The 60,948-nt window shown below is 44.7% G+C and overlaps 2 protein-coding genes across 3 annotated transcripts; one reads left to right on the forward strand and one right to left on the reverse strand.

Annotated features, from left to right (window-relative positions):
- Window positions 1-6,453: 6,453 nt before the first annotated feature.
- Window positions 6,454-55,176, forward strand: LOC135396446 (helicase ARIP4-like). 2 transcript variants are annotated; one of them, XM_064627411.1, is made up of 17 exons: window positions 6,454-6,542; window positions 7,179-7,700; window positions 10,995-11,272; window positions 12,963-13,213; window positions 17,583-17,851; window positions 19,660-19,996; window positions 24,071-24,223; window positions 30,736-31,078; window positions 36,595-36,887; window positions 36,950-37,131; window positions 40,711-40,942; window positions 41,802-42,101; window positions 45,328-45,661; window positions 47,762-47,910; window positions 50,565-50,732; window positions 52,180-52,223; window positions 54,619-55,176. In XM_064627411.1, exons 2-17 carry the CDS (start codon window positions 7,203-7,205, stop codon window positions 54,799-54,801), a joined length of 4,014 nt encoding a protein of 1,337 aa, XP_064483481.1. In that variant the 5' UTR covers window positions 6,454-6,542; window positions 7,179-7,202; the 3' UTR covers window positions 54,802-55,176. The 2 variants fall into 2 exon arrangements, with proteins under 2 accessions (XP_064483481.1, XP_064483480.1); XM_064627410.1 differs by having other exon boundaries at window positions 6,461-6,778.
- Window positions 55,177-57,647: 2,471 nt separating this feature from the next.
- Window positions 57,648-60,248, reverse strand: LOC135397745 (peptidyl-prolyl cis-trans isomerase-like 1). The gene is made up of 4 exons (XM_064629340.1): window positions 60,093-60,248; window positions 58,655-58,809; window positions 58,054-58,122; window positions 57,648-57,954 (listed from the first exon to the last, which is right to left on the reverse strand). The coding sequence occupies exons 1-4, from the start codon at window positions 60,146-60,148 to the stop codon at window positions 57,725-57,727; spliced, it is 510 nt and encodes a 169-aa protein (XP_064485410.1). The 5' UTR covers window positions 60,149-60,248; the 3' UTR covers window positions 57,648-57,724.
- Window positions 60,249-60,948: the final 700 nt, after the last annotated feature.

Raw genomic sequence — 60,948 nt, forward strand, 5'->3', positions numbered from 1 at the left:
ATTTCACATTTGATATTTCTGTGTGGTTCATTAGAAATTTCTGTTGCAAGATATTACAAAAATTGATGTAATTAAATTTGTTTCTCGTTTTTGATTGAGTATCGTTGCTACCAATGAATAATTTGGACTTTCTCTACATCTTCAATAACAATATCGCATCTCTACAAACTTAGCCGACTTGACAACCACTTTGACGAAAGATTTCCGTTTCAGTGAAAGGATGCGAAAAGATAGTGACCCCCGCGAGTGATATCGACATCTATTTACGCTGCACAATAAAATATATCGCCTTTGAACTCTATCTGACCTCTAGAGCGTTCTGTTTGCTGGACGAAGGAATATAGCCCCCAACCCTTTGAGTGATAAAGCATGCACAGTGCTTTAGCCATATAGATAGAGACATAGTCTCCAAGAGTGAAAACAGTGCATATTTCCTACGTCTTGGCTACCTCCATTAAGGTTCGTAGTGTTTGTTAGAATGAAAATTGTATATTGATTGATTTTATGATGGTTCAATGATAGATTATTTTCCACTGTTGTTGTTTACGTGTCGCCGCGTGTTCCTCTGTTCTTCTGCGTTAAGTCTGTGCTATTTCGCCTTTGATAGATTGATTAGCTATTATTTCTCTATGTGTTGGATGGTGCGCAGGTTTGGCTCTCTATTAATTGTAGCTGTTGATTGTGTTGTTTCTCGTTATTTCCTTACGTCTATGCTATTCACTTAATAAGAAATTAAAAGTTGAGTAATGTTGGAATATGAAACTGAGATTCCCTATTGCACTCGAAATGTTATGACAGATATTCACTCTATTGCAAAGATGGTTCTCACGTCTCAGACTTTTTATAATACAGTTTGTAATTTGATTGTCATCATATTAATTAAGAATATCTTCTTTGTAGTGGTATAGATTTTATTTCCTCTTGTGTTCGTGTCGTTCGTGTTCTGATTGTTGGCTGGGAGCGAGCTATGTGTTGAAGTTCATTTTTAACATATCTATTTTCTGATGAGTTTGATTTTTTTTTTCTGAATGATAGATTACTATGTTGTTTTGATTAGGAATATTTTCTTTGTAGTGGTATAGATTTTATTTCCTCTTGTGTTCGTGTCGCTCTTTGTTCTGTTTGTTGACTAGGAGCGTGCGATGTGGTGAAATGGAATATCTTCTTTGTATTGGTATAGATTTTATTTCCTCTTGTGTTCGTGTCGTTCTTTGTTCTGTTTGTTGACTAGGAGCGTGCTATGTGGTGAAGTGGAATATCTTCTTTGTATTGGTATAGATTTTATTTCCTCTTGTGTTCGTGTCGTTCTTTGTTCTGTTTGTTGGCTAGGAGCGTGCTATGTGGTGAATTGGAATATCTTCTTTGTATTGGTATAGATTTTATTTCCTCTTGTGTTCGTGTCGTTCTTTGTTCTGTTTATTGGCTAGGAACGTGCTATGTGGTGAAGTGAAATATCTTCTTTGTAGTGGTATACATTTTATTTCCTCTTGTGTTCGTGTCGTTCTTTGTTCTGTTTGTTGGCTAGGAGCGTGCTATGCGGTGAAGTGGAATATCTTCTTTGTATTGGAATAGAGTTTATTTCCTCTTGTGTTCGTGTTGTTCTTTGTTGTGTTTATTGGCTAGGAGCGTGCTATGTGGTGAAGTGAAATATCTTCTTTGTAGTGGTATAGATTTTATTTTCTCTTGTGTTCGTGGCCCATAGTCTTCCAGGGTCTGTGCTGTTCACATTTAATTACATACAACTATCAGAACTTCCCGCTATTGCACTGATGGTTCTCACGTATAGGAATATTAGACTTTTTATAATACAAGTTATAATTTTGTTTATAATCATGTTGATTAAGAATATCTTCTTTGATTAAGTGTGGTGATCGTTTTGATATGGTGTAGCTATTATTTCCCTACATGTCGGTTAGGTTCTATATTAATGCTATGTGTTGATTCGAATTATTGTCTTATGTCTGTGCTATTCACTTCAATAGAAATTAAATTTGTGTCACATTGGAATATTAGCTATTTTGCTCGAAATTACTTACACCTAATAGATTCTAACATCTCAGACTTTTTTATAATTTTGATTGTAATCGTATTGATTAAGAATATCTTAAATGCGCTATCACTTCTGATTCGTTGAAAACTTGTGATTACTGTTAATAAAAAATATTGTGTTTGATTTGTGATACCTATTCAATGCTATTGTATCATACTTTTAATAAGTATTGTTACGTGTATTGTGTTCCTTCTATTTCAGATTTTTGGCTAAGTTTTTCCCATTCACGCAGAGTCATAACATAATTCCTAATGACTTTAATAAATATATTTTCACTTGTACTTTTTGTGTATGGCTATCCTTTGTATGTAAACTGCACACCTGTTGTAGCTGGAAAAATTACGATTCAAGTCGACTCAGGCTGAAAAAATGAGGAAAGTCGGCGACCCAGGCTGAAAAATGACGAAAGTCAGCGGCCCAGGCTGTAGAGTATGTACCACTGCGCCCATACACCATGTTGCAAGCCCATTGGCCTAGACTGTGCGCGCGCTCCGATTGGTCGAGAACGTTTCCAAATCGCATTTTGTAGCGCGCATGTGCGTACAGCGTCTCGGCCGTTTCAGCATAGTTTCGAATTAGCATGGCCGGCATGTCGTCCTCCTGTGTTCGGTGGTGTCAATCGACAGAACAGTTTGCAGAAATATGTTCGCGGGTTTATTAGTTCGTCCTTGTGAGTCTACGCGTGTTGTGCTGTTTCTCGACACAACTGTTATCCCACGAACAATTTGTCAACTGCGGTACCGGAATGCTTCATTAGTTGGAGCGTGAAGAACAAGTTCGAGCGCCGTTGGACTTCGAGGACTGTCAACAAAGATTACGTGCCACACGAGCGCTTTTCGCTTCGCTATAATGGATGCACCGCAGGCAGGGAAAGAAGATGCTCATCATGAAATGGTACGCACTCATGAGACTGGCTCGGTATTAGGAGTTGAACGGTGTGTTCGTTCGAACTTTGTCCCAGTGTGTCAGCAACGCAGTGGGCTTTGTACGCACAGTGCACCCATGTATCAGATCTTTGAATTAGTGCTTTGTATCAAATAAATCTTTATTTTACCCCAAAATCGCTTTAGTTATTCTGAATACCGAGTAACGGCGGCAGGCCTGAAATCCAGTAGAAGTCGATGGTAGCCAGGACCGACCGAAAAGCCAGCCAGACATGGGGGCTCCTGATTGGCCGAATGGTTGTGCATAATATCCACCACGTCGCAATTTCATTGGTCGTGTGCCCAGTGTTGTGTGAATTATCTCAAACTATGGGCTCTATGGGGAGCTGTTGGAGCCGCAAAACTGCACATGCGCGGCAGACAGCGCTGGCTGGTGGCATGGTGAACAGGCAAGGACGCGGGAGTTCGTGTTGGCATGCAGCCATCGCGGCCCAAGAAGCAAAAATAGCAAACTGTACACAATAATTTTTGTTCATTTAAACTCTTGTATCGGGCACCTGCCTGGTATCATGCATATCTAATTCCACTGAAGTGACACTCACCCCCACGGCCCCACCTTAGGACCACATTACGTCCAGAGCAGAATGTCAAAATACAATCCTCAGGATGTCATGAAATTGACAGCCTTTGTGACACTACCTATGGATGTCCTAATGATGTTTAATTTGGACGAGGACGTCTGGACCAAATGACGACGTCCATGGGCTTTTTATGGTGTACGGAGGCTACGGGCCTGGATGTTTAAGAGTTCCCGCTCTCCTGTACGGCCAACACCGTGCAGGACCGGGAGGCTGTAGCGGAGAGCGCCCAGCGTGAGCGAGTTGTGCACATGGCGGAGGTCAGCGTACGACGGGCCCCAGGAGCCGCCGGAGATACGGCGCAGCACATTTGCGAGGATGTTGGCTTTGGAAGACAGGGCCCTGACATGTTGCGACCACGATAGCTCTGCGTCAATGGTTATGCCTAGGTATGTGCACTGTCGGACAAAGCTGAGCTGCGCTCCCGCAACTCGAAGGGGGTAATTCTGGAAGGAACGGCGAGAGAAGGCCATGGCCGACGTTTTGCATGGGGACACGGAGAGACCACGGTCGGAGAGGTAGGACTCGACGGTGTTGAGAGCACCTTGTAGGCGGTGTTGGGTAGTGTCCCGGCGGGTGGATGATGTCCAAATGCAAATGTCGTCCGCGTAGATCGTAACGTGACATCAGTACTTATTTGCGAAGGGAGGGAGGCCATGATGACATTAAAGAAGAGGGGACTGAGCACACAACCCTGCGGAACGCCGCGCTGCACAGCAAAGGTAGCGGTGTCGCCGTCGGCAGTACGAATAAACAGGGACCGGTTGCAAAGGAAATCTTGTATCCACGAGAGCGGGCGGTTGCCCACTCCCGCTTCTTGAAGCGTCGCGACGATGGTGCTGTGGAGGACGCTGTCGTAGGCCTTCATCACGTCCAGGAAGACCGCCACATTGAGCTTCCCTCCAGAGCGTGCTTGCTGTGTGCTGGAGACAATGTCGATGACATTGTCAATTGACGACCTGCCTTGCCGAAAACCTGCCATGGCTTCAGGGAAGAACATCGTGGACTCGAGGTACCAGTTGAGGCGGGAGGACACCATGCGCTCCATAACCTTTCCGACGCAGCTTGTCAGGGCTATTGCCCGAAGGAGTCGATGTTATGAGGGGATTTTCCTGGTTTGAGGATGGGAACCACCATCGCCGTTTTCCACTGCTGCGGGACGCATCCTGAACGCCATGATTCGTTATGGAGTTTGAGGAGGGCTTCGCGCCCGCTGCGAGGGAGATTGCGGAGTGCCTTGTACGTGACCTGTTCTGCCCCTGGAGAGGTGTGCATGGGTGAGTGTGCTATGGCGGACTCGAGCTCAAAGAGGGAGAAGGGAGCGTCTAAGCATGGCTCCATCGACGGCTGCTGACGTCAAGCGCGAACAGAACTCCTCGGCGATTTAGCGGATATGCTCATTGAGCTATATAGAACTGTTGCCATGTGAGCAATATCACCACGAGCCTGCACAGATGGAAGTTTCTATGCAATGTATTGACAAACGGCCGTTCAGCTTCGCGAAGATCCTCGGACCGTGGTCGAACGTATGCCCACCAGATACAGGGCCTTCGTCTTCTTGCGGAGTACTTACACTCCACCGGTGTGGTGACGGATCTCTGAAAATGCTTCCCCTATCATATCATCCCTTCATCCAATCCCATGTGCAATAGGGCAGTGTACCGCCTCAGCGGCGGATGAATCGCCCACCTCATCATCATCTATGTATGTATGTATGTGTGTATGTATCAGTGGCGTAGCCAGACCTCCAAGGTAGGGAGGCTATATACGAAAACCCGCCCCATCCCCCCGCTGATCCTGGGTGCGACAACACACAATACTTATGCACACCGCAGCATGCGGCTTAAAAAAAAAAGAAAGAAAAAAACGAAAATAATTGATTTGGACATTCACAATACGATTATACTGTGGTGTCCAATGAGGTGGTGGCACGAGAATGGAAGGATTTTGAAAAGCTCATACTTTGGAAACCATTCAAGTGTGCCGCTTAGATAGACGCCATGAACTGTAAGAACTTTCGCGACCGTCACACTGGTCCCCCCCCCCCCTATATTATTTTCTCCTCGGATTTGCACGATTTGCGTGGGTCGGTCAGTGGCAGGTAGGGGGGGCTCGGGCCCCCCCTAGCCCCCCCGTGGCTACGCCACTGGTATATGTATGTATGTGTGTGTGCGCGTGCGCTTTCTTTCACGAATGCGTAGTTTCGCGTGTATTCCTGCGAGGAAAGAGTCTGAAACCGCGACGCTATGCGATGCCCAATGACGTGTCATTTGAAAAGCGCGGCTGTGGTGAGCACGTCGCCGCCGCCGGCCCAAAATGAAACCAACGCTATACTGTCGGCAAAAAGTAATGTCGGCGCCGTCGGCGCGTATCTCTAATCTCTACTCTCTGCACCCTCTAGAACGTTGAGAGTTCGGTTCTCCTTCAAATCCATTCGTAATACTATAACGCAACGTCACTAACGCCTTAGCTAAAGCCAAAGCTTCCAAAGGCTTGGAATAACCTCATTCGTATGAACCGCATTTGTGCATCGTTCCGGTTGCGGTCAGAAGAAGGAATGCTTGCGCGACTTCGCAAGAATTCAGGAGAACCATAGTATTTGAGACCAGAGGAAAGTCTAAGGCGAATAAACTCATGTTTGTCTTGCACCAACTGTCACTCTGATTATAATTGCTGACTTTGGCATTTCAATTAGTTTGCTCTTCACTTTTGATAACCAGCTTCTGCACATTGCCCTCCCATTTTGCGAATGGGCACGCAATCTGCGGGTACGTGATGTTCGCGCAAGAAAACAGAGGAAAGCATGAAGTGCACGAAGCTGAGAGGGTGGGCAAGGAGGAAATGGCCAAACAGGAAGTTCAACTTCAACCGTTAGGTTTTTTTTCCCGGAACCGGAAATTTCGTAATGGTGCCGCCATCTCTCCTGTGTCTTGTGGGTTGTTTTGTCAACAGGACTGAGGAAATTCTCATGTATGATGACCGCTTTTGCAATGTTTGTTGTTAGGTACAGTCAGGTGGAGTGCGCCAATGTCCATGATGTAAACCGTCAGCATCGATGATCAGTTTGGTCGAATTGAGAGTGGTTATGGCTTCAGTCCATAACGTAGGGTTAGTCACTTCCTCACAATGGACGTAATGCTGAGACGGCCGCTTACCCAAAGGTTCGCAGTCCGTTCTGCGATTCTTTAAACAGTGAACTTTCTCAGGTGTGTATTCAAAGTACAGGACACATTATCAGCGTATCGGGAATTGAATGTAATGTGAAACTTATCCTGGGAGGCTCTTTTTTCTTCTTCTTTCTTTCTTCTGCATCTCAATGTGGAGGTGATGCAGATTAGCTCTGGGCGAATGTGTATTCCACCAGGGTGTGAATTCTTGAACGCGAAGTGGGAGACTAACATGAACATGCCCCTTTATAACGTTGCTGTACAGAAACGGCAGGATGATACATATATTCCGTACGTTATTGTTTCGTGCTGTGGCTTGTCAGTTGGGATACTCCTTGCCTGCTTGATGATCACGACTGTATATAGATTGTAATCAACGAACAGAATGTGATGAAGCAACCAGAGGAATTAACTTTATTTTCTTTCCCTTCTCTTGCAGGCCAGTGTGAAATCAAGAGCGGTCATGTTTCCGGGGTTCACGAATTCCGTGCCCTCTCCTCGGGGTTCGCAGGGAACAGGTCCCTGGTTCCCTGAGCCTCCATTCCCGGTGGGAAGAAGTGAACCAGAAGCACAGAACCATCCTTACTGGTTACCTCACCAGTACCCTAGAGGTGGCAGGTACCAAAGCCCAGAACTGTATTCCTCAACTGGGCCAAACCCCTGGTGGTTTGGGCACCCGTCGTCTGCCAGGCAGTACTTCCCACATTCATTTCCGGAGCGGAGCAACTACTTTGAACCAGCCCAGCAGCAGCAGCAGCAGCAACAACAACAACACTTCCCGATGGCCACAGAACAAGCGGTTGGGTCACAAGACACAACTAACCAGCATTTTGTGCCTAGCAACCCTGATGTTTCGTCATACTCTCTGGCACCCACACAGCACACTGTTTCTTACAGTGGTGGGGGAAACTTCCCCGTGAACGGTCTGCAAGATATGCAAGGTTACCCACCCTTCAACCAGGTATAATTATGTGTTGTCTTTGGAAATATCTGGATTTGCATCAAACACAAAAGAAAGTTCATATTCAAGCAAAAGCTATGGCAATACAGGAAACTTTAAGGGATATCTAAATGGTATAGGCATTGTTGGGTATATCAAGTGGGTTTACTACGAACATCAGATATAAGCGAGAGAAATTGCCTCAGCCATAAATCGTTTCAAGATGAGCATCCAGAAACTTGAATAGAAATGCTTACATGTCAGTATGTCTTTGTTTCTATCTCATTGAATGATGGATGTGTTATTATTGCTTAGTTGCACAGCTCCAGCAGAGAGCACAAGGGGGTCTTGGAACTTGTGCAAGAAGGGATGCCATGCAATGAAAGCATGTTGACACTGTTTCATGTGAGATTATGCCAAAAGTGCTGTCTGCCAGCATGTGTGGATAAGCTGACGTATCTTGTCCCCCATAAATGTGACACTTTATCCTTGGACATTTTTCATAACTGCTTATGCGCTGCAGCGCGATGATCTTGGGCGTGCCAGCCCAGGTTATCTCCGTAGTCAGCAGATAGTGCTGAATGGGGCCAATGGGAGTAGATGGGAGATAGAACCAGTGAGGAACGCCACGCTAACTCGTCGGCCCTAGAGTCACTAAATAAGCTTCGCTTCTGAGTAGCAACAATGAGTTCCAAGGGCGAGCATGAGAGGCAAAGAGAGGCATTTGGTTTCCGCGCCACACTAGCATCACCAAACGGCGCTCACGATGCCATCTATCAAGCATGCTCCGAAATGTTGTTCCTGCTGCAGAGCAGCTCACCACGGTGGATAGGTGGATACCTTGACAGCTTTGAGCTCACCTTAACCTCCTCTGGACGGTCTCTTGGACAATACATTGATAATGCCACGCACACGCTTCTGTAAACCGCAGCCTCCACGGCGAGCATAGTTATGTTAGCTGTCTCTGCATCTCATCTGGGGATGGCGCTACTCGCCTGTGGAGCTCAGTGTCGCTACTCTGAAGCGAAGCTTATTTTGGTGACTCTAGTTGGCCCCGGGGGTGGGGGAGGGGTATCGCTGGAAAGCTACTAGGATACGACGCCAGTGTGAAAATGTCCACTGACGAATGTGTTTAGATCGAACTTAGCCTACATTTTATCCTTATATTTATTATTTGAAGTCAATGTTTAGATCCTGCACTTGCCATGTTCTCACTTGACAATTATGTAACGTCCTTTATGGGAAAACCTGGCCTGTCCAGCAACAATTTGGCTATGGGTGATGGTAATGTTTCTGGTGTTTGTGAATGAGGATCTTGCATAGCAATTGTTTAGGCTCTTGCTTGAGAGACTCGTTTTCGGATTTTGCTTGTGTTCATAGTTTGCTTAGGTAAAGCTTCGCATCTAACATTTTTGGATACACATTGCACCCTGAATTTTCCAACAGTAGAGTATCTGTCGATCATGCTCAGCAATGACTTCTGGCTCAGGTCTCTTACCTTCTTGTACTTGTATCATTTTCTCTTTTTTCCCTGCACGACCATGGTAATATTTCTGCGGCTGTTGAGTTGAGCCATCCATTTTGGTGTTGGTGCACACTCACACAGTTGTACGTTATGCAGGTACACCAGACATGCATACAGAGTACATGCACAGCCTAAGTAATACATGCGTAATTCACAGAACCGACATTCAATAATAGGTAACTGATGTACATGTCTAAATTACATGCACATCTTAAATAATATAGACATAATACATATTACAGATATGTGGAACTGGGAGTAAAGATATTGGTAAAAGACTGCGGAAATGATGTGTACTACATTAGAGAAACTACAGGAAATCAGAAAAAGAGTATGACACAAGTGAAATGGGTAAACTTCACAAATAGAAAACTTTATATACAGGTTTCTTGCGTCAAATGGAAAGGGAAACAAAAAAATTATCAGAGGACAGCAAGTTTATGAGGGTCTTGACCCTAAGATAGGGTCCCCATTACATACATTTGGGTCAAAAAGCTTTATATTAAAATATAAAGACCGTTACATTTATTTGGAGCTGTATGATGGTCACAAAGAAGTTGAGTGAGGAAGGTGTACTAGACAGTTGACAATAAGATAACAAGAAGTGGTGACGATGACAGGGGTCTGTAGCTGCGCTCGTGCTGACAATATAGTTTCCATCCTACATCCTAGAAAAGGGGCCGTGTGGTGTCCTGTTGCCATGTTACAATCTTGTAAAATGTTTTCATGCTAGCTGACCTGTGTTACCACTTTACACATTGCCAAACGAAGCATGGCATGCACAAGAAAAAGAGAGAGAGCATGTTTGCATGTTTCTACAAAAAAAATCTCAGAAGGACACTTTTACAAAGCTGGGGAAGAAATTTGTCTGTTTTCTTTTATTATGGTCATGTCTTAAAATGTAGGCATAATTGGACTGAAAACGCGTGTCCTGTCGAACAGTCCAAAGAAATAGTCAGCTGTAGAACAATGTCTCAGAAAGGTCTTGTGAGGGTTATTATTTAAAAAAGAAAAACGGGAAAAGATAAAGAAATGAAAAGGAAACAAGTGAAGTGAAAGCAAAAACAAATTATACTGCTCTAAGAAAATTTACAGCACTCACGCTCTCAAAATCTGCCACACACAAAAAGAGAAAAGACAATGAAGTTGTAAGCATTGCTGCACAACATGCTGCACTAAGAATCTGAAAAATGCACTAGAAAAATGTAGGTTTTCCTATAGCTTTCGATGAGGAAAGTTAGTGTGTACTGTACTTCTGGGGGATGTTGGGGTCTGAAGTTGGCAGTATATGAAGGACACAATACACGAGTATGTTTGTTCTGCACGCATGTTATAGGCTTTAAAAACTAACTAACAGCAGAGTGCAATCATGTGTACCCAAATCTATAGCAATGACACAAAGAAATGCCCACTTTGGCTCAGTGGTCTTCATCTACGACACTTGTCCATTGATGTGCTTTTGTAGAATTCTGGCTCTTTTATTTGTGGGATTTCAAGCTGGATTGGTACATGAATGTGGTGTCTTTGCTGCTAATCTTGCCATCTGGTAGTAGACAATTGAAGCCATTTGGAACATGTGGCACTCCAAATAACAGGACTGAGGACGCTACGTTGTAGTGAGAGGCGCTCTGCATAGAAAACAGTAGGGTGATGCTGCCCATTCGTGGCAGATTTTGCGATTTCTTCAATATGGTATTAGCTTTGATTCATTTGAGTATAGACTGTGTGTTCTCTATGAAATCTCAACAGTTTATATAACACCATGAGTACATTGTTACAATTGTTTTCAGGAACATGTGCCATACAATGTTCCTCAAGGTGCACCTGTGCAAGGCTCAACTCAGCGTTTTAGCCAAGTGAACAAGGTGGCGGACACAGCAGTTGAAGAGAACAGTGGATGGCAGCAGCCACAATTTGTGCCACCATCAAATGAACCAAAGGAGCAAGCTCCCAAGGTTGAGGAACAAGGAGACAAAAAGCCAAAGGGAAAACGGAAGCGAGAAGAAGCCAAGAAGAAACCAGACGCACCACCTGACCCACTAAAACGGCTACAACGGAAAAATATTAGGTAGTCATGGGATCTGGTCTCTGTTTTGATAGTGGTATGTTTGGGGCACTCTTATTACTTGGTAGGTATAAGCAGCACAGCTTCCCATTACTATTGGGGAGAGTAAATAAATAGATTGTCGTTTACCAAGGGCACACTGATGCTGTAGAAGAATTCGGAAGCCGTTGTTCTGAGCCGTATCTACCAATATTTTAATGGCTTTAAGAACTTCACTTTCTCTGTTTTTTGCTATTGTACTTTCCAAAGTAGGTCTCCTAAAATTTGAGCAGCACTTTTATACATGTACAAACATTGCGGTTAAGTCCCAGCCAGGCATTTGCACAGCAAAAGTAAAAGTAGTGTTTTGTTAACGATTTTACTGTCCTAACTTTCATTTATAATTGGCTGATGTGAGATATCTGCCGTCGAAATTACAGACGCCTTATTATAATGCCTTGAGACGTCATTCAAGTCAGCCCTTCCTTGTTCTAAGGTACATTAGGTGCACATTCATATGGACCTCCTGCTAGGTATGATATGGTATTGCACCCAACTGAACAGCCCTTGCATGTATGCTTTGCCTCCGTCTTTGTCGGTCCCCTTCAGGGCAGTGTTTCTCAACCAGGCTTCCACAGAACCGAGAGGTTCCGGGAGCCTTGTCCTGAGGTTCCGCGAACAGGATCCTGTTCAGCACCCGTTAGTGTAACTTGACCACGAAAAAAGGCTCTCTCTCGGGGTTATCGGACCGTGCTTGACATTTCATTGTTCGCATCGGGATTGACATCGAGATCGCGGGAACAAATTTCCGCAGCTGACAATCGCTGCAAAGAGTAGAGCCAGCAGCTGTCGTCCTCATCGGTTGGCCGAACCCGCAGCTGAACCTGACAATTTCTCCGCACAATGCGTTTGCTCTTCTCTTCTGTTTCGAAACTGTTACCAGCACTTCGAAAGTCGGAGCTACTTCGGAGAACCTTAGGAGCTACTCGATCTCCTGCCTACATGGACTCAGGATTTACAAACATCACTGGCAACCGACAATGCGTTATCCGCGGGGAAATATTGTGAAACAGTTGAATGAGTCCGAGAAACCTCAGTCGAGATCTTGCGATGATAAACAATTAAATAAATTATTATTAAACAATTAAATAATCAGTTGAACAAAATAAAAAATCTGCTATTTGTACGACATCTAGCTCACCTCACCCACTTCTATGCAGTTGCCCGAGTGTAGGAGGTTCCTTGAGGTTGTGCTGGCATGATCATGGGTTCCTTCAAATAACATAATTTGAGAACCACTGCTTTAGGGGATGATAAAAGTGTTGTGGCTGCCACTCATTTTCGCTTTAAGTACCCTGACAGTACATTAGGGAATGCCAGGCAATGCCAGGTTATGAGTAGACATAAAGCCTAAAGCCAAGCTCTTTTTATTGGTCGCCCGTAATGGCTGTCCATAATTGGCTGGCTAGAGGTATCTTTAGAAGGATTGCAGAAACTACATTCCACAGATGCAAGGCAAGGGCACTAGGCATGGTTCATCACAGATGTCTTTTTCGGAGGCAGCACTTATGTGTGTGTGTAACTACAAACCAGGTCACATTGTGAAGTCCAGTATTGGTTGGCATACAGTAAAAAGCACAAACAAAAACACCTTCCAGCGCAGCTCTCCTACAGACTGTACCATGCAGACGTATGCTATGTCCTTTCTTTGCAGAGATATTAAGGATGACAAGGAATTGGATGTGGTGACCCTCAATGCTCAGAAGGAAGAGCAGGAACGTATGCGACGCTTGCAGGAGGCCCGCTTGAGAGCCTTGCAGCAACAGGTGACACGGATGCCCAGTAGTGGCAGCAGCAGCAGCAGTGAAGAAACTACCACAGATTCCTCAGAAGAGGAGGATGAGGAGCCCACTGTACCCTTGAGGGAAATTGCTGAGAGCCGAGTGGTTCGGGAGCTGAAAACTCGTAAGCATCATTACATACCGACTTCTGTGCCATAAACCTTCTTACTAAATACCCATTCGAAGCCCAGAAGTTGTGATATCCTGTGCAGTGGCAATGCTGCACAGCAAACTGAAACTAAAACCTGTTTTGACAAGCCTAGAGTGAACAGTGTTTCAAAATCATATTTCCTATAGAACAATTAAAGGGGCCGTAAACAGGTATACAAGGTGCGCATTTCTCTGCATTATATTATTGCAACTTAGGCAGTCAAAGCTCCTTGCAATTACTAGCGCTCAAAACCAAAAGGCGCTTGCATACAGATGAAATATTCAGTGCACTTTTTCACTTTTTAGTTCCGCCCTGAGCTCTAACTTTATACGTCATTTTGACGTGGCGCTTTCCTCACCAATTACGATCAAGGGTTCCACATATGATCTTATTTCACTTGCAGAAATGGACTAGATGAATGTGAGTCTTATTCTATTCAAAATCTAAACAGTTACAACTTCAAACTGGAAAAGAAATGCTTTCAATTTAGATATCACACATGCACTATGTTTAAGGCCCTCTGTTTTCTGCTGCGGCAAATTCAAAATTCCGCGGCACTGACTTGTAACTTCCGCGATTTTCCGCGGCGAGCAGTCAACACCTGCTTGAAATGGGAGACACTTTCTTTTCTTGGATAATGTGGGAACAAAAAATATGTTATAAAATTACAGATTCAAAGCACTGTTGTGGCTCAGCATTACATACATGATATCTTATGTTCTCATCTGATGCGGTCTGCTGCCTGAAATCATTCTATACCTGCTGAAAGGTCTTTCAGCATCTACAGAGTTCATAGGAACTTTATAGGAAGAACTTTACAATACATGCCCTGGGGAAGTTACATTTTTAGTACACCCCTTTTCGTTCTTGGGCTGTAGCCATTATTTAAAAGCCTTAACTTCTTGAAGGCAACCTCCCAGATATCAAATCAAGATCCCCCACTGCTACCGCGAAACTGCATACGGGAGGGACGCTGCCCATTCCTCAAGTGAAGTATACACAATAAACTTGGGCTCATGTTATCCTAAGCTAAACTACAATCTGTCTGTTTTGTCCTGCAGCATAAACAATTTCGTAAAGCAGGCTTCAATTTTGTAGGGGCGGCTTCACCTCATGCAGGGAAGCGTCAGGTGAAGCCCACTTTCGGGAGGTGTCGTTCGTATTCGGCGAATAGTCAATTATCCGGAAACCCGAATATTGGGTATTTCGATTCGCGAATCGTATACTTCGAGTGATTGATATTCGATTCGAATTTGAGAACTCTAATATCCACACATCCTTAAAAATAAAGGATTCCGTGAAACTCTGTGCCAAACGAAGGATTCCGCGATTAATTCCGAATTCCGCGAAATTTCGCGGAATCACGGAATCGCGGAAAACGAAGGGCCTTAACTATGTTTTCCGTGCAGTAGCACGCAACACACTGCGAACGTGAATGAATATCCAGCGCTACAGTTCCGGAATCTTAGGTAGGTGCGTGATGGGTCATCTTGGTCATCTTCGAATGGTTCCGATGACTGGGCTGCCGTACTTTGGCTTGAGCCACACGGCATCGCATCACCAGCTCGCGTGGCGCCGTGGTTAATGTTCTGGACATGTCACGTCGTGACTGGGAGGTACCCAGGTTCGAATCGCGTTATATGATGGCAGCCCGATTGTTGACGTTTGCGCCAGCCGAAGATGTTGGAGATGTCATGATGCTGAATTTCGGAGCCACAGGGCACAAAATGTAGTTCCACACAAACAAACGGAGCACTCCACCTCGCAGCTGATAATGAAGACTGTTTATTGGCCGGTAATTTGAAACGTCATGTTCGGAGCTCGGCCCCCCCCTATTGGATGGCAAAAGGCCATGTGACCTATGCGTGGTGGAGAGAGGCGCGCTGGTTACTCATCTCCCAAAGCAGTTATATGGGTCACTGAGCTGGCACGAGCCAAATGAGATGTATATTTGGGTATTATGACCTGCGTGCTTTCATGGGGTACCACTATTTGTGAAATGTTTGACGGCCCGTTTATGGCCCCTTTAATCTACTTCCCATTTGCAACAAGCTAGCCAATGAGTCCCCATTATCTGTAATGGTCAGTCGAACCAGTGCAGAGGGAAATTCAAAGGAATGAGAATGCTTTGCAAAAAGTCAGTTTGATGTACAGGGTGTATGCTATAAAAGGTCAGTGACATTTTCGCGCGTGACACTATATCTATTTGAGAGACGGACTTGTGCTGCCATACAGTGAATCACTTATGCCAGAGAAACCTACGAAAAAATTGTGGTTACCATTCACTGCATAATAAAATAAACACGGCCACAGAAACTTTCGTCTTCATGTGTTTCCTATGCGCAATACCGATGGATGGAGGTGAAAGTTTGCATGGTCATATTTATTTTGTTACACAGTGCTAGGTAACCACAATCGTTTCGTAGGTTCCTCTAGCATAAATTATTCACTTTGAGAGGAAGTCTTTTCGTGATAGAGGTATAGCATCAAGGAGGTATCACTTCTTGCACGAAAATGTGACTGACCTTTTATAGCATACACCCTGTAGGTAACTTTGGGTTATGGACCCCCTTAGTCATTCTGTGAGTTTTGCTCACAATATCTGGTGACTAATTAAGAGAGATGTGGTTATTTATTGAAAATCTATCAAAATTACTTAGTTCATCTAGTTATAGCTGTGCATGTGGAAAAACTGTGTCATGTTCGCAGAGTTTGTATTGCATAAATCTGGGGAATGTTTGTTGTCATTTACAAACTTCGAAAATTGATAGCTCTTTAGACTCCAAGTGGCACATTTTACAGTTGGATACTCTGAGGATGCAAAGCTGAATGTCATAATTGGGTGTTTATTAGTTGAGGTGCAGTTTCTTAAACCATGATAAAGTAAAGGACCAATCTTAATTGACTTAACTGAGTCCTTTTGCATATAGTACTCAGGAATTTCTGCAAGGACAGTCAAGATAAGTTCAATGAAGTGACTTAAAGGGGCACTAAAATGCAAAAACAAGTTAACTTCAAATCACGTTCCACGCTATGTTAATTTTGTACTTGTTATCATAATTCAAAACTAGAGATGGGACGAATCCAAAAGTTTTCGAATCCGAATCCGAATCCAAGGAAGGTTCTACGAATCCACGAATCTTACGAATCCTTTCCTTAAAAAGAGAGAGAGAGAGAAAAAAAAACACTTCTGGTGAAAAATGTTATGAAGCAGAATATGACACCTTTGTTTAATGAATAACATATTAAATAATGCTTCAGTTTCAGGGGACAATATACACATATAGTTCTTCTTAAACGCAAGTTATTTAACCAGTTGTTCGTCGACTACAAGAAATGCATAAATTCTCGAGTCTGAATTATTTCCATAAAACTAAGCAACAATCGAAAGCAAAACCATATTACTTTTAAACTTGTAATGTAACAGTTCCTGCCCGAACTCTTTCCGTTCAGAGCAATGTAAAGAAACAAACAAGAAAACATCTCTCGGACAATGATGTTTTCGGTGGACTCCAAAGGCGTCAATTTGAAAAATAAACAATCAGACGTGGTTGGTGGATTCAAAAGATTCGATTCGCCGTTTTGGGCACTGGGATTCGGATTCGCGAATCTCGAATCGCTGCCGGGGATTCAAGGATTTGTGGATTCGCGGATTCAGTTGGCACATCCCTATTCAAAACTTTCATTCCGTTACGAAGCTACAATAAAAAATATACGGGCCTCTTTCTTGCTTCGGTGCTAAGCAGTGAACGTCGTTCCATCTCATGCATCAGTGTTTTTAGTCCATGCTGCGCGTGCATGCGCATGCCGCGCCATGGAGCAGTCCCTGCGAACAACATAGTGCGCGTTGCGAAGCCAACTGGTGTCGCTGTCCGAAGGATGTAAAAATAAATGTTGTCAGTGGAACATTTGTGAGACTGTTGTAAGCTACAATTCAGTGAGTCGGTATTGAAAAATGAAGCAGCGCACATCATGGCGCGCATATATGAAACACTACGATTGAACCCGTTCCAAATCCACACGGCCACTATAGGTAAGCGTGCGCTTGTCCTGCTGTCCCATTGGATGCCGCCAATCGTTGCTTCCTGTGGATCCCATTCGTTGCTGCCAAAGACGGCTCTGTTTTCACTGCGTTTTTCTTCTAAACGGTGCTGTGTGAACAAATTTTGCTTGTATGATACTAATTGAAACACAGACTTTTATTTGAGAGCAAGTTCTTTTTGCATTTTAGTGCCCATTTAACTAAACTGAGATCTTCACGAATTCAAACAACTTACTTTCTGTTCGCTAACCAAAAATAAAATGAAATAAAGGAACACACAGTGTACATTCCTTCTCTTAGGAGCCCAGCAGGACGTAATTGATATTTCGTCAGACGAAAGCAAAGCCCTTGGAGATGATGATGATGATGATGATGACGTTGTCATTGTGGGAAGTGATGAGGAAGCAGAAAATGAGCAGGAGAACAACATAGAGGACGAATCTCACATGAATGATGCCATCAACATGCCAGATGAACAGGGCCGGGTCCTCGTGAATGTAGGCCACCCTCCAGAGGAGCCCGATGTTTTCCTGGCACCCCAACTGGCTGGCATAGTTAAGCCACACCAGGTGAGCAATCTTTCAGCTTCTATCTGGCCTTTGCAGAAGAATGATTTTGTGAATTATTTAAAATTAGCAGCAGAAATTTTGATCCTCGAAACCAGATGGGCAGTTTTTGTGTAGCTCATGAGTAGGGAGTGAATTTTTTAGCAAATACCCTTTGGCAGAAAATATCCAGATAATACGCTATAGTGTCCAACCATGAATCGTACAGAGAGGGACATTTCAGAAATAATTGTTAAAAGTAATGTTATGGAAAGAGCATCTCGTACCTCGTATTTACGAACAGATCTTAGAGGTGGTGTCCGTGAGGATTCAGGAATTGTAAAGTTAATGTGACATCCACTTGGAGATGCTTTCCAAGAAGAAAACATCGAAAAAGTTTTGCAAAATTTGTTAGTGTTTTTTCATGAAACACTAAAATCTTCAAATTCGAAACCAACTGCAAACCTCTGGTTGACATGTCCTTTCTTTCCCTGCTTCGCCTCCTCCAGTGACATAATTGGCATTGCCGATGAGATTCCCATTCACTCAGCTGATGGCGTCGCCAGGCTGGTTGCACCAAACCCACCGATACCACAGAAAGCACGAACGCCGATGTTTCTAGCGACTGTTCGGCAGCAGATTGCAAGCTGGAAGACCGCATTTTGTGACGGACAGCCTGCCTTCATAACCCATTCCAATGACAGCAGTCTGCACACTGTTGCCTGAATTCAGCCGGGAGCGCGTAGTGGGCTGCAAACTCCGATTAAATTCCTTTTGTAATGTTTCAGACTGTTTCAGAACGAAATATACGAGTTACATGTATTTCAGGCACTCACTATTCCGATCACGCCTTCAGTTCAACTGAGTTTTTTGTCCGGACAGCACCTCTAAGGATCCATTCTTAGCACTGCAAATCTAGCTATGTCCTATTGTGACTTTGGCACCACCACCAAAGTACCTATATGGTAATGTTGGACATATGAGACATGGTTAAGCACTAGGAAGGGAGTTGCCTCAGGACAGAAGCCGCCGATATTTCTAACAGAGACTGTTCTTTTTCTGGGCACCGTCCTCATCATTGGCATGGTATTTAAAGGGTTAGGTGTGACGTGTTTAAAGGTTCATGCGAATTGTGTGTCAACAGCCCGGAGGGAAGAAAGGGTCCGTACGGGTTTTTACGGCCGGAGTGAATGGCTGCTTTGTTAGAGTGTGCAGGGGATTATGTGAACGAAGTCATCTAGGCTCCTGACTGGTTACAGAAAAATGGGGGTTCACAAACACGTGGACGAAATGGGACAATAGGCAAGAATTGGCAGTCATAGCGAAAGATAAGGAGGTTAGTGGTTATATGGGGTGGTTAGTGGTTACATTCCCCATGTAACCACTAACCTCCTTATCTTTCGCTATGATTGCCAATTCTTGCCTACTGTCCCATTTCGTCCACGTGTTCGTGAACCCCCATTTTTCTGTAACCGGTCAGGAGCCTAGATGACTTCGTTCACATAATCCCCTGCACACTCTAACAAAGCGGCCATTCACTCCGGCCATAAAAACCCGTACGGACCCTTTCTTCCCTCCGGGCTGTTGACACACAATTCGCATGAACCTAACCCTGTAAATACCATGCCAATGATGAGGACGGTGCCCAGAAGAAGAACAGTCTCTGTTCGAAATATCGGCGGCTTCTGTCCTGAGGCAACTCCCTTCCTACATCTCTACCGGTTCGCTGGATTTCTACCCATCTATGGTTAAGCACTGTTGGATTGAAAAGTATTGTGATTGCTGCGTGTGGCCTCTTGGTTCTAATCACGTTGACATGATCAAACTTGCAGATAGGAGGCATACGTTTCCTTTTTGACAACGTTGTGGAGAGCTTGGATCGGTTCGACACTTCAAGTGGCTTTGGCTGCATTCTAGCCCACAGCATGGGGCTGGGTAAAACCTTGCAAGTAATCTCATTTGTGGACGTTCTCCTGCGACACACTGCGGCCAGGAAGGTGCTCTGCATTAGCCCCATCAACACCATCCAGAATTGGATGGCAGAGTTTGACAAATGGGTTCCTGCTCCAGAAGCATTGGCTCATGGGAGTGGAATCAGGCCTCGTTCTTACAACGTATATGTACTCAATGATCTGTACCGCACCACCACAGCCAGAGCGGAGCTCATATGTAAGTTTCAAGAATATCTTGACAGTTCACTGGAAGTTAAATATCTCTGGTGTCACATCCACGTTATAGGATTAGAGAAGGGCCATGTATGGTAGCATAAATACAGTCAATTACTGATTATACAATCTTCGAAGGAATGCAGAAATGTTTTATCATATGGGAGACAGCATTATGTTTACGTAAAGTTGTAATTTTTTCCTTACTTTTTTCAACTTCCCTGTTTCCGCAGGGTTATTTATTCGTACAATTAAAGCACTTACATAAGTAACGCACATCCAGCTTTGGCGTCCAAATTTTGGTACTCATTTAATGCATCCCGACTTCAGCAGCGCTCATGCTCCACATTCCTGCCACTAAGGCGTCTTGTAGGGGCGAAGGACATGCCAACCAATTTTTGATGCATTAGAAGGTGTATCTTTGTCCTTGGCACCTTTGGTAGTTACCTAAAAGTTTCGTGACGATTTCGTCATGCAGGTCCAAGAGAAGCTTGTGGGATGCCAGCAAAGATGCATGCTTGTTATGCAAACAGGATACTGTATTTCCTCGCATATTTTGTGTCATCGCATAATTTGTGCACCCCTAGTTTAGCACTAAAAATGACAAGGAAACAAAAAGTTGCGTAATATGCGCACACGCGTTTTCGAGCATAGATATCTGGCACGCGCGTCTTAGCGACCGTGGCGATTGCTTTTCGCAACGCCATCAGTGCTACCGAAGTTATTGCAGTGCTTTTGTTTGATTTGCGCACACTTTCAGATGATGGTCCACAGACGCAATGGACGATATTGTCACTCAGACAACAAAACGCGACTGGACAAACACTCTATGACACGCTACACGCTACAGAAGACATGATGAAGTTGGCGAACATAGCGTGCTCTCGGTTGTCAAGTGCGACTAGCGGCGTCTTCCAGCAGCGTCTTGACGTATTTTACTGGTATATAGGCAGTAGTGGGCTGGCATCTTGCCTCCTGGCCATCTGCGGTTGCGCGGTATTTGCGTACTTCTTTCGCGCTCGCGCAGTGCAGTGATAACGTCAATATCGGCTCTACTAAGAGACTATATCACCGGCATACTAAAATTTTGAAATTTTACGTCGTTTGAATATCGTAACGAATGTTCCCGCGCAATTTGCACACCCCCAACTTTTCTGACTGCTGAAGGGCACTCCCTAGGGGGGCATTAACAGGCTCCTAAGGCAATATCCTAATTAACTTTCAATAATTAACTTTTTAATTATAAAAGCTACGAAGTTGCTCCAATGAGAACATCTGATCTCTTCGGTCACCAGATACCAAAGCCGTTTTCAGAACAAAAATCCGTTCGATAGATCGTCCGCAAAAAATTCGTGAAGGAACGCCATTTTTTTCTTTATTTTATTCATTGCGCATCTCTAGAGATGCGTCTTTCCTGCGCCCCCAATACGAGAGGATGAAAGAGCACACTATCGCCTCTTGCGTCCTGGAAAAAGATTAAAAGAAAACAGAAAATGCAGCCCAAGATAAGGGCAGCCGCGATAGAGTCACCCGATAGATTTGTGTTTTTGTTTTGTTTTCGCAAGTTAAAGCTAATCTTCGACGCATGAGGCGGCACTGTGCTCTTTCACTCTCTCACACTGGGGGTAAAGGAAAGCCGCTTCTTTGAAGATGCGCAATAAACCAAATAAAGAAAAAAATGGCGTTCCTTCACGAATTTTTTGCGGACGATCTACCGAATGGATTTTTGTTCTGAAAACTGTTTTGGTATCTGGTGACCGAAGAGATCAGATGTTCTCATTGGAGCAACTTCGTAGCTTTTATAATTAAAAAGTTAATTATTGAAAGTTAATTAAGACATTGCCTTAGGAGTCTGTTAATGCCCCCCTAGGGAGTGCCCTTCAGCATATGCTATATTGCAATTGATTTCATCTCGGAAAAAGTGATTGATATATTTTAAAAAAATCTGTTCACACTTAGCGTGGACACCCTGTATATAGGTATCGTATTTTCACGCGTATTAGCCGCGGCTTATACGCGATTTTTCTTTTTTTTTTTTCGCAAACGCTCTGCGGCTTATCCGCGGGTGCGGCTTATCTGGTGACTATTTTTCCCTGGTACTTTCCCCATACCCCGAATTAAACGAAAGGGCCGACAGTGCCTCATGTTTTTCGGAACAGGACCGCCCTGCCAGTGCACGAACAATACCGAACAGAGGCGGGTCCACATTCGAGTGGACTGACCTTCCGAATACATTCCCCCACGCAACTTTAACAAAAGGGGTGACAGTGATTCATGTCTCCTGGAACACCACTAACCCGTCAATCCACGAAAAACACGCAACAAGGGCACAATCCGATCTTAGTAGAACACTAGAAGTGACCTCCTTTGTTATACATCATTCCGACACCGGATTGTGGACAGGGTTTATGGCTTTCCCTACGGTCTCCTCTGTCGGCAGACCCACAGGAGGGGTTCAATACACCTGACATCGGGATAAAACGTGGTCAGCTAAGCATCAGTTCTGATTTGACCAGAGCAGCAGCCTTCGTGGGCACGGGAACGGCAGTTAGAGGTGAGGCATGGCTCCAACGCGAAGGCACAGCTACGACAGCAGCTTCAAACTAAAAGTCGTCGACTTCGCGGACCAGTACGGGAACAGGACAGCCGGCAGGGAGTACGGCGTCGACGAGCGTTGACCGTCTCTATTGATTTTGTATGTGCATCACTGGTTTAGCGCACAAAGCAGTCGCGTCGTATTACCTGCGGCTTATCTGCAAAAACATTTTCAAAATGTATCTAAAAACGAGTCCTGCGGCTTATCTGCGGTGCGGCTAATACGCGTGAAAATATGGTAGTGCTCCGACATAGTAGGTTACAAAAACACGAGAAGGCATCGGAACGTTTTGCAAGCAATAAACAAACCACGTTGTTTATTCATCGCCTCTAATGAGAAAACGATAAAAAGCTCAGCAGAAGATGTTCAAGTTCTCGAATTTCACTTACTTTCTCTCATTCTTATCCACCTCCTACTCATTTTGCCATGTGCTCTCTTGGCCGTCTAGCACCCTCATTCGCTAAAACATCTTGGTAGGTCTGTGACCACATTGTTTCATAATGGGCAATAAACAAAAAGGGCACAGTAGCGGCAGGGACTTTTTAGCGACTTTCAGTTTCAATGTTAGCGACTTTTTGGGACACCACTAGCGACTTCCTGTGTATGAGATTTGGCGACACTGCGCTGAACATATTTTCACAATGGCTATTGAAATTTATTAAAACTTGCTCAAGAAGGTCGCAAAAGAAGGTGTATTTTTTCCATATTTGCGAAGTTGCCATAACTTGTTTTTACTTGTTTCTAAAACTTGTTTTTACCCCCGAATTTGCTTAAGGGTAACATCCAAAAACGCTCGAAAATGCACTTGGAGAAGTGCCAATTCAGCCACAAACACAGGCACTGAAGAACGCTAAGCCTTCGACACTCAGCACAGCTGTTCGGCACCATCTGTAAATCTAAAGTGCGAAAAGCACTCTTTTTTATTTTCTGCCTGAAAACCTACTTTTCCACCCGATTTTACGGTATTTTACGGCTCCTGAAATAAAACCCGAAAACACAGGATCCTAATGATATGTTATCACTGAAGACATTGACTGGCTAATAAATAGGGTAACTCAGAAGGTTGTGTCATAGGGGTTTTACCACCTTGCACAATTTTAGGATATATCACTGAGTAATTAACAAGCACAGCACAGTTTTACTGTTAAATATAATTTTTACAATATCTATTACGCAGACTAGACAAAAAATTAACAGCACTGTGGCGGATCCAGGGGAGAGGCGATTGCCCTTGATGTTGGAAGCCACACATGTAGGAGACACCTAGCATACTGTTGTGCTACACGAAGTACATGAAAAGAGACTATGTGGCCCAACTGTGGTGGAAGAACTCGGAAACTATTTACTTCGCATGAAAAAGTTACCGCATTTGCCAAAGAGTTGAGCTTATCAAATGTGTGGTTGAAAACAGTTTGTACACAGCTAAAGTGGCAAATATATCCTTTGGATGTCTTTCAAAATCATACTTCCACATCTTTTCAGTGGACTGGCACAAGAAAGGAGGAGCCCTCCTTATGGGCTATGAGATGTATCGCATGCTGGCACTAAAAAAGACAATCAAGCCCAACAAGAGGAGACGCAGTCCGAAGAAAGAAGAACCTGAGGATGACACACGAAACATACAGCTCCTTGAAGGTACTTGTATAGTAGCAGGAAACTCACATTTCTCAAGTTTGCTCTTGTCACATGTGTGGAAGTGATGTGAGCACTCAAGTAGTCACATTATTACCATATTTTGCTGGCATATTTTGCGCCATCGCATAATACTTGGACACTTGGACATAATCGCGTGGACACTTTCAATCCGCATTGAGCGAATGCTCATCGAGCTCAATACGGATCCGGCGCTGCTACACGGATACGCTCGAGCAAGGTCAAACTCCGATCCTGCTTAACCCAATCCAGTTCGTTAAACGGGATTGAGGTTCTCAAGACGGATTGAAGACCGCCATTGGCATCCTCAAATTCAGGAACTTTGTAGTAGTAGACAAAAACATTACATAAATTTGCAAATGTTCCTATGAAAGCCCATGTAATTTCCCAGTTATGGTTTTAGTCTAGGTATGACGGGTGACTGTGTTTGCTACTTTGTTTACTCTCGACCATTCTTGACACCGCGCCCCCTGCAAAGGCTTAGTAGACTTACCTATATAGGCAGGAGTCATCCGAATTATCTGAATTTCTTAATTAGCAGCGGCTGAATTATTGAGCATGTTCAATTGAGAACAGTTGATGTTCTGAGGCTGGAACACATAGAAAGGACAAATACAGTAAAATCTCATTAACTCAAACACCCACCATCCAGACCAGTTAGTTTGACTTAAGCATTTTTTTGACTTATCAAACAACTGCCAAATTCTGATAAAAATTGGCCCCTAAACTGTTGCATAGTCGACAAATTGATCAATATCACCTTTATTTGTAGTTATAACTTAACTCACACAATACTCTGCAGATGTACTTCAAGGATTACAAACATAGCCACTACTGCTGCAGTTACTACAAACCACTGATTGTGGTTGCGCTCTAACAGCTCTGGAAATAGTCTGATATCTTTCCTTGCTTCCTATACATTTTGTGTGTTACAAAGCCCTGAACCCTTTTTCTGTTCTTTGGGCATGCTCCACTGCTGGCACTTAGCAAAATCTTCGACTTCTTCGCCAAAATTGTGGATAACGTGCTCTTTGGTATCCGGAAGTCAGCGGCAATCTCTCCTTTCGATTTTGTGCTGGCTTCAACTCCTGCTATCAGCTCGCGCTTTTTTGCAAGCGTGAGAGTCTTCAACCTGCGCGGCCTCAGCGTCGACAATGACATGTCGCACAAAACTTAACAGCACGCGCACAGTACACACAGTTCTTGGCTTTCACTTCACCGCGTCCTCATCTAGCATCTTTGGCGCCGAACAGCCTAGCCCGCGCACAGTGTCTCGCGCTAGTTTTGGAATCACGCAAGCCTTGATACCGTCGACCCTCGATCAGGCGGACTTTGATTGGATTGTGTTGGCTGGCTTGAAGAACTTGGCCGATCATGGAAATCCATAGTCGAGAAAGGTGGGGTGCGTTCCACAACTAACCCTCGAGTAGGAATTGGTCACGTGACAGAGTTGTACCACGTGACCATGGGAGTAGGGTAACCCTCGGGTAGGTTGTGGAACGGGCGCAAGTACGATTCTCAACATGGTGACAGCAGACGACATTGACATTTGGGCCCTGCAACATAAGAACCGCTCTCCGCTGCTTCGTTTTAGTGTGATGCTGTTGACTTCGGTATGGAAACATTTGCGTGGGTTCGTAAAGCATTCACGTCACGGATTGGGGTATTTACCGCACGTTCCGAGAAAGGGTAGCGCTGTTCTCGTCCGCAGCTAGCTCTGAAACGCACAGAAACAGGTTTCGACCTTCACATACAGTAGAATCTCTTTAAGTGGAACTCCTAGAAAAGCAAGAATTGGTTCCACTTAATGAAAGTTCCACTTAACCATCAGTGCATCTTTTTACACCTTAGCATTGAACTGTTATTGTTGATTTTGAATTTCTGATAAATGCGGCCATAAGCAGTATCAGGAGTCATTATCTTTGCAACAGTGTGCAATGTAAGTGGTTGGATTGTGATAAGTACATGAGTACTGGAAAGAAACAACTACTTTCTATTAACAAGATTTATTTACAAGTGCTTAAACTATGTCCATTTTGGGAAGTAGCCTAGCTTATTTACATGTACACAGGAATGCTGTTAGCTGCTGAAGAAGTCATCCAAAGTGGTTTGCTTGGCTTTTAGAAAGCGTTTGGCCATTACAAAGTCAGTCATCTGACATAATGAAGACATGTACGATTCACAACCTACTTCTGACGCAAAAAACTTCCTAAGTGTATCAGCAGCTTTAAGGGCTTCATAACATGACACATTTTCGTGTTCTGGTTCGGTTTTATCCACTTCACTGCAGTCTTCATCCGTAGAATATGAATCCACCGCCTCTGCAATAATGTCCTCAAGTGTATCTTGGTGGCAAGTAGCTACACTGTTGTCAACTTCTATGTAGTCTGCCAGTGTCCCTCCTGTCGTTCCGGGAAGCTCTAGCATCAGTTCGGTATCTTCTTCCACTGCCATTGACACTCTGTCCTCTTGGGAATAAAATCCTGCATGCTTGAAGCAATTGACTATGGTAGTTTGCTCCACATTTTTCGAGGCATGACACAGAAGATGCACAGCTCCAAGCAGGTCTATCTTGTAGCTTGAACCATTCTCCATGCACAGGATGGTCCTCTTGAGCAACATTTTTCTATACAGGGTCTTTACATTCTGTATGATCCCTTAATCAAGTGGCTGCAACACACACGTCGTGTTTGGGGGCAGAAACTGGAGGTTGATACTTTTCAAGCCCTCAGCTTTTGGGTGGACAGGGCAGTTGTCAATGATCAACAGCACTTGCCGATTTTCGCGTGTGAACTGCCTGTCCAGTAGATGCAGCCACTCTTCAAAAATTGAAGAAGTCATCCATGCCTTCGAGTTACCTCGATACAGGGCTGGCAAGCTTCTCATGTGTTTAAAAGCAGTTGGTTTTTTCGATCTTCCGATCACCAGCGGCACAAGTTTGTCAGATCCGTCCATATTGGTCCCGAGCAGAACTGTTACCCTGTCCTTGCTTAGTTTGCCTCCACAGCAAGGTTCTCCCTTGAAATGAAATGTCTTGTTTGGCAAAACTTTGAAGAAGAACCCAGTTTCGTCGGCGTTGTATACGTCTTGAGGTTGATACTGTTCAAGCAGCTCTCGCAAGCGTCCACTTTGCCAGTCCTCGCAAACTTCACGGGGAACATCCTTGCTTTCGCCTACCACAGACCGATAAACGAGTCCGTGACGATTCTTAAATCTAGACAGCCACCCTAGCTGAGAAATCCGTGCAGCGGAGTTGCAAAGCAATATCTTGCGCCTTCTCCTTGATTATGGCACCGCTGAGTGGCAGCTTGGAGGCTCTGGCTTTCTTAATCCATAACAACAAAGCTTTTTCCATGTTTACGTGCTGTGCTGTGCGCATACGCTTACACGACGGCTTAAAAAGACTTGCGTCTCGTGACGCCAGAATGGTATCCTTCGACGACAGCAAGCGCGACAACGTACTTTTGGGAATGCCATACCTCTTCATTGCTGCTGCCCTGGATAGCTTCCCACAGGTCACAGATTCAGTTATCTCGGATTTCTCGGCTAAGGTGAAAGTCCTCAGCTTGCGTGGCTTCGACATTTCAATTCCGCAATGGCGTTACGGTGCAGGACGAAGGGAAACTAAACACAGCCTCTCCGCTGCTTCCGAGGGTAGATGATCACGTGGCCAGAAGTCAATGGTTGGATGACATTGCCGGAAGTCAAAGGCCCACTTAAGCGGCGCTCCGCACAAACTCTGGTTCCGCTAAAGCGAACGTGCAATGCATTGCGTCTATGGGAAGCAAATTTAATTTTCTTCAACTGTTCCACATAACGGAGAGTTCCACTTATCCGAGTTCCTCTTAAAGGGATTCTACTGTACAACGCTCTGATGTGTGTTTTATGTATGGTTTCGTTCATGTTGCTCTGAAGAAAACATCAGGTCGCAAAATTCGCACTGGAACTTTCCTGGGTCTGCTATGATGCTGCCGAGACGAGCAGCAGCAAAAGCAGACAACCGTACATTTCAATGCAGACGACAGCTCTGACGTCACTATTCTTACCTACTCCCGTCTGATAGGGAGTAGAGCGAGTCGTCCTCGGGTAGCTACTCTCGAGTAGGCAACCCGCTTTTGGAAAAGGGGGATCGCGACGTCATCGAGTAGGTTTTGGAACGCGGAGAGTAGCTACTCCCTACTCTCGGGTCGACCTGGGTGAGTTCTGGAACGCAGCCGTGGTGTTTACCGATCCAAAGTGAAATCGGACTTAAACCAATGAAAAATGTCGCCTAGGACGAAACATTTGTTCGGCTTGGCCGTGATTTCGACTTAAACGATTTCGACTAAAGCAGATAGTATTTACATTACGGGAATACAGGCCTTGCACGAGACATTGTGGGCGTTCGACTTAAGCCTAATTTTGTTCTTAACTGGCGTTTGACTTAATGAGATTTTACTGTACATACAAAGCCTCAAGACAGAAGATCTGGGTTCGAGTCCTACAGCTGGCTAACCTTTTCAGTGACTTCCACCTTTTATCAAAATTATAGAGGTTTTACTGTATTTGTCAATCCCAGCATACTGCCTCTGTGCTGTTAGCGCTGCCAGTCGACATGCCAACATTTCAATACACATTGAGTTGGACCGTGTAGCAGCGTCAAGCACCGAACGCTTTTGAGAAACTCGATGCAGATCGGATTCAATCTGCATTGAAAGTGACGTGTGACAGGGGTATAATTTGCACACCCCTAGTTTGGCACGAAAAAAAATGTCAAGAAAATAAAAAATGATGTAATTTGCGCACCTACATTTTCGCTTGTGGATATCTGGTCCTGGTCCTGTCGATGACCGCAGGAATCGTTTTTCGCTTATCACGTGGTTTTCGCAACACTGTTAGTGCTACCGAAGTTACTGCGGTGCTTTTGTTGGAATTGCGTCCACATTCGGATGATGGTCCACTGGCGCAATGAACAATGTTGTCACTCCAACTACAGTGTAGCCGACTGATTTTTTGCATGCAGATTTTTCGGTCTCGTTTGATACTTTGGACTCCCTTGACTACCGTGACCTTCGCCATAGGATTAATACACTTGAGTTCCATTTTTCCAGTCTGGTTTATGTCAGAAGGTCCAATTTTCTAGACTAAAGCACCAGCACTTTTGGGAGTGGGGAGGCTAGTCTGACTTTCCGTTTGGACACGTTTTCGCTGTTCATCAGCTTTTGATGCTATGGCCACGCCTGTTTGGCAAATTGTGCGGCAAATGCTCATGCAGTCGTCTCTCTGAAGACATTTGCACTGATCGCGCACAACTGTCGACCTGAGACATCGTGGATGTGTTGTCGCTATTCTCAAATGTGTACAACGAACACGTGACGCTCACACAAATGCAAGCGGGATATCATCACACGCATGTGCCATATGTGGCAGGGCACAATTACATACTTCTTTAGGGCAGTTGAGGTGAAATAAAGTTTAATTTAGTGATTGTCGGATTTTTCAGACTGCTGTATTATTCGGACCGTCAAGTCCATAAAATCAGTCGGCTAGTGTAAACAAACGAGGAAGGAAGTGCTGGGCAAATGTGCATTGAACTTGCAGCACAACGTGATGCGGTTGGCAAAAATGCGTGTTTTCGATTGTCACTGGATGTCAGTGTGACTAGCAGTGTCTTGCTGTATTTCACTGCTACGATGAGCGGCAGTGGCGACCGTGCTGACTGTCGCTGGTTGTGCAGTAGGCGAGTACAGTAGAACCTCGCTAATTCGGTCTCACTTAATTCGAAATTCTGGTTAATTTGAAGGATTGCCGAGGTCCCGTCTTCGCGCATTGCAATCTGCAATCTTCGCGGACGCAACGACGACCTGCCATAAAAACCATGTGCTTGCTCCCTTGCTGACTTCCCTATTCCAGCCGCTAATCCGCAACCTCCTCGTTCCTCGCGTTTCCTTGCCACCCAGCATCCCAGCTGGGCTGCCATTACAGGTTATGTGAACCGCGTTTTGGCTTGCTTTTGTTTCGTGCTTTTTTTAGATCCGCTTCGAAGTCCATTCTTGACTGTGGGCTGTGGAGACAGCCCGTGGGTGAATTAAAGAAAAAGTGTCAATCATCGCAGTCGCGAGATCGGGAACATGCTGTAAGCCCCTGCCGGTGATGCAAGCTCCGAGGAGGGCTTCGCATCTTTCGAAGAGTGTACTGTAGTTCTAAAATTATTAACTTACTATTATATTGTACTTCAGTAAAACTTGTATCTAGCTCATAAACATCACATTTTATCATTTTTTTATGTAGCTTTACACAAAATTTGTTCACCCAAGTTTAGCGTCTGATTTTTCCATGGAAATTTTGCAAAGCTTCCAATCTCTGCTACGTATATGCATTTATGTTTTATGTTATCTATGCTGTAATTGCTCATCAGGCTAGCTTTCAACAATATGCCTGTCACATCATCTGGTACAGTTGAGCGAATATACTTTTGCAAGTTGGAATACATAATTATTTGTCCCACCATCCAGATGTGTACCAGTCCCTTGTGAACCCTGGACCTGACCTAGTCATCTGCGACGAAGGCCACCGCATCAAGAACTGTAATGCTAGTACATCGTCGGCACTCAAGAGCATCCGCACACGACGTCGGGTGGTGCTCACAGGATACCCTTTGCAGAACAACCTGCTTGAGTACTGGTGCATGGTGGACTTTGTACGTCCCTCGTATTTAGGCACACGCTCTGAGTTCTGCAATATGTTTGAGCGACCCATCCAGAATGGCCAGTGCCTGGATAGTACGCCCAAGGATAGACAACTGATGCGTTTCCGAGCACACGTATTGCACAGTCTCCTGCAAGGCTTTGTGCAAAGGCAAGTACCTCCAGCTACTTACTATAGCACCTGTGTTCCTGGCCTTAGCTTGTTAGTTTATGAGCTAGGAAATTTGCATTGAAACCACACATTACAGTGAAGATAAGTGCAGTGTTTTGTTTAAAAGAGATTTCACAAATATCTTTTGTATTGGCTTCTTGACTAGCATTCACATCTGAACAGCAGGATTCTCAGTGCCACAGGGGTACCTTGAAAGTAACAACGAACTAGTCCAAGAGTAGAGCAAAATAATGTTTTTGATTGTGGTGGAACATCGTATTATTTGTTTAAAAACATTTTTAGTACAGGTGTGCGAATATTCGAAATTTCGAATACGAATCGAATATTTGTATATTTGTATCTATATTCAATTCGTATTCGTATTCGAAAACTTGATATTCGAAGTTTTCGAATACAGTCGAACCTCGTTATAGCGAAGTCACACGGGAACTGCGAATTTGTTCGTTGTATCCGAAATTCGTACTAAAAGAACCTCCAGAAATTGTAGGAGATTGCCACTAAGCTGCTAACAAGTGTGTGCACCACGTTGTGGTATGATACAGTCAGGCTACAACACAAAATGAGCACTCAAAAAAGCATATTTATTTGAAAAAATCTGTAATCACTTGTTGCCTCGTCGCGATAGCATTGCGCACGACGATGTCGCTCACCTTATCGAGATAACGAAGTCCGTTGCAAACATCTGCTTCTGACGCCGTCGGATGTTCCAAGCGGAAACCCTTTAATGTTTGCACCATGCTAAGCGCCTTGGCACTGGTTACACGAGAGTTCTCCGTGCCTTCATTTTCGCTGTCACCGCAGTCGTCATCGCAGTCGTCACCGCAGTCGTCATCACTGATTGCATCAGCTCCAACCATCGTGTTTTGCGCGGTGACGGCAGCGATTATGCCACTGTCTGATAGCTCAGCTGCCACCACGAGCTCGTCGTCGACCGACACAAAATCGCACCTGCTGCACCATTTGCAGACGCTTCCACACGATGGCTTCCAATTTGTGCCTACCTCGTTTGTTACCGATGTCGCCTCCCTGTCAACTTCCTCCGCGATGGCCGCGAACCCTCCCTTCGCAAAGCAGTTTCGGATTGTGGTGTGCATGATGTCGTTCCACGCCCTGAACAACATCTCAATCGCATTTTCATTTCCAAAGACAACGCTTTCCATTTGCGAGATATGGCGTACCAGCCGAAGGTGTACCCATGTTGTCCACACTGCCAGAAGGGAATGAATCACGTTACGCGTGGTCACGTGGGTGGAGAAGGACTGGGCGCGGAGGTGGAGATGTGGCGAGGAGGAAGCGAGAGAATGCTGGCGGAGCGCCAAGCCAGGACGTGATCGCTCATTGAGGTCATTCGTCTCATCGGTGACACGTACGCGGCGGCGCTAATCTCCGTAGATAAGTCATTCCGCGATAAGAAATTCGGGGCAAAAACTTCTCAATAACCGAGGATGCGATGAAAATAGAGGAGATTACTTCGTTGTAGAAAAAAAATCCCCATAGAACGAAAGCATGGCCAACCAAGTAAAGGAAAAAATTCGTAATAACCAAAAATTCGCTATAACAGACTTCATTTTAACGAGGTTCGACTGTATTCGTAAAAGTTCGAATATTCGATTTTTTTCGAATATCATAGCAGCTTATTACAAAGCTGTCGCATGCAGCGCGCTGAAATTTGTACGTTGCAGTATCTGCGCAGAACAAGAAAAAGAACAGCTGCGAATGCGCCGCTACACGTTCGGTAACCGAAACTAGTACAGTTGCAGCCACCATTTTAAAGTCCGCCCCATCCAAACCGCCAAACGTGAACCGCGGTATGCTTCATGCATCGTCAGCACAGTTCCGGCTTTAATGGATTGTAAATGAACTCTGAACATTCGTATGAGGCCTACAGTTCGGTGAAATTCCGGTTTAATTGGTGTTGAGCTGAATACCGCTGTTCACCGTGCCAATGCTTGCATAACCAAAACCCACTTATCGAACGTGTTTTTTTTTGTTTTTTTTAAATTTGTGGTTGTCAGCGATATATGATAGAATCATGGACACGTGCGATGACAGCGATAATCGAGGAGTGGGATGTGACGATATTTCGACAAAGGTTCTTCAACTCCGGCGCTGTGCGACCGCGTATGTTAAAAAGTGCCAACTAGGACGACAATCACACTGCAGAGTCATTTGAAACTGCACTAACTGTTGTAACAAATGATAGCAAGACGCATATAGCCTTAAGCTCGACCTGCATGGAGCGATTTTGCTCGCGCGACGGCGCGACAAAGCTTTGGGGCTTGCGCGCAGATTTTTGCCGTGAAATGAAAGAAGTGCCGAATACGAACGCCGCGGAAACAATCACGCGTGATGAGCACAGTCATACAACATCGTCGAGGATCGCGGTTTTACTGCGCTAATGAATGAGGCTGTTCCACGCTATGCATTACCATCAGGAACGATGGTCTCACGCAGAGCCGTAGCGAGAAGGGTGCGAGAGGGGCAGCCGCCCCCGGCCCCCTCGCCAGAGAGGGTGCCGAACGCACGCCCTGGCGGGTTGGTTGGACTGTAAAGTAGGAATGAAGAGAATTTGAATTTACCGTCTCTGCAGTGTAAATGGGCGTTTTCGTTTCTGTGTTTACAAGGCTTCTGACGGCAGTGAAGGGGGGGGAGGGGCTTCAGATTTACCCCTGGCGCAAACTTGCCTTGCGACGGCTCTGGTCTCACGCGTGAGAGTACAGTGAAACTGCGCAGTTTCTGGCCTACACATCAAATGTGGAAGGCATTGTCAGTGCAAGAAGAAAGCACTTGCCACCTTCAGTTTCCTTCTGAGATGTGCTCATCACTAGACCATCCCACATTCTGAACATGTCATTGCTCTTTATTTCCACTCTGTCTGTTTCACCGGCACTTACAATGCCAACACAGGTGTCCACTGTACATGAAATATTTTTAAGTGCAAGTTTTTGTTTATGGTTTTCACTTTTCAGCTTGCCTCATGAGAACAGCACATTGTTGCACTGTAAAATAATTTTACTGTACATGTACATATAAGCATCTATACCCTATGCTATGCCAATACATTAATACATATTCCGTATTAGCACTTGGGACATTTTTTAAGGATAACACAACTGTGACGATGCTTGTTTTCACGGCTTAATTAACTTAATTAACTCCTAACTTGAATAACCCTTAACTTAACTCTTAGAAGCCTTTATCCTAGGACGTGATATTCGATTCGATATTCGAAGGACAATTTTGCAGATATTCGTATTCGATTCGTATTCGAACATTTCAATATTTGCACGCCTCTAATTTTTAGCTGATCATAAAAACGTTTTCAGACAAAGAATACGACCTTAGCAGATACATGGCGCACACAGCTGCTGTGCGATTCTCACGTGCGCAAGGAGGCCTATGCTCCTTTTGTAGAGAACACGTGAGAAGTTATGGGCAGACATGTATGTCCATTACGAGGACTCATGAGTGACATCAGCTGACATCAGTTAGAGACACTGCTCAGGTCTGTGTATTGGCCGCGAAGCACCTATCGTATCTTGTGCATTCATCTGCAGAGTCTATGGAAACTGGCTTCCTAAGAGCTGTCACCGGATCCATCTACCTCTTGATAATGTAGCGCCCCCCCATAGATGATGGTACAATACCAGCTGCACCCACAACAGCACCAGCGAGGGTGCTGAACATTAGGTTGGGCTGTCACTCCTATCGGCAATGCCAATTAAACATGTTCTGTCTACTTGGTCTCTAATCCTGTTTCCCACAATTGGGCATCCAGCGGCACACAGCATCACCTTCGGTACTTTTTCCGATCCCAAACGCACATTTTCACCATGGCCACCTGGTCTTAGTCGGGCCCTTCCAGCCTCAGCAGGCAACACTTACATCTTCATCTGCATCGACTGCGCTTCATGCACTGGCCAGAGCCGATGCCCACCAAGGACATAGATGCTGAAGCTGTCAGCTTCACTTTCCTGAACACCTGGGTAGCACAATTTGGTGCCCCAACTGTCATCACCACCATCCGGGGGTGACAGTTCACATCATGCCTCTTTGGGACATCTGTTTCCTCAGTGCTATCGCATTCCTCACTGCCGCGTACCATCCCAATGCCAGTGGCATTGTGGAACATTTCCACCACATGCTAAAGAATGCCCTGCGTACCTTTGAGGTCTCGGTTCATTGGGTTGAATGATTGCTCTTTATTCTTTGTCCATGCTGCCACGAAAACTGATTTTTCGTGTCTCAAGCTGACCTTGTCTGTGGTTGCCCCTTGCACCCACCCAGACAAGTTTTTCATGCTATGGCCCTAGCTACTAGCGACTTTGCTAATTGTCTTCGAGAGAAGGGGTCTGCGGGGAGCATCGTGTCTTAGAAAGACTAGGGTGGCTGTGGAGAGTAAGGGCTGTACAAAGATAGGTCGAGATAAAGAGTGGTGCACGAGCTTTGGTCGTAACTCTGTATGGTACTACCCCTCTGTGCTCTCCAGTATACTTTCCAGTACCATACAATATGCTTTCCAGTATCCTCTCAGCAAGAAAAGACTGTAATGCTCAAGCTTTCCAACTCTCTCAAAGTCATCTCTATTGATCATGTCAAGCCTACATTTTTCCATGCACGGATGTCCCCTCGCAACGGCTGCTGACATTATCTGCTGACTTATAGATTTTGATGGTGCCCGTGGCCTGAACGGTATGATGGGTCCCCGACAGCATGATCACTCACATGATTGAGCCCAACCTCCGCTTGGCCATTTCGTCTACCGCCGCTACCCCCAACCCTCCCCTCTCCCAACTCTCCCCTCACGCACTATGTGCTTCGACAAAGAGTCCCCCCTCCTCGAACTGAGGGTCTGGATCCGCCACTGCCTCTAGGCGTATATGCATTTACATCCATAGTCACATACGTGCAATATGCATAGACATGCAGCTCCAGGCATTGCTGCCTGTGTTTACTAATGTGAACTCAGGAACTGCAAAAATGAGCCGCCTGCAAATTGCTTGGATCATTATCAGTGACCACAGTCTATCGGCGGCATGTCACCATGGCGAGATCATGGCCTTGGCTGACTTTGGCAAAAAGGTTTCTGTGGAGCACTATGCACGAGTGGTGTTCATGTAACTTTCACAGCCAAACTCTGATCGGATTGTGATTCAAATACAAAAATTCATTCAGCAGTGCATGTCCCAGGTTGTCATGCTCATTGATACCAACACTGGGGGGGGGGGGCCCTTTCCGCACCGGGTGACATGACGGAAGGCGGTGACGTGTCGCATCAGTACTGCCGCTTTCTCCCATTATCTGCGGCACGATGACGCCAAAAACAACATGAGGAGCCCTCTGGGAGTGCATTATTTGTGTTCGGAGTGTGGCGTAATATGGTATTTGTCGTGTATCGCCTGGTACGGAAAGTATCCGTTAATGGGGATGTGGTGGGTGGGGGTGACACACACCCTAGTGACACCACTGCAACAGCTATACAATTGAATATGCAGGAGAGGCCATGCTGTGTTGCGTGATGTGCTTCCACGCAAAGAAGAACATGTGCTGCTGATCCGCATGACCCCAATTCAACGGACGCTCTATAAGGAGTTTGTCAAGGAGTTCCTTCACAACTACAGGGTCGCCAACCCGCTTAAGTTCTTTGCCGTTTGCTGCAAGGTGTGGAACCACCCAGATATCCTCTACAACCTGGTACAGGATAAAAAGAACGAGGGATCTCTCGACATCGACCTTGACATTGACTTGGTCGGCCCTGCAGCCAAGGACTGCAAAAAGGCTCCTGCAGGTAAGGTCGTACAGTTGCTCAGTCAGAAGTGAGTATCGCTCACTTTTGTGCCTTTCGTGCAGGCCCTGCAGACTCCGTAGTTGCGGATCCTGGCACTGCTCCAGAGAGCAATGGGCTCATTGGATTATCTCCCCAAGAGGCTGCTGAGGCAGCATCCATCACATCTAAGCTCCCAAAGTACATGCAGGAACCTGGTTTTGTGCCCTTCAGGGATAGATCAGACAACACCATCAGCTACGAGTGGGTGAGTGGTCCTTCATCATGTGGCGGTGTTGACAGTTTTAATTTACTTATACTTTGTGTATTGGGGAATTTACAGTAACTCAGATGAGGTAGTCATAAACCTGTTTTGCTACACATCAATACTATCACTGCACCATATATCCTGAGATTGTTTTTTATGCAGACGCCTATCCCCTGCAGTTGCGGGAAACCTATGCTGACACAGCTAAATATGCAAATGCTGCACTACTACATATTACATCCTGGGCTTTCCGGAACCACCCCATAATGAGGGTCTGCCTTTTTCGGATTAAAGGCTTTGCCAGATTCTGGGGGTGGGTATGAGGGTGCTACCGTATTTACACGCGTAATTTGCGCCATCGCATAATTTGTGCACCCCCACTTTTTCACTAAAAAAGTTGTGAAAATAAAAACTAGCGTAATTTGCGCACTCCTACTTTCATGCGCGCGCCAGAAGCCGTTCCCCCATGACGCGAGAGCGTCAAGGGGCACATGCTGCTCCTTCTTTCGAAAAGGGAGAGAGATCCTCACCACGAATTCCCTACATCATGTTGCGTAATGCAAGCAATGACTCTTCCTTGGTAGAGGAGATAAGATCAAAGGGATTACACCGTACGGAATATTATCTCTGTTTTGACCTTTTACCCCCTCACAACAATAAACCGCGAAGCTGTGTGACATCGCACTGGCTTAGGAAAGAACGACCTGAACACGTGGAGGGAATGTTTCGGGAAAACTTCTGGCAACATACGCGTCAACATTCTGCAAGCTGGCTTCACCTAACACGTGCGTGCTTTAGGAGAAGCTCTCACTAGAAAAAGCCTGGAAAGCATGTGCTGGGCCTTTTTGAATCATCTCGCAAATTTCGGCAGCATTGGCCAAAAACGAAGAGAGAAAATCGTTACGACCGACTTCTTTCACTGACAGTTATGGAAAATGAACAGTCACTGTCTATTTTCGTGCCTAAATTTTTATTTTGGTGTAAGTCTTTTGATACGAATTTCGGATGATACGTATGTTTTCCGCTACCCCGTGAGATTCATATCACCGAGATTGTATTGTATTATTGACCTAAAGGACCATCTTTTAACAAATTTTGCACATTTTTCAAGTCGTCTTGTTAATGCCTCGTGTAATTTGTTGAAAGAGACAGTGAATGATTCGATCAAAGCCGCAACTGACTGTTCAGGAAATTTCCGAAGATCTGGGCATGTCTTACGGCCCCGTTCAACACATTTTGACTGCAGAGTTGAAGATGAAGTGAGATGAGGCAGTTTCATCCTGCATCGTGACAGTGCACATTGTCACACGTTGCTTCTAATCCGGCAGTTTCTCTCGAATGAGAACATTACAGTGTTCCCTCATCCACCTTATTCCCCCGACTTGGTACCACGCGACTTCTGGATGTTCCGAAAAGTCAAGATGACCATGAAAGGCACACGTTTTGCATCAGCTCGCGACATCGAGGCAGGCACGACAGCGCAGCTAAAGGCACTCACAAAAAAAGGCTTCCAGTTCTGTGGTAGGCAAGCCTGAGTGATAGGCAAGACACGTAAACAAACACAAACACGAAGGCTCAAAACCAGCAGGCTTGCCTATCATGGAATTTGTCTACCAGCTAGCCTGCATTTATGCCATTCTGTCTTCCAGTTCTGCATCAGGAAGTGGCAGGAACGGTGGCACAAGTATGTTTGAAGCAGCTGAGACGTTTCGAAGGGGTCTAATTTGAACTTACCTCTTACACTAAACGTCTTTGTACGTAAGCATTCACCATACTTTTTTATCACCCCTCGCATTCATTGGGAATTAAATTTTCACAGAGCATTAAAATTCCAGTTCTTATATGCAATAACAAATTGCGATGGCATAATCACATTTCTTATATCGCAGTCCCAGATCAATGAAATACTCGGCTTACTTGAAAGTGCAGGTATCTGATTCCTACTTGGGCAAACGATTACTCCAGCCCTGCTTACGTTATTGATGCCTTGTATGGAGCTCAGGTTCCAAAACCTCTCTCCATCAGTTGCATTTATTACATGATAGGGCACTCCGTACCATTGAAAGATGACACCACAATGGAACCACCTTTTTGCAAACATTGTATCCTGCCTATTTTTCAACAGTACACTTTTTGACTTGCACTGTCACACAAACAACCGTTGAAAAATCCCAGTGATCTTTTATGCGGGTACAAAACGCTAAGAAATGTGTTCCATAATTCTGACACCACCTTTGAACTGCTTTCTCGGTCAAACTATGGGCTTTGAAGATTAGAAGCAGCAGTCCACACCTTTTGAATTATTTACACTGACACAATATTGACGTATTACAAATATCCTATGATTTAAATGTACTTATGTTGGAAAATGTTGTTACGCTGCTTTAATCTTTACCGCTCTTCTTTTTCTTATCACAGCGTTCTGTAGCTGTAATGGCTGTGTAGCATAGTGTGTATGTATGCTTAATTTTGGCCTTATGTTCAGAATCTAATTATGTTTCCATGCTCTTGTCTCAGTGGTTGCATTGGGCGCGTTAAGTAGGCGCCCCTTGGCCCAAGTGCTTCAGACTCCACTCACGCACCTGGGAGTGTGAGACTCCGAACCACTTTTTGCGCTCCCGTTTCATTTTGGTGCATGGAAGCAGACGACAAGTGCCGGGGAGCTTGAGATTTTTCGTGATGTACTTCCGGTTGAGCAGCGGTAGAACAACCTTTGAAGTGGAAGTTGAGTTTGAGAACCTTTGAAGTTGAGTTGGGCTCAGAAGCAAGGTACGGACTTTCTGTGTTGCACAGTTCTCCGATTCAAGTAAACTGTAAGATTTTTATAACTGCTATCATGCTTTTCTATTAGTGGGCAACCTCCACACGGATGTCGGTGGTTATTTGTGGGAAATGCAGTGCGTTAACGCAGCCACCTTCACAGTAAACAGCTCCTATGACGTCTGTTGCAAATTTCCATCTTTTCTATTTCATTCGCTGTTACAAGGAGAAGTCTTCACAACCTCAGTCGTCTCTTCCAACGTTACTATAGGTTCCAACTAAGCCAACGTGTCCTCCGTCTGTACACTGCATGAGCAGACAACCGGAAGCGGCATCAGCGAGCGAGCAGTGTAGCACTCCAAAGTTGTTTTTTGCTGTTTAGTGGCAGCTCCGGTTGTGTCATGCCCCGATTTGAGTCCGCCATAAGAGGGGCGCCTACTTACCGCACCCATTAACTGTAAATTTGTGTACGATTTGTTTCTGCAGTTGCTGCTACCGTAATGGGATCAGGGTATCCTTCAAACTGCCTTAGCTCTTAGCCTCCTCCAATCAAATGGATGGAAATAAACAAATTATTATAAAAAATAAATAAGCACTACAGGGAAATCAGCTGTATTATGTCCTAGCTAAATATATTTTTCTCACTTGTTCCCATATGTGTATCATAGCAATGTTTTACAGTAGTAGTGTAACTTGGCAGTAGTAGTGTCTTCCTAAATAGACACAAAGACTGATACAGGGTTTATGGTGCTACAGTAGCACCCTATCTACAACAAGCAGATGTGTTAGTAATGTAAGGAAACTGTTTTCTGCTCACAGGCATACCCACTACTAGAAAAGTATATGCCTGGTCTCCTGGAGAATAGTCACAAGTTCCAGGTTCTGATGACCATGATTGATCAAATCCTTGGTGTGGGTGACAAACTTTTGGTGTTCAGCCAGTCTCTGTCCACGCTGGACCTGGTGGAACGCTTCTTGAATCGTAGGGAAGTTCCCTTAAGACCAGGCCTATCTCATGGGGACAAGTGGGCCCGTGGACGAAACTACTTCCGTGAGTTGGCTAGCTTTTGCAGACTTCACTTGCTGTGCGATTGCTTAACCAAAACTCTTGAAGGGACTGCAAAAGCATTTTCTTTTCTGTTTTATTTGGTACATGTCCAGCTGAATTATTCTGTTTGACAATGCACACGAGGCAGTTTTAAAGATACATACATATTGTTGCGTTAGGCACCACCTGGCTGTCAAGTGGAAGAACAGAGTTCCCACGAGCAACTGGATGCCTTGATGTGGTTCCCTGTGGCATCGCAACATGATATGCCTGTGATGAGCTAAATGTAAAAACTGGGATACGGGTGGCAGGTCCTTCATATTGTTTTTGCTGACAAATATATGCAAGCCATCATCATAATCAGAAGGTACAACATCCATGAATGGATCAGTGCGTAGAATGTTAAGTAAGAAAGAAAGAAGACATAATGATGCGTGTTCGGCAATTGCTTATACCCAACATTCAGCAATTCCATTGAGTACTGATGTATGTATTGTATGTTATGTGCCTGTGGCTGTTTCTTTCTTTTTGGCGTTGTCAAGCAGTATGTTCTAATGGCAGACAACACATGCTTGGAAAGTAACATAAAATGCAGGGCCTAAACGGCAAGTATGGCAAACACAACATTTGTATGTTGACGAGAGCACAATGTCAGCACGGTGGAACGGTAGCACACCTGGTTGCCAACCACAGAGGTGTGGTTTCGATCCCCTTCAGCACTCTCTGACTTCTCATTAATTGCTGTCATACTTGAAAGTTGATGCATTTGGAAATTGCTGAGCCACAGTAAATTTAATGCTGATAGGCATAGCAAACAACAAACTACCTTGAGTGGTGATGTAGCATTTCTGTCTCAACGCAGGGCTGGACGGGAGTACTTCGGCGCAGGAGCGGGAGAAACTTATCAACGAGTACAACGGCAATCCATGTGTTTCTTTGTTCCTACTGTCAACACGTGCGGGTTGCTTGGGTATCAACCTGACTGGGGCCAATCGTATTGTGGTGCTGGATGCCTCGTGGAACCCTTGCCATGATGCCCAAGCGGTATGCCGCATCTACCGTTATGGCCAGACCAAGCCTTGCCATATTTATCGCCTCGTCTGTGACAATTGCCTTGAGAAGCGCATCTATGACAGACAGATCAACAAACAGGGGATGTCAGGTGAGCGTTATATCCGTTTCCACCTTTCATCTAAACTTGAGAGTAAATCAAGACCATTCCTGGAGGACAAGGGATGGCAGTTGAGAAAAAATCGGTGAGTGCTGGTGATGGGGCTCGAACCCACATCTATCCTGTTAATGGCGAAGCATGCTGTCAGTTACATGACCCTGACGTCATGCTCTCGTCAACATACCAGGGCACTGTTCCGAGAGAAACAAACAATTATTCACCCTCTCCACTGTGGAATCCTGCCGCTGGCATACAGTGATGCCTTGGCAACTGCCGTTCTTTGATCTTTGTGTAGTATCTTTGCCCCACTTGTTGTCTGCGTATGTCTAGGCAGGAGCATCCCCTATACCTCGTCCAGCGTTTGTCATCACTGTTCCAAACACATACAGCTTTGTTCAGACTTAGCAGTAACGCACAAGCGCGTGTCCTGCACAGACAACAGCACTGCTGAGCGTTGGCCACTAGATTTGAGACTTGGTTGAAGTACACATGCAGGCTAGGCCATGTGAGTAAGTAGAAAAGACTGATTGTAAATGCAACAACCTCCCAACCGAGCATGTCAAGCTGCTGTCATGAGATGATGTACAGTAAACCCTCGTTATATCGAAGTCGACGGGACCGCAAAAAAATTCGATATAAGCGGTATTTCGATAAAAGCGGAGACACTTCAAAAACATATAGACCCAGGAGAACGTGAAAATGCGATGTCATCGCGACAATATTTTATTGACGTGCAAAAAACGCTGTCACCTTGGGTTTAGCGCGTATCCCCACTGCGGGCGAGGAGATGTTCTTCGAGTTTCCGCAGGCACGTCATCAGTTCATTATCACCGCCACTGCATTCTACCTTGTTGCGAATCAGACGCAAAATATTCCGTGTTTCCGCCGCCGTAGGTATTTCACGGGGTTCTTCTGACTCATCGTCCGAAGTTCCATCGTCGACGTCCCGACAACTGACGCTAATATCCACAATTTCGGCGTCTGTCACAGGAGTGACAACAAGAACATTTGCGTCCGCCCGCGCGAAGGTATCATAATCATCTTCCACTTCTTGTCCTACAAGATCATGCACTCTTCTGTACAGGCTCTCAGATTCCTCATCGTCTTGAAATTCAACTTCTTCAACTGACTGAGCCGCAACACGTGCACGACAAAAACCTTTTTAAACACTTCCGCGGAGCCATCGTGCGTAAAAGACTAACACGTAGCAAATGAACCACGCAAAACAAAACCATCCACGGAAGAACGGTGAATCATCTCACGTGCTAGGGCCACATGACCGGTCCCCCTCTCTCCCCTTTCTCCCACCCATGTCAACGAACCGTCCTCGTGCGTCCTACTTTCCCACTCTTCGCTGTACGGAAGGAAAAGAGGTTGCATGAGTGATTGTGCTGGGAGAAAATAAAGAAAAGAAGGGTAATGCGGCTTTCGGGAATGTTTTGGGTGGCGACCAGCAGCCTACGTCGGGCGTGCGCTTCGTAATATGCGGAGTCAGCTCTCCTCACACTTTGAATAATCTGGTTGTAAATACATGTAACTCCACGGGGATTTCACCGTACTTCGAATGAAGCGATAATTCGAATAAAGCGACTTCGATATACAGTCGCCGTCCGATTTTTCGGACTCGGCGGGGATCGCGCAAGAGTCCGAATAATCGAGCAGTCCGAAAAAACGGATTTCGCTTCAAAATAAACTTTACTAAGCCCTAGTAGGCTGGAAAAATTTGTCGATGCTTTCCTAACGCGCTTCCAGCTCTGCCTGATAACATCAGCATCTATTTCCCGAAGCGACATTTCGTCACTGTAAGTACACTGACAGAGGCACCACCGTCATCAAGTTCGCAAGTCGGCTTCACCTAACGCGTGCGTGCTTTAGGTGAAGCTCGCTTTACAGCGCTTTGGCGCGACTCGCGGGCGGGCAGCACGTGCTGGGCTGTTGGCCAAAAATGAAGACGCAAAAGCGCTACGACAGACCTCTTCTACTCAGAGGAATGGAAAATCAACAATCCTCACTGCCTATTTTTTTGCCTCAATATTTTAGTTGATTGATTTCTTTTGATACGAATTTCAGATGATACCAATGTTGTCCGTCACCCCGTGAGAGAAATTCGCGGGTTGGGCAAACAGAGTCCGAAATATCGAGCGACGGAGCTGCACGGCGTCTGAAATTTTGGACGTTCTTATACATCACCTATATGGGACCGGCGGCCGTTCCGCGAACGAGTCCGAATAATCGAGCATGTCCGAAAAATCAGGGTCCGAAAAATCGGTCGGCGACTGTACCGAGGGTTTGCTGTATGTCTCAGCCCAGAGGCTAATGCCTGCGAATACCATTTGCTCGTGTGTTGTGGCTAGGTCCGACAGTGGCTGTAAAACCCATTCGCTTTGTTTCATCTGCGGTTGTTGTTATCATCGCCTTCTAAATTTGCATACGTTAAATACATAAATATGTTTACGTAAATACATAAACTGCATAAAAAATATGTAAAGCGCATATGTTAAGTACGTAAATATGCATACGTTTCTACAGTTTCATGGTTTTAAAGAAAAACAGTAGCAGAAGGTATACATATCTTTCATACTGTCCACAAAGAGTTGTATAATAATGTACATGACGTAATATGTATGCACATCTCCAGGATATCAATCAGAGTGTATTGTGAACAAAAGATGCAACACAGCATGATGCTTATCATAAGGTATCAGGGCTCGCAGTGCCAGCTCAATAATGCGTACCTTTTATTCGTAAGACCGGGAACATGTCTGTGTAGCCAACATTTATTATTTGCTTACAATTTCAAGCTTGATTTGGTATTCTTGGTACTTATACATTCACTTCTGCTACAACATCTGCTGTGCATCGTCACCACATTTAACGTGCTGCTTAACCGACCAGCATCAAGCAATTGAGGAAGGCTGTCAACTTTCACGTGAGATTTTGCTAACCAGTGTTGGTGAAACGAAGCAGGTTAATGTTAAGTCACAGGATCTTTAATCTCTTTTCAAACGTTAATCTATGTTGGGCCTATGTGTTGTGTTTGTCTTAGTTGTTGAATCATCTGTGACTCGCATTAGATTATGAGGGAGGTCTTCTGGAGAATTCTGTGAGGCAGTTGAATGGAATTTGAAAAGAGAAGAAAAAAAAAGGAAGGTAGAATCTCTTTAGGCATTGCAGTACCTTGACGGAGAAAGAATAAGAGAGGTTCTCTGTCGCGCAGACCGTGTCGTAGACGAGATGAATCCTGAAGCAAACCTGACCTGGAAAGATGTGAGCACCCTGGTGCAAGACAATGAAGACGACCCCCCTGTGCCAAACCTGGCTCACTTGGCAGGGAACTACACAGACTCTGTGCTACGTACTCTGACCGTAGAGTACGCGCACTGCCTCACCAGGGAACCCTTCGAGCACGAGTCTCTCCTGCTCGACCGTAAGGACATGAAGCTAACAAAGTTTGAGAAGCGTTTGGCCAGGCAGAGCTACGAGCTAGCTAAACGTGCTTCACTCCAGGGAGGTCGAGCCCTGACAGCCAATTTTGCTGCACACACCAATGGGTAGGGATTATTCATTTTCGCCTTTTCTTTCTATTACTTCTCTAAAAGTGCTTCATGCAAGCTAATGCTTCAACAAGCATGAGTGCGTACTTTGGGTGCGTGGAGGCACACATGAGTGGGTGCACACATTTCTTTTTCCAGGTTTTAGGGAGTTAAAATTGGTTGCCTACTCCAAACAAGGACCATTCTGATCAATTTTGACAATTATGGAGTTGACTAGCATTTTATAAAGCATGCCTTCCAATCAAAATGCAAGGCCACACCAGAACCAATCACAGGCTGTCTTGGTCATGGAATAGATAGTGGTGACATCAAAATTTAGCCAAAGAAACCTGGCTTTGCTCTATGTTGAATCCTCAAGAAAAAGAGGATCGCACGGTCAGCCAAAATGAAAACTAATTGCATTAAAGTTATACTACAAAGCTATTGCAGAACCACATACCAGGTGAGTATGAACAGACTCAACAGAAAATCAACCTCTGTTTTAACCAAGTTGAAACTCTATGGAACTGAGTGCATTGGCAGATATTTTAGATCAATCCTGAACCAAACAAGATATTTTGTAACTTTTTAATCCTGTGTTCCCTCACGTGCCATTTGTCACAACACTTGTAAATAAAATATCTGCAAGTGGAAAGATGTTGCATACCTTGTCATCACCCTGACAAGCTGTCTGTCCTTATGTACACCTCATGAAAACAAGGGCTAAACCTCTAAAGGTACCATTACCTCACTTGTGCAGCTCCATCACTGCACCTCACGATCATGACGAGGGCAGTGGGTGTGCGACATATCTGTGATAAACACATGTTCTACACAACGGACTTCAGGAGCCATAAAATCTGCCTGAATTTTTAATTAATGACAATAGGTCACATTATTTGCAAGCCCTTTATTGAAAGGAGTGAAAATGCCTGAAAATATTCTGTGTCTTCCTAGCTAAGTTAAGTTCCTGGAAGTGTAGTTTCTTTGAGTTACACGGTGATCAGCAAGATCACACTGACAGCAAGACAGGCCACAATGACAACATTGGCAGGAGAGCTCCTGTTACTTTCCTGTTACTTTCTACCATTTGTGCAGTTCAATCTACTGCTGTATAATAGCACAGTACGTGCAAATATACCACTTCCTTAATTGTTTATGCCATCAAAGACAGTACTGATTCGGTCGCATGTAGTGTCGATACAACCAAGCGTGACTGCCACTGTGGCATCTTCCTCACTTGGTATTGAGGGCGATAATTAGCCCATATTCCAAAATTCCACTGACATTGTGCGGCATTGGCATAACCATCACCAAAGCTGCCCGCAATATCGAGTTCTGAAATGAGCAATTTGTTGTGGCCCTCTCGTTATCATGCTCTCCAAAATATATGGCTAGTTCAAGCAAAAATGTGTAGGAAACATTGGCTCTACAGAGCGTTAGGTGATGCCAGTGGTGGTGTCAGAAATATCAAGAGGTTTCCAAGAATCTACAAAATTCTATGACTCAAAAATAATTATGTAGCGTTCAACACCGTTGTATGACAGTGAGAGAATTAAACAATCTAAAAATACATCTATAAGTGATGCATCACCTTATTTTCCTGTAAAATTGTTGCTTCGCGAAAAACTATATAATACATAAAAGGGGGAGGGGAATGCATTAATAATGATGATGCATATTATTGGCTGAGGAGGCAACTGAATGGACATGCAGCATATCTAAGAGAGCTGAACGTGCAAGGAAATACTATTGAAAGCAAAGTTTTGTGCGTCCTGTTTTCCTGTATGCCTTCACAACTTGCACTGGGTGATTTTGTCAATTTTAGAAAATGTATTTTTTGACGTGTTTTATGCTTACTATGACTCATTCTTTATTTTCTTTAGGCTAATCATATGTATGCATATGTCCTCAACTTACCCTTATGACCTCCTCACTCTCATCACACACGCTCATAATTCATCCTCTAGTCTCACCTCATGCTCGGAGAAAAATTTACTGCCCCACCTTGATCCTTGAGTTTCAGGTCATAAGCTTGAATTGCCTAGGTTTTTTCATTCTTGTGGGAAAAGTTTCTGCAGAAGTGACAGAACACTATAGCTCAATCTTTCTTACTAGGTACCAAACATGGCAGAATCGGCCAGGTAATGTGACTTTTGTGGCACCTACCAAGATGACCCCATCTCCAATGCGACCCCTCGATGGCAACGTAATGCAAGCCCTACTACGCCAGGGCATGACTGTACAACGTATGCGGATCCCTGCCAGTGAGTCTGTTTGACCATCATTGTTTCCGCCACTTGTTTCTGGGTGATACCTGACGATGTCTGTTCTACCTGTTCTTGAAACTCTGTTCTTGAAGTAATCTGCGTTAAATGAGAAAATGCCTCTTAAGATCCATTCTTTGAGATCATGTTTGTGGAAGTTGTCCAAACACACCCAATATGACTCCCTTATAATATATCCAATATGAATCCCTTATTTAGCTCGAAATTTCGTGGCGTTTTGCGCGGAATTCCGCGCAAATCCCATTGGGTAGAAGGATGCGACTGACGCGACGTGGAGAGCTACGACGTGTAGCGTCGCCGGAAAGGTATTGCATGCTCACGCGCGAAATAACGTCACATAAGAGCACACTTCCAACTGCTCCAAGGTACACGAACCCTTTTACATATTTTCTCGCGTATTTTGCGCCATCGGATAATTTGCGCATCGCATATTTTTTTAAATTTTGCACTAAAAATGACAAAGAAAAAAATCGTGTAATATGCGCGCCCGCATTTTCGTGCGCAGATATCTGGCACGCGCGTCTCAGCGACCGCAGCGATTACCTTTTGCAATGCAGTCAGTGCAACCGAAGTTACATTGTGGTGATTTTGCTTGATTTGCGCGCACTTTCGAGTGATGGTCCACTGACGTGATGGACGATACTTTCACTCGAACTACGAAACGCGGAGAGAAACGCTGGACCCAGCGTTTCTTTCCGCAAACCATACAGCACAACATGACAAGTTTGCGAACATAGCGTGCTTTCGGTTCCCAAGTGTGGACTAGTGGCGTCTTCCAGCAGCGTCTCGACGTATTTCACCGGTACATGAGCGGTAGTGGGCCGCTGTTTTGCATCCCGACCGTCGGCGGTTGCGCAGTATTTGGGTGCCTCTTTTGCACTCGCGCAATGTCATAACGTCAGTATCGGGCCTAGCGAGAGCCTATATGACTAGCATACTAAAATTTTTAAATTTTGCATCATTTGAATATCGTAACAAACGTTCCCGCACAATTTGTGCACCCCTAAATCTTCCGATTTTTAAGGAGAGAAAGCGTGCAAATTATGCGAGCAAATACTGCGATAATTGAGTTTTGGAACGGAATTAGCGTCTATTTCGATCAAGTATTTGTCAATTCCTATAAACTTTGCAGATGCTGAAATATCTTTCAGCAGGTATAAAATGATTGTAGCTGACAACAGCATTCGCTGTCAGAGGAGATCATAAGGTATCATGTAATGCTGAAGTTTATAAAATACTTTTTGTACCTACATTATCCAAGAAAATAGTGTTTCCCGCTTCAAGCAGGCACTGACTCCTTGCCACGGAAAATCGCGGAAGTTACATGTCCGTGCCACGGAATTTTGAATTTGCCGCAGCAGAAAACCAGTGGCCTTAGATATGGGTGTCATGCCCCCTCCTCTTCCGTCCCCTCCCCTGCGGGATACCAGCAGTTCCCCGAGATGAAGACCCTGGTCATGAGGCAGCGAGTTATGTGATGTTTACATTCTTCATGCCATACATTATTGTAGGAAGTTGTAAACGTTCATGTAAATATTGAAACTTACGGAACGTGCATAGTACATGCATGTTCACCTCAATTGTTGCGCTATTACGAAAAGGTTCATCCCGTGTACAGTATATTTCGACGCACAGCAGAACTGAAGCTCATTTTCAAATCGTGTAAACATGCACGCATACTCCATTGACAGTGGAGATGAAACATGTTACAGTCGAACCTCGTTATAGCAAAGTCTCACGGGAACCGCGAATTTGTTCGTTGTATCCAAAATTCGAACTACAAGAATGTCTCCAGAAAATGCGGGAGATTGCCGCTAAGCTACGAACAAGTGCGTGCACCACGCTGTGATATGATACAGTCAGGCTACAACACAAAATGAGCACTCAAAAAAGCATATTTATTTGAAATCACTTGTTGCCTCGTCGCAATAGCATTGAGCACGACGATGTTGCTCACCTTGTCGAGACAACGAAGTCCATTGCAAACATCTGCTTCTGACGCTTTGGGGTGTTCCAAGAGGAAGTCCTTTAATGTCCACACCATGCTAAGCGCCTCGGCACTGATCACGCGAGAGTTCTCCGTGCCTTCGTTTTTGCTGCCACCGCAGACGCTTCCACCATTTGCAGACGCTTTCCGTTTGCGAGACATGGCGTACCAGTACCCACACTGTTGTTGTTGGTTGTCCACAATGCCAGAAGTTGGAGGGAATGAATCACGTTACGCATGGTCACATGGGTGGAGGAGGACTGGGCGCGGAGGTGGAGATGTGGTGAGGAGGAAGCAAGAGAATGCAGAGCGGGGCGCCAGGCTAGGACGCGAATGCTCACTGAGGTCATTCGCCTCATCGGTGACACGTACGCGGCATCGCTAATCTCCGTGGATTAGTCATTCCGCGAAATGAAATTCAGGGCAAAAAATTTGCTATAACTAAGGATGTAATGAAAATAGAGGAGATTACTTCGTTGTAGAAAAAAAAAAAAAACACATAGAACCAAAGCATGGCCAACCAAGCGAAGAACAAAATTCATAATAACCGAAAATTCGCTGTAACCGACTTCGTTTTAACGAGGTTCGGTTGTACTGAATGTAGGTTAAGGAAAACACTCTTCATAGAGAAATTTAACAATTTCAGAGGTCACCATTCCGCTAAAGGACTCAGATGACCCCCCAGTGGAAATTGCCCCTGGAACAGAAATTCTCGTGATGAAGACCCCACGCGGTGTCTTCCTCCAGGTGCCTGATGGACGCATCATTGCAGTGCGGATTCCTCTCAACGAGACTCTACCCGTAGGACAGACAGGTTAGTCATCTCGTGGAAAGCTGCATGGATAGCTTGAGCATATTGCAGTTTTGCTCTTTGGATCCCAACCACAACCATGATGAATACCTCTGTCTGACCTGCGACTTTGCAAGGACTGACATTTGACCAGTACCTTCCAAAATGAAGAAAACCGATGGGCAATACTAAAGCGCATTATTTTTGCAATCTTATCATCATATTCATCATGTTCAGGCACTGATAAAGCGGGTGTTGGTACCTAAATATACATCAAGAAGGACCGAAAACCGTGGTAATGCCTATTGTGCATGATCCATTCATAAGGGTTATGGGAATGCTCCACTCTTGCTGGAAGTGAAGAACTGAGATATTGAAAGTCACTTCTTGCACTGGTGTCATACATATACAGTCGAACCTCCTTATAGCGAGGTCGCATAGGAACCACAAATTTGTTCGTTGTATCCGAATTTAGTATTTACGGAACGTGACTAAAGGTAGCAGACATTGCCGCTAAATTACAAAACGAAACCGTGTACCACGCTATAATAAGATATAACCAAACTCAGTACCCCAGAGAAGCACTGCACAAAGCATATTCATTTAGCAGAGACCTCGCACTCCCTCTGTAGGTCACCTACGCTCATCGTTCTTTCGCAGGAACTCATTTTATTCGTTGAGAAGCATTCTGCACCGAAAAACGAAAAAAATATTGGGGGTCACCTTAGTGCTTCTTTAAACCCAGTCTATTATGTGCCTGTGGGACGTCGATCCATCTTTATGAATCTTGAGATGGGTAGATCATAGATTCAGAGCTATAGGATTGGCACACGAAATTCCAGAAAAAATGATGTTCTTGTCACATATTTTATCCATAAATCTTTGGAAATCTCTAACCATGTCTTCAAAATATTGCAGGAGTTGCTTGCATAAGCTTATCCATCTGTGAAGTGCTAGTCTGATGCACGTTGCAAACTGTCCATCTGTTGCTAGCTTGGAATTGTTTTACCCAATTCCTAACTTACAAGCCCTTTATCGTGCATGTGTTCGACTGTTTGTGTATGATTGCATGACACCACTATGCCTATTTGTCAGTGCTGCTCGCAATGTTTTGGCAACAAAACGGTGGCTGTGAAAATATCTGCCCTCAAGTTTTACTTTTGCACTTTAAAAACGGTACTCCGATATATGGGAATGACTGACATAGATCTTGAACAATATTATAACTGCTATTGTTCTATGCTTAGAAAGGAAGGTTTTAAACAGATAGCATTTCTTTGTTTGAACAAATTTCAATTCAAACTTTCAACAGGCTCAGAATAAATGAGTCAACATGTTGCATATCTATTGCTGAACATTTCTGTTGTTTTGTGGCACGCACTTTGTGGCCTCGGGCCTGTCAGCTGCTATGTTTCATTTTGAAATTTTTGCGAATGTTTTTACTGACAAGAAATTAAAATGTGTTTTGCAGGTGAAGGAACGAGTAGTGGCAGCAGTAACAAACAGTCCTTTGGGGTGAGTATCCAGTTTGCTCAGAGGTAGCCGGCATAACTTTTCAGACTGGAGTCAAGCTGCTTTATTATGATCATCATCATCATGATGGCCTTTATATTTTGGCCACGTCACAGTTAATCTGTTGAAGTACACATAAACAGAGCTGTGGTGCAAGGATCATTGAAACTTCCTTGCTTGTAGAGATAGAGATGCCATGTGTAGAGGAGACACCACCGTGTACGAACTCCTTGGCTATTACAATATGTTACGGACCACATAATTTTGTTGATTTTAGCGACGGGTTTGAGCGACGGCACTTACTATTTTAGCTCAATACAGAACCTCATTAAAAGGGTTACATATTACAATGTAGCATTATTGAAATTCAGTGAGCATTAGTTCCTTTATGAATTTTAGATGGTGCTGCTGCCTCTGTGTGCTGTAAACTTAAATATACAGTCTATGAGCGGGAAAAACGCAAAGACACGACGAAGACAAGGAGCGAAGCACGCAGGACAGGCTCTGACCAGTCTGATAAATATAGTCATATACAGAAGAATCTCGATTATAAGAAACTCTAGGGGTCGCGAAAAATATTTTTATGATCCAAAATTCGTACGATCAGAGATGAAGTAGATGAGCACACCAAAGTGCAGGAAACGCATTCTTGCTACGTATTTTCTCTCTACTCGCAGTCAGAGAAGTTAGCTTGAAGGTTTTATCATGATCTTTCCTGCAATATCGACATGTCGACGCACATAAGATCACCTGTATGCGGTTTACCCTGAGATGAATGAAAGGCGGCGCAGCCGAATCACAGAATGCCGCTCTTTCTGGCGCCAGCACAGGAGATGCCACACGGCGTCTCGCCTGTTCGTCTAGACCACCACTGCCGGGACATTGCTGTCTGAGGGCCCCAGTTGCGGCGCTTCGACCATCCTGCGTCGGCAAGGCGAAAGCAGCGACGATCACGAGTGATTGTGCTTCCATAGTGTTGCTGCGCTGCGTGTCGCCAGGAGTGCCGTATTGTTTCTGGCGCAAGCATGCCATGTGCACACGGCGTCTTGCCACGGCTTTGCTTTCGTCTATGGAGCAATACATTGAAGGGCACCCCTGTGCTCACCACGAACTCATCTCATTGGTTTATAAGGAAGGACCCCCCGTGTCAAATGTAAACATGCACACGTGCGCTGCGCAATTCTGAGGCAATTACTTATCGAACTTTTGTCTGTGAAAATGTCTCACAGACGTCTGTCTCCTCCTCAGCTTGTTTGTATTATCCGCAGAGGAAAGATGATGCGTTCATACCGTCCGAACTCTAACACATGGGAAGAATAGGCATTATGGCCAGAACCGGAAAATAATTTGTACGTATTATCCGTGGTCGTATCATTGAGATTAGACTCTAATATTTTAAAAGGCTATTATCACTCTTACTTCAGCTTATTATTCAACAACTCAGCTCTGCACACACATGGAGATTCTATACCGCAAAACTGTTTCAGAAGATTAAGATGGCACGTTTTGCAACAGCAGAATGTTTTATTTTCGTGTCGCATGAGCAAGAGTAACTATGACCCGTTGAAGTGCTTGTCATGTTGATTAGTGTCGTGGCAACATGTTATGAAAGCTCTCCTTTGTTTTCCTCTTCCTCAATCCAAAGTCCCTGTGGTATGATCTCAAACACAACGCAGGGGGGGGGGGGGAAATATATATTTATTGAAAGGAAACAACGCAATGTTATGACTAGTGCCTGAAGTTTTCGGGAGATATTTTTTGCCCAATTCGGGGGGGGTAAAAATCGGGGAAATCAACATGTGCTCTAAATTCATGCGAATTCGAATGGAAAAACTCCTAGTATGCTAAATTCGTGGAGAAATCTGGCTCTATTACTCAAACAAACTATACTGGTTTGGTGCAAACAGTGATGTAATTGTGTTTGTTGTCAAACAAGCTAGTGTGCATTCCTACAGACATTTCAATGTGGGCAATTTGCTGGATAAGAATCGGGTTTCACCCTAAAGAGACACCTTCAATTCGGGGAAGGAACTGGTTAAACCCTAAAACTTCAGGCTCTAGATGATTGATGGCTTGTCAGCATTGTTTTGTCCTCATTCTCTGGGTTTCCATCATCATTTGTCTGTGCCATTAAGTTTGTTTGTGTTTTGCTCGGTTTTCATAAATCAACTTTGCTGCAGTTGAGCCTGGCAACTCATTTTTGGGCATCCACTTTTGGAATTTGTTTTCCTTGTTATAATGGGGGAAACGGCAGTTTGAGGCCTTACTCACTGGGCACATTGCGTGTTACAAAAATATAAAACACTTGATAAGATGTCATTGAAATTCACAATTTGCAGTGCAGCCAACTTCATCTTCATTAGGAATACGAAAATGATAGTAGGACACTTCCTCTCAGGTGGTGCAGCCATCACTGCAGTGTGGTGGGAGGGTCCAGCTCTCATCAGCACGACAGAACGAGAAGGCACCAGAGGTGATCAACTTGGACGATGACAGTGCGGATGATAGCGACGAGAGCAAAGGAGGAAACCCTAAGGAAGAGGCCACTATTAGGGAGACTCTACCGACAGTTGCACCCTAATTTAAGATCAACAAACATGTTTAATGTTCCATTTACCTTTGTCGTGGCAGTGATGTACAAGAGTAGGCACTGTATTATAGGGACGGACCAATGGTGAAACGACGTGGAATGAATTTGAGTAGCATCGTGACCCACTGTGACTATTGTGAACGACTGTACATATACCTGGACCGTCTCCTTGGGGGAACAAATTGTGGCATATTTATTCTTAACTGATGTAGTGTGTAGCAAATCTTGCATAAGGAGGCGAGTTTCCTTCGAGTGGCCCCTCGTAATGCGCTGTACATATTACACTGGTTCACATTCCTTTCCCACACGTGGATGTCTCTGTGGATCAAACTTTGATGCATTAAAGGCCCATGGTTTTACACAGTCCTTCTGTTAAGGCATTTATTTGGAGTCATAGTTACTTGGCTTTTGACTTGTCTGGACAATCTGGCTGCACCGTGAGGAAATCACAATCTGTTCAGAGAGTGCTGACAGGGCATGAACTAGTCCCTCACACTACTCTGCTTCGTGTGAACCTGTTTCTAGCTCTCCATGATTAAATTTGGCAGTTACTAGACAGGAACAACATAGTTGTGTCTTTACTATCTCCAGATTGATATCGGAGCAATTGTTGCTTTGCGGGCACAATAGTTCTCTTCAGTTCAAGAAGACCAAGCACACAAGAAAAAAGGGCACTCCACATAGTTCCACCATGTAGCGAGATCTCTTGCCGCAACCACTCGTGTAACATATTCAACTGACCACTATGGTGTCGATTCCGATGGGATAGAAACGAATACTGTGAGAATGAATTACATGCAGACGCATCGCTATTGTCAACTGGTGCCCTGTAGCCCGCGGCGCGAGATTCGATAGCTTTTTCTGGTCAGCATCCCTGGCAATCTGACCTATCCAATAAAGCTCTCACAATACGCTTTAGAAAAAGTTTCTTTTTTGTCCGAAACATAAGCAGGATAAAAGAAGCAGTGCAGAATATGTCAGCCCACTGTTGCTTTCAGTGGCCTCTCGCTTCACAGGGCGGCGCACCCGCTTCGTAAGAAATTCATTTGAATAAAATCTGCAGTTTTGGAGCGAGCTATTTCGTATACGTGTTCCTGGCAACTGAAAGAGTACAGGTATACACAGGCGGATCCAGGGTGTTTCTGAGAGGGGGGTCCAGCCTTTCCCAGCACGGTAGATGCACAGTCGAGGTCAATTAAACACTATGTGAAGACAGAAATTGAGTAGGGGGTCAGGACATCCTGACTGCCCCCCCTCTAGATCTACCCCTGGATATACATAGAGCCTGAAGTTTTCGGGAAATTTTTTTTTTCTAAATTTGGGGGCTAAAAATCGGGTAAATAAACGTGTGCACTACATGCATGCGAATTCGGGTGAGAAAACTCCCCGTATGCTAAATTCGGGGATAAATCGGGCTCAGTTACTCAGACTAATCGTAGTGGTTTGGTACAAATGGTGATTTAACTGCATTTGCTGTCAAAAAAGCAAGTTAATGCATTCCTACAGACATCCCAGTGAGGGGAATTTGCCGGGTAAAAATCGGGTTTCACCCTAAAGGTTGAACCTTCAATTCGGGGTGCTATTTCGGGGAAGGATCGGGTAAAACCCTAAAACTTCAGGCTCTAAATACACAGGGTGTTGCACGAGAGGATGACCCCAAATTATTTTTAAATATCTACGTGAGACAAAAATAGGAAACCTTCTGCATGACACTTGTGAAGCTTTGGCCACCCAAACAGGTATTTTCTATGAGTGTACCTCATTAATTAGTCTAATTAGTTTAATTCAAATAAAAAATTTACCAAGGAAAGGTAGTTTTCTTTTTTTTTGCGTTAATTAGAAAGCCCATGACCACAACACTATTTCAGTCACAAACACAGGATCTTCCACAATGTTTCCTCAAAAATTTGACACCAAAAACACATAACCTCCGGAAAAACCGTCGCTCGTCCAGGTTGCCCAGCCTAAAGCATGGGGAGGAGGAAAGGACAACACAGAAAACAGCATAGAACATCCCATGTCAGTGATTATCAGTAACTGATGGCTGCTAACAGATGAGCTTGCAAAGGCAAAATACGTGACTGTGCCCTCCCTTTTTTTCCTTTTTGTTTTTCTCATGCTGTTTCCATGCGCAGAGGGAGTGTCTTCGAGTCGTGGGGATAGTGCAGGCACTGAAATCTGAAAGAGCTCTTGCAGAGACGGCAGGTTTTTGGGTGTCAAATAATTGGGACATAGATGAAGAAACTTTAAATTATGATTAAACTTTAATTGAAACTTCAAATTTACATCAGCCTAATTAATGAGGTACACTCATGCAAACCCCTGTTTGGATGGCAAAAACCTTCAAAAGTGTCATGCAGAAGGTTTACCATTTTTATCTAGTCGATTTTTTAAAAATAAATACAAGTCACTCTCTCGTGCAACACCCTTTATGTACCACAACATTTGTGGTGATTCTGTGGCGGAGTCGCACTTTAAGGACTTCACATGTTGTTTAGTGTTCCCCACTTCGGTCCTCATTGTGAGGCGACTCGTTACTCCATTTCCCACATCACCACCAGTAAGGGGGTAGGGTATCGCCCCTTTTGATGAAACTCCTCAATCATTGTCATCAAATAAAGTTGTGTTCCCCACAGTCTGCCAGTGTCTATGAAGAGTTGGGCAACCCCACATGTGTCAGTACTAACACTGCAAACAACTGCTCCGCTTCTGCAGTTCCAGAGAGAGTATAGCCAAATATTTAACCATTTGCTTTGCCATAATGTCCTACAGCACCGTACTGAGGACAGCCGCAACCCTTATTTCACGCAGGACATCAATTCACTAGAAACTACCTGTCTAACAAAGCACATTTTAATGTGAAAAATGCAGCACATACACATTGATGATGATGTACATGAGTCTAAAGCAAATGTCATGTCCTTATGTTGGGCAAGTATGCCCGGACAATCTTGACATCCTCCAAAGGTTGGTCATCTGCATTCGTGGGGACCATGCCAATGCGCTGAACGATGCCCATTCCGGAATAAACGCGTCCAAAAATGGAGTGCTTTCCATCCAGCCACTGTGTGGGTGCCAGGGTAAGGAAGAACTGACTGCCATTACTGTCTGCGCCGGCATTGGCCATGGACAGTACACCTGCACCTGTGTCAGAATTGATAGTTATTGCTGACAACAGCCTTCAGCATGTACACAGTGTGCATGTATTGTCTGTACTACCGGTTGGGATACGCAAAGGCTTACCAGTGTGCTTGAGCTCTGGATGAATTTCATCCGCAAAGGTCTTTCCATATATGGACGCTCCACCTCGACCTGGAAGAGACACACAATAATATGTTCCTTCACTTTGCTGATCCTTGCGTATGGCACCGCAATTAGCTAACTGTAGGCATGTGTTGTAGGCAATGCTTGTGTTCAAAGACTTTGACGATAAAAGCACTAAAAGAGACAAACACAGACGACACCACATAGAGCACTATGTTGAAACAGTAAGTTCAAAGACTACAGGCTCAGGCACGTCGTCCAGCACATGTACATGTCAGGCATGTACACGGCCATTGTGATCGGTCGCACACAGCTCCAGGGAGTAGCACATAATCACCAGTTGTACACCAAGGTACAGCAAAAACATCTTCATTGTGCACCATATAGGAGGTATAGTAGGAATGTTTAAATTACTTGATCTTCAAAATTACACAGCATCACACAAATCTTTACGAGCTCTCAAGTGGGCAAAATTATTCCATGGCTGCAACGTCACCCGTGGTCATAGTTGTCTTCTGACAAAAAGCCACAAATTGTTCAGCTCTGGAAGAAGGGGGAGGGGTGTAGCTATCTGGGTTACCTGTTCCTGTGGGATCTCCTCCTTGGATCATGAAGTCCGGGATGATGCGATGGAACTTGACACCATTGTAGTAGCCTCTCCTCGAGAGCTCGGCAAAATTGCGGCACGTGTTTGGTGCATGCTTCCAGTACAGCTCTAAGGTGACATTGCCCATCCTTTGAGGAAAAAATAATTTTTGCTGTAATGTTTGACACAAATACGTGTTAACATGCACAGGGGGGAGTAAATGTAAAGAAATGAGAGGTCCTGCAGCTCTGAGCACTGTTTTCTGGTTGGTGCTACATAAGAGAGAGCAGTTTGCTGAAGATCTGCTGGGCAACAAGAACGTTAGGAAAGACATCGATGTCAGAGGGCAAGCAGTGCAGATTTTCCTTCACATAAGTCCACAGAAAAAGAACCTTGTGAGGTCAAGTCTGGTGATCTTTGGAGTCAGAAGTTCTCGGCTATGACCCTGACATCAGCGAAACATTGGATCAACACCACAGACCCATCCAATGTGAGGCAAGTGGTGCTGTCCTATGGAAAGTACAGAGGATCCAGCCAAATATAATGCAGTTGCTCGATTAATTCCACAGAAATGCATTGGTATTCTGCAGTGTTCACAGTTTCATCAAAGAGTGCATTGGTGCTGCTATTTTCTCTGGCATATCGCACTGAAATTTCAGACTTTCACAGGATGTGTGAGCACGAGCGGCAGGCAAATTTTTTAAGCTTTCAAACTCCTCGAGCTCCACTGGGGTAATTTAAGAGCAAATTAGAGTATTCCTGTACAAAATAGAATTAGAAAGTGCCAGTCTTTCATGCATCACCCTGCATTCAAGAAGCTGTACTCCTACAATCATAGGGGAAAAGCATTACAACTTCGCGCATATTTCACCAGCTCAAATGCAAATATTTCTTCCAGGTGCTAATGTCCTAGACAAGGGTGTTTCCAAACAAATATGTGCCTACTAACATTTATTTTACACAAAAAATGTCCCAGTCCTTGCTGAATAACGTTCCCTTGATTAGCCCAAACGTTTTTCGTATATAATTGAAAGGTTGATGAATATGCGGTATAATTCAGCTACGATATGCAACCGCAACCTATGAATGAAAAGTCTTTTTCACAGCAACAGCCCCAAGTTAGGTATTTTTCGGACGAACATCTAGGAAACAGCTGCAAACAGCATTTTGTTGAGACAACAGATAAGCGAAGAAAGAAATTATGCACGACAAACAAGAGTTCCCTATCAAGAAATTACGAAGTCGTCATAGATTTCCTGCACAATAATGCAACACAGACGCCTGTGCTCATATGTAGCAAGATGCGCATCCAGCACAAGCAATGGACAGAAGTCAACGTCGCCTTTTGGCATGTCTGTGTGTACCGGCAGATCTAGATTTGTGAGTTAGTGAGTAACAGCTTGACGGATAGACATGCACGTCGGCACCTTACGTTGTTTCTAAGGTGACGAGTGGAGGTTGCCACGATTTGTCCGGTATTCCCGCCATTCTTTCAACTTGTAAATTCAATTCCTCCCTCAGCCAGCATGCGGCATCATCTATGCCGCCATGTTTAATTTTAGGCAGGCGTGACAGTGTTGCCAGGTCCAGCTGTAGCTGTAGGCTGTAGTCTGGCCATGGCCAAGGTCTGGCTAAGAAAATTTCCGTACAGGGACAAAAAAAAACTATTGCATTCTAGAGATAACTCACGAAGCATTACAAGGCCGAGTACGCAAAAGGGAGCGCACCGTATCTGTCAGTGACTTCTCGCACGCCACGCTATCACAATCATGATGTGTCCTCTTTTTATTTTTTCTTCGGCATATTTCTCCAGAACCGCCCCACCAGTGCTGACCGAAAGGTCAACGACAGTACTCCCCTACATGCTCTCACAAAGCCCAAAGTTATGTGTGCGTACTTGAGTTTTTAGGAACATTCCCACTGGCGTCAGACGCCGTCGTGCTTCTGTAGTTTCGGAAGCGTTCTCTGGGACTCTTCATGCCAGAGACGGCAGAAGGGCCGAAGTCGAACAAGTGATGCAAAATTTTGGCTTGCTGAAATAGAAGAACAGCTTTCTCATTATTTTTCTCCTCCCCCCCCCCCCTCGAAGAATACGCCATCCACTCAGGTCAACTGTCTGCGCAGCCCCGCAGTTTCTGTCTTTTGCAGCACGCCTGGGGAGCGACGTCATTGGTCACGTGCCTTTCCACCGGCTCGCGTGGCTGAGTGGTTAGCGTGCTGGCCCTGTCACGGGGGTACCGAGGTTCGTATCCCTGTGCCGGCTGTGCTGTCTAAGGTTTTTCCTGGGT

Source organism: Ornithodoros turicata, chromosome 6 (genome assembly GCF_037126465.1).
Source record: "Ornithodoros turicata isolate Travis chromosome 6, ASM3712646v1, whole genome shotgun sequence".
NCBI lineage: Eukaryota > Metazoa > Arthropoda > Arachnida > Ixodida > Argasidae > Ornithodoros > Ornithodoros turicata.

What these genes read in the sequence shown, in the direction of transcription:
- LOC135396446 (XM_064627411.1), top strand. Translation starts at nt 7,203, where the DNA reads ATGTTTCCGGGGTTCACGAATTCCGTGCCCTCTCCTCGGGGTTCGCAG. An exon ending in CAACAAACAGGGGATGTCAG is followed by an intron (nt 42,102 to 45,327) that starts GTGAGCGTTATA and finishes TCTGTCGCGCAG; the next exon opens with ACCGTGTCGTAGACGAGATG. An exon ending in TTTGCTGCACACACCAATGG is followed by an intron (nt 45,662 to 47,761) that starts GTAGGGATTATT and finishes CTTTCTTACTAG; the next exon opens with GTACCAAACATGGCAGAATC.
- LOC135397745 (XM_064629340.1), bottom strand. Translation starts at nt 60,148, where the DNA reads ATGGCGGGAATACCGGACAAATCGTGGCAACCTCCACTCGTCACCTTA. An exon ending in CTCGTCACCTTAGAAACAAC is followed by an intron (nt 58,810 to 60,092) that starts GTAAGGTGCCGA and finishes TTTTCCTCAAAG; the next exon opens with GATGGGCAATGTCACCTTAG. An exon ending in AGGAGATCCCACAGGAACAG is followed by an intron (nt 58,123 to 58,654) that starts GTAACCCAGATA and finishes TGTCTCTTCCAG; the next exon opens with GTCGAGGTGGAGCGTCCATA.